This window comes from Myxine glutinosa, chromosome 4, assembly GCF_964187855.1.
Source record: "Myxine glutinosa chromosome 4, kmMyxGlut1.1, whole genome shotgun sequence".
NCBI lineage: Eukaryota > Metazoa > Chordata > Myxini > Myxiniformes > Myxinidae > Myxine > Myxine glutinosa.
In genome coordinates this window covers 112,490,851-112,562,939 of record NC_136264.1, presented here as the reverse complement: position 1 = coordinate 112,562,939, position 72,089 = coordinate 112,490,851, and the positions used below count along the sequence as shown (strand labels likewise).

At 46.3% G+C, this 72,089-nt stretch overlaps 1 protein-coding gene across 1 annotated transcript; it reads right to left on the bottom strand.

Moving 5' to 3' along the window:
- Positions 1-40,022: 40,022 nt before the first annotated feature.
- On the bottom strand, positions 40,023-53,188 carry LOC144891643 (uncharacterized). Its single transcript, XM_078775296.1, is given in 6 exon segments — positions 40,023-40,357; positions 42,168-42,265; positions 42,267-43,884; positions 52,329-52,472; positions 52,559-52,712; positions 52,856-53,188. Coding segments are annotated over 6 exon segments (2,682 nt in total).
- Positions 53,189-72,089: the final 18,901 nt, after the last annotated feature.

Below are 72,089 nucleotides of genomic sequence, written 5' to 3'. Positions count from 1 at the left end.
GTCTTCGGGGTGTTTTGGGATTTCTGGGTGTTTTGGGTCTTCAGGGTATTTTGGGTCTTCCGGGTGTTTTGGGTCTTCTGGGTGTTTTGGGTCTTCGGGGTGTTTTGGGTCTTCGGGGTGTTTTGGGTCTTTGGAGTCTTTGAGTTCTTCAAGGGTGATTTGGGTCTTCAGGGGTATTGGTGGTCTTAAGGGTCTTGGGGGAATTAAAGGGTCGTCAAAGGTCTGAGGGGTTTCAGCAGTCTAAACGTAATTACGAGGGTGTTCATTTTATTTGAAGAAGAAGAAGACGACGTTATCGTCTCTATATAAAAAGGAGGAGTGTCTGTCTGTCTTGATGTCCGCTTATAACTCAAGAACTACACATCGGAGAAAAGTTTTAGACACAGATTCGGAATCAGCATAAAATCCCGGTGGTTATAGGCGACTTTTTATTTTAATATCAATGGTTTAAAAAACAGGGCCAGCTGCAATTCCATGGTGTAGTTTGTGGTGGCGCTATTGCCCCTTTCCGATCCCATGACGCATTGCGGTTCCGATTCGCGATAAGGTCTATGCGCTATCACTGACACTTTTCCACCTTTTCCATACCTTTTAATCAGATTTACCTTATCGTCCATCGTCACCACATTACGCTTGGAAACATTACGCTTGGATCCTTCTTCGGACCCATGGCTAACACAGACACAGTAAAGGAATACTGTACGTCGCCTGTTTTGAATGAGAATCAGCAGTGCGCATACGTACAGTATACTGTACGTACATATTTATATTTTTAAAATGTGCTTTGTATTGTATTTTAAATTGTTTTTTTTAGCTTCTTTTATTGTTAATCTATGTACTATTATATTTATTTTAAATATATTTTTAAGGAAAACAAGTGTTTTCACGTCCATAGGAGTGACGTAATGTCGCACATAATGACGTTCGCTGCCCGGTCATGAAAGAAATTATGATTCTCTTGACAAAGTGACATGAAGATCAGGCAGTAAACCTCCCAACTGAGTTTCTCAACAGTCGTCAGCCTCAATTCTAAAATCCTTAATTTTCATCCTATTGACTTGAACTTTGAATAGGATTTACATATCGGCTTACTGAATTAAACCACCAACTATTTTTGAGATCGGCGTAGGCCAAAAGGTCAACGTAGGCCAAAAGTCAACAACAATTTCAAATTTCTAAAATCCTCAACTTTCATCTGATTGACTTGAAATGTGAAGAGGATTTGCATATCAGGTCACTGAAATTGAACCACCAATTCTTTTTGAGATCAGCATAGGCCAAAAAGTAAACATAGGCCAAAGGTCAACAACTTAAGGTGAAGTTTTTAAAATCCTACATTTTCATCCAATTGACTTGAAATTTGGATAGGATTTGCACATCGGGTCACCTAATTCAACCACCAATTATTTTTGAGGTCTAAAGGTGAAAATATCAATATGGGCCAAATTTCTAAAATCGTCAATTTTCATCTAATCGACTTGAAATTTGAAGAGGATTTGCATATCAGATCACTGAATTAAACCAACAACTATTTTTGAGATCACCATAGGCCAAAAGGTCAACATAGGCCAAAAGTCAACAACAATTTCAAATTTCTAAAATCCTCAACTTTCATCTGATTGACTTGAAATGTGAAGAGGATTTGCATATCAGGTCACTGAAATTGAACCACCAATTCTTTTTGAGATCAGCATAGGCCAAAAAGTAAACATAGGCCAAAGGTCAACAACTTAAGGTGAAGTTTTTAAAATCCTACATTTTCATCCAATTGACTTGAAATTTGGATAGGATTTGCATATCGGGTCACCTAATTCAACCACCAATTATTTTTGAGGTCTAAAGGTGAAAATATCAATATGGGCCAAATTTCTAAAATCGTCAATTTTCATCTAATTGACTTGAAATTTGAAGAGGATTTGCATATCAGATCACTGAATTAAACCACCAATTATTTTTGAGGTTAACATAGGCCAAAAGGTCAACAACCTATTTCAGGAATATTTCAAGACATATTTCTGGCGTAGGGGCAATCAATGAAGGTTGTAGGCTACACATGGGAAAACAAAATGTGGAATCGCAGGAAGAAGGACATTCCAGTAGACAATTATCCTGGAGTTTATGCCAGCAGCGCAATTGGCAGAGTCTACACAGTTCATCCAAAGAACAGAGACTGTTTCTTTCTGCGCCTTCTCCTGCACACTGTCAGAGGTCCAACATCCTTTAAAGATTTGCGACGGGTTAATGGTCAAGATTGTGCCACCTTCTGCGATGCCTGCCGACTCCATGGTCTATTGGAAGAAGATGAACATTGGAAAAAAGCCATGGATGAGGCAGCAGTCTCACAGGCACCAAAACAACTACGGCAGCTGTTTTCCATCATATTGGCAGCATGTGACATTCAGGATCCAGAGAAGCTCTGGGAGGACCACAAAGGAAATATGTCTGAAGACTTTCTTCACTTGGCCAGACGTCAGAACCCTGGTGTGGATATTGATTTCAACTGTGCAATCTACAATCAAGCCCTGATTGAGCTAGAGAAGCACCTGATTGCCTATGGAACCACTATGGCAAATTGTGGAATGCCCCAACCAGAAAACAGCATTGAGGGAATGGCTCAGGGGTTTCTGAGGGAAACAAACTACAACATGGAAGAGCTGACCACATTTGTAGAGCAGAATGTCCCAAGAATGGTTGAGGACCAACAGCAAGCCTTTACTTCTATCCTGAAGAGTGTTGATGATGATGCTGGCAAGATATTCTTCCTCGATGCTCCTGGCGGGACAGGAAAAACATTCCTCATTAATATCATCCTGGCCAAGGTTCGTCAAAATTCGGAAATTGCTCTGGCTGTGGCCTCAAGTGGAATTGCAGCTACACTTCTTGAAGGAGGAAGGACAGCACACAACTTTCAAACTGCCTTTGGATTTGACCAAGCAAGACACCCCAACCTGCAACATTAGCAAGAATTCAGCAAACGCCAAGATCCTTCAACAGTGCAAAATCATCATCTGGGATGAGGCTACTATGAACCACAAGCAGGCATTCGAAGCAGTGAACAGAACACTCCAAGATATTCGCAACAACAAGAAAATCATGGGTGGTGTGACAACTGTTCTGGCTGGAGACTTTCGTCAGACTCTCCCAGTCATCCAACAGGGCACAAGAGCAGATCAAGTCAAGGCCTGCATCAAGTCTTCTTATCTCCTCTGGCCACATGTGCAAAGACTTACCCTGAATACCAACATGAGAGTCCACCTTCTTGGTGACAACACTGCAGGGGCGTTCTCAAGCCAGCTTTTGAAAGTTGGCAATGGCCTATACCCTCAAGATGCATCAGAACAAATAATTCTACCATTTGGACAGTTTGTTGAAACAAAAGATGACTTGATCAAAAGGGTCTTTCCCAATATGGAGACCCAGTTCCAGGACTCATCATGGCTTGCCGAAAGAGCCATTTTGGCCCCCAAGAACAATGCTGTTCAAGAGATCAACAATTTGCTCCTCCACCAACTTCCCGGTCATGAAATAAATTATGATTCTCTTGACAAAGTGACAGATGAAGATCAGGCAGTAAACTTCCCAACTGAGTTTCTCAACAGTCTTCAGCCTCAAGGACTCCCAACACACAGGTTGATTCTCAAGGTGGGAGCACCAATCATGCTTCTAAGGAATCTTGATCCACCAAAGCTGTGTAATGGAACACGAATGACAATCCAGCAAATGATGCCGCATGTCCTAGAGGCAACCATCCTCTCATAGTCTGGGATCCGAGACCTCAAAATTTGATTTTGAAGTGACACCCCTGCTATAAAATGTTTGACCCCTAGATCATGTCTGTGGGGGTGTTAGCCACCAGAAAAGTGACTTTAGCAGGGGAGTTTGGATTGCGTGAATTCTGTAGGGACATTTTTTAACTTGGGGCGTGAACTGTAAAAAAGCAAGAAATTTAGGGGTAGGGGAAATTCAATTGACCATATATCCCATAATACAGGGGTGAGTGCAACAAATTACCACTCATTCTTTTTGTTATAAAGTTGGCTTTTATATGAAACATGATTCAACGTGATTGGACCATCCATGAGGTCAGCAGAGGTCAAAAGGTCACGGAAAGTGGGTTAAGCTAAAAGTTTAGCTCCTTCAGTAAATAAAATCACATTTTTCAGGACTTCAAGCTCAATATAGCCAAACTTTTACACCCAAAATATGTTGTTTGTACCCCTCTGATGTTTTTGGGAAAGAAATGCCCCGACTGAACTTAACTTACTGGCATGTATGTCACTTTAGATTTGCATAACTTAAAATAAATCACCAAAATCGGGCATTCACACTATCTATTTGCACGGTACTCTTCAACATATTTTAAAACGACAAGTCGTACCACATACTGTCTGGAAAAGTGTCATTACCTCTATTTACTCATCATCATCAGTCAGAAGCCGTCCACATTTTTCTCTGTCGCCATTGTAGGCACATGCAATGATGCATGGTACTCCAGCTTTCGCACAAGGGCAATTCCTCAGGCAGTTCGGTTTCTGCTTACATTTGCAGTACTTCAACTTCGCAGCAGAAGGCTTTGATGGCTTGCTCTTCATGACAGGAATTAACCTGTCACCATCCACACTCCTGCCATACTCTTCAGGTGGAAGAAGCACTGGATTGCTGAGTGAAGCTTGCTTGTATAAGCTGATCTGACAAAGGCTCCTGAGAACGTGGAAGTGAAAAGCATCTTCTGTTGGAGGAAGGGAGCGCAGATCTAGTTTGCTAGATGCAAACAAGTGGGCGCGGAGCTTATCCAGGGATGAATACCCTGGCTTGCCGTAGAGATCACAAAAGAAGCTTCGTGCTTCAGTTATCACCTGATCATGTGCAGAAGGTCCGGATTCATGTCGGATGAAATTGGACAACGCTGGCTGTTTGTGAACATGCTGGAGTGCGACTTTCACTGCTCTCTTCTTACCCCGTTTGAAAGGATAGCTCACCGAATCACAACCTGACAGAATGTAGGAGATGAGCAGTGTGTCTGTGAGTGCCAATACGTCCTTTCCAACTGCTTTGGCCAACTCATTCACCAAGTCATGGATGGGGAGGAACAGATCATCCTTTTCCACCCATAACTCAACAACGTTTGTCAACCGAGGGAAATGATACATTGACAAGACGATGATATCTGTATCTGTAGCCTGAATGACAACGACGCTGTTGTCACAGCTAGCAATGTGAGCAAAGATTCTGGTGTCCGCCTCCTCGTGGTTAGGGCAGTACAGTTCATCAACATTGGTATGTTCCGTCTGCGTCACACGAGTTGCCTGGGCGTTGACCCCAAGGACCAGGCAGAAGCCATCAGGCCAGGATGACTCCTGGGACCAACGTGAAGCAAGATACGACAGCAGATTGGTCTTGTTACAAGGGTTTGACAGGAATGTGTTCCAATCAGGGATTTTCATGATGTCCACTGGAACAAACTCTGGCAAGTTGGTATTTGACTCCCGTCTCTGGCGTTCATCCCCTTTTAGACTCTTTAACCCAAAATCATATTGATCGCCCACGAAATGCACTTCAGTGCAATGTCTGGGTTTCATGTTCAAGAGTTTGTTCCTGTACCTTTCCTGAAGTTGGTCAAATGTACTCGAACCAAGTGTGTTGAACCGCTGGATGAATGCCATTGCATCGACTACATAAACTGCATCAGATACAGAAGGAGGTAACTCTTTTAACGGTTCCCATGACTCGGCAACCTCTGCCTGTAGAGTGGATAGATAGTTGGATTTGCAACCTTTCCGCATGGAAAATCCATTCTTCTCTGGCTCAAACAACGAGGGAGGGTACTCAAGCCATTCGTAACTAAATGCCTCAGTCCGTGCCTCATCACTCAGGTCCTGTGCGAAACAAAGTGCCCTTGTCACTGCACTCTCCTCTCTGATGACTTCTTTCACAGTGTCCATCTTTTTCTTACTTTTCTTCAGATGCGTGGCGAATGTTTCTATCTTCGGTTGGACAATCTTGTCTGCATTCGTCGTTGTGGCAGCATCCATTGCCTCCAAGCCTAGACGTTTGGCATTTACCAGGGTAGTTGCTGCAAGAATCTGACCTGTGGATATGTTCATTATCCTGTCGCAAGTGAAGGATCGAATGGGTTTTGCATCTTCTCTTCCACGGTCCATTTGATCTGCAACACGGCTTCCATGTCGTCTTTCCTCAGCTTCTCGTGGTGGTCAGATTGCGGCGAGGCCATGTGTGCCATCTGTTTTACACTTTCAGAGACAGAGGTCATGAACGGTAGAGCCTTGATATACTTTTCTCGTGCTGATTCAGACTGTGTTATACCCTTAAAGAGGCTTGTTTTGCCTTCCCTACTGTAGGTCTGTTCAAGGGCAAGGTCTGTCCACACACCATTAAAGTCTCCTGCAGTCTGGTGAACTGTGAATTTGCCAGCTGCAAACTCCTCGTGCACTTCTGGTGCTGTTTCTGGAAGCTTTTGCATCCCACTGAGATAGATCGGAAGGCAGGACATGTACTTACTATGGCCGGAAGCAATGGTATAGGGTAGCATATTCTGTACCTCTTGTAAGTGCTGTTGCCACAGCCCAGCTCTCTCAGCATGGATGTAACACCTTAGGATAAGCACCATGTCTATGTACATGCTCCAAAGATGGGCTGTCACTCCTAATCCCTTCTCAAAATCTCCCCAGAGCGACTCCAGTGACTCTAGGCATTTCATGACTTCCTTCATGAGTGCAGCAAATTCGTCCTTCTCTTTCCTGTCAAAGGCATTTCTAAGACTTTCAAGCAGAGAGGAAAGCAAAGAAAGTGTCTCCTCATTCTTCTCGAACAACAGCCATTTCTCAAATGCCTCCCACTTCAGCATGAACAATGCCTCACTCAACCATGAATGATAACGGACCATCTTATAATAATCTTTTCCTGCCATGACTTTATTGGCTGTACCTCGACCACAGATATCACTAGAAACCAGAATGTCCTCTATGCCACTCTCCATTATGAAAAATCCAATAGATCCCAAGAAGTTCTGGGCAATATGGAATCCTCCAAGTCGAACAGTAACATCTTTGTACTTTTCCGATTCCTTCCTAAACAACCCCTTTACTATGTGATATATCGCCTGGTCACAAGTCACCTCCGTCTTAGCCTGACCCATCTTAAGACTCGAGGAGACAAAGTAGTCCAATGAGGTCTGGACTACATCTGCGTTGGTTGGGTTTTGTGGAAGCAATGGTCCATAACCAATCTTTGTTTTCTCTGTATGTTGCCCAGAACTGTATTCAAAGAAGCTGCTCCATGTCAGGCTACCAGTGTCCTTGTCGTTTTCACCCGTCATCAACTGTGTTGGATACATCCTCAGTAGGAACCAAACGATGTTCTTGTCAGCTAGAAAGCAGGCTTCCCCCTTGTCATCATGAGGAAGTTCAATATCACGTAATGACCTAGCCTGTCTTCTGTCCTTCAGTGTCAGTTTACTACTTACTGGAACGAATTTGTCTGGTTCACTGATAGTCAGTTTCCTGGTTTTCTTAAGGGGCACTGCCCCCACTACCTCCCCACTACCTCCTCCCTCAAATGTGTACTGATAAATTATATTTGTTGCAGCATCAAAACTACCACCATCTTGTGTCTCTGAATGGAAGTTTAAGGCTGAAGATCGATGGTAATCATAAAGATCAGCAAGAGTGAAGCAAGTTGCTGAAACAAATGTAGCATAATAATCCCTAGCACCACACAAAAGATGAAAAGCATCAACCACCGCAGTAAACCATCACGATTACGATCAATATAGGTCAGAAACAGTAGAGGGATGCAAAGAACATATTGTGACATATACATATGTGAATTATTTGATAACGGAGCTAAATTTTCAGCTTAACCCACTTTCCGTGACCTTTTGACCTCTGCTGACCTCATGGATGGTCCAATCACGTTGAATCGTGTTTCAAATAAAAGCCAACTTTATAACAAAAAGAATGAGTGGTAATTTGTTGCACTCACCCCTGTATTATGGGATATATGGTCAATTGAATTTCCCCTGCCCCTAAATTTCTTGCTTTTTTACAGTTGACGCCCCAAGTTAAAAAACGTCCTTAGAGAATTCGCGCAATCCAAACTCCCTTGCTAAAGTCACTTTTCTGGTGGATAACACCCCCACAGACATGATCTAGGGGTCAAACATTTTATAGCAGGGGTGTCACTTCAAAATCACTTTTTTACACATTTCCAGGCCTCGGATCCCAGACTATCAGGACAATACAGAGGAGAGAAAGTATTCATTCCAAGGATACCACTTATTCCACCTGACCTTCCATTCTCCTTCAAGAGGATTCTGTTCCCCATCAGGCTATGTTTTGCTATGTCCATCAACAAGGCATAGGGGCAATCAATGAAGGTTGTAGGCCTGAACTTCACAGAACAAGTGTTTGCCCATGGCCAGCTGTACGTGGGCTGCTCGAGGGTTGGAAAACCAAGCATTAAGCAATCTTTGTCTTGGCACCAAGTAAGAAAACCAGAAATGTTGTATACCCAGAGGTTTTGAGAAATTGAAAATTGACAAAACGTCATGTAGGAAATGTACTGTGACATTGCTCTAAAATATACATGTTCTTTTCATCATATATTTGTCTGATTCTTATTCAACCCGGGCACCTCAGCTAGTCGCATATAAACATAGCGACAAACATAGTGACATAACCATATACGTTTGCTCTATTACAATAAGATGGTTGAACATTGGCGAGAACTGCTGATGCACTGCTCGTCAACGGTGTGGTTGAACTTCCCAGAAATGGCGAGTCTGGATTATTACCCTCACAGGAGGAGAGGGTATTTTCTTTGAGTCCGTTTGTTACTTGGCAAAAAAAAAAAAAAAAAAATTTTGCAAGTCTGGTGATCACTCCGGTTTGTGTGTGTGTTTGTCTGTCCGCTCACTTATACTTGCCTACAGGGCACAATTTTAAACCTATCTTCACCACACTTTAACAAATGGTAGAGTTGGTAGTCCGACAAAATCCTATGTATTTTGGGGTCAAAAGGTCAACATAGGCCGAAGGTCAACCACTTTTTTCAAATTTCTAAAATCCTCAATTTTCAATTGGCCTATGGCAAACCACCAACTATTTTTGAGATCAGCATAGGCCAAAAGGTCAACATAGGCCAAAGGTCAACAACCATTTCAAATTTCTAAAATCCTCAATTTTCATCCGATTCACTTGAAATTTGAATAGGATTTACATATCAGCAAACTAAATTCAACCACCAACTATTTTTGGGATCACCATCGGTCAAATGTCAACAAAAATTTCAAATTTCTAAAATCGTCAATTTTTATCCGATTGGCTTGATATTTAAAAAGGATTTTCATATCACCTTACTGAAAGCAACCACCAACAATTTTTGAGGTCAACATAGGCCAAAAGGTCAACATAGGCCGAATTTCTAAAATTGTCAATTTTCATCTGATTAACTTAAACTTTGAAGACGGTTTGCATATATCAGGTCACTGAATTCAAGCACTAATTATTTTTGAGGTCAAAAGGATGCCCCACTGAGTGCCATTCCACTTTGTTCTGTTTTGCCAAGTGTCACTCTATGAGTGATTTTTCATATTGTCTATCTGTCTGCTCACTTATACTTGCCTACAGGTCACAATTTTAAACCGATCTTCACGAAACTTCACCAAATAGTAGAGTTCATGGTCCGACAAAATCCTATATATTTTTGAGGTCAAAAGGTCAAAAGATTACAACATAGGTCAAAGGTCAACCACCTTTTACAAATTTCTAAAATCCTCAATTTTCATCCGATTGACTTGAAATCTGAATAGGATATACATATCGGCAAACTGAATTCAACCACCAACTATTTTTGAGATCAGCATAGGCCAAAAGGTCAACATAGGCCAAAGGTCAACAACCATTTCAAATTTCTAAAATCCCCAATTTTCATCCGATTGACTTGAAATCTGAATAGGATATACATATCGGCAAACTGAATTCAACCACCAACTATTGATGATTAGAAACAGGTCAAAAATAGGCCAAAAGGTCAACATAGGTCAAAGGTCAACAACAATTTCAAATTTCTAAAATCCTCAATTTTCAACCGAAACACTTGAAATTTGAATGGGATTTACATATCAGCAAACTAAATTCAACCACCAACTATATTTGGGATCACCATAGGTCAAACGTCAACAAAAACGTCAACAACCTCTCAGTGATGGATTAATACAGCAAGTACCCAGTTGTGAAGAGAATGGAAGGCACGAGGAGCAGTGCTTTGATGCATGACGAGCAGACCAAGCCAAGGTCACATCCGAGTGCTTCAGTATGTTCGGCACCTGAGGTGAACACATGTAGATTCCCACCTCCCAAGTCCAAGCGAAATGCTGTTCAAGCGGCCAACACGCACCAACATACCAAGCATTCTGTTGCTTCCTGCACAACAAAGACATCAGGAAATTCAGGAATGATTTAAGTAACGGGGAGACCGGATGGCGAAGCAACACAAGAGAACGGATGGGCCGGAATGACCTGAATTGGCTATTGGACATCAGGTTCGGATTGTGAACAAGGACACGGACCAATGGTAGGCCAACCCCGGGAAAGTTATGGTGCGCTGCAATGAACCCCGCTCTGCGCGCTGCAACAAACCCCGTGTTGTATCTAGTAATCACACGAAACGTAGGCCTACTGCTTGTGAACGTCAACGGTTTAATCACCAATCACCCAGCCTTCGCCTTCAGGCCTCATGCCAAACCGCGTGTCTCTCTCAGCTCCTCCCACACTTTCTACCCAAACCGTAATTTCCGTTTCCGATGACGTCACTCCCATATTCCAATCATATTGTTACGGTCCACGGATTAGACGTTATTTTACCGAGCGGAGGTATAACCACGGCCGAACAGTTGTTCCCCACTAAACCCGATTCACCCAACGTTGGCCGTATCGCGCCACAGCTACTCAATCTGGAAAACTCTAAAGCGACTGAATGCAAAGAGGAAGAAGACGTACAGAAGAGTAATGGGATTTATCACTATTTACACACATAAGCAAAAAGAGCAGTAACGATTATGTACAGGGACATGAGACGCAGGTGACACAGTGAATTCCTTATACAAGCTTAATTACCTACCCAGGACAGAACAAACAAAGACGACTCACATGGGGAATTGCAGAGTGGATTGGCTGGAAGGAGGTGTGTGGCTGGAGGGGGAGGACGGCACGGAGCTGGCTGGAGCTTGATCCCGCACGGGACGTCTGGCTGGACCTCGACGGCCGCTGATGCCACCGATCCTGTCGTGTGCGCGGGATCACGGGTCGGATCACGGGTCGGATCACGGTCGGAGCCGACGCGCTGGTGGGGGGTCTGGCGTGACGGGTTCTCTCCTCTCTCTTTCTTTGTCCAACCACTCTTTCTCCAACGCAACCACTCAACGCAACCACTGACCACCCCTGACGACCAACTCAGCTCTTGTCATGGAACTCTCTTTTCAGACTCATCTCCTTGTCTCTGTAAAAGCGCATCCTCTTGGGGGCGTCTCTCATGGGTTATATATAGCCCCACCCTTGAACCTTTGCGAACCTCCCCGATCGCTCTTCCTCCGCCCTCTCAAACCAAACCCCTCGTGCTCGGTTGGTTGTTCGGGGCTGGCTCACTCCTCCCCTCTATGCCGAGGTGGAGACACGCCTTTCTTCCCCAACCCTGCCTCGTGGCCAATGGTGGTTGAAGAAAACCGCCCAAAATGCAGTTGGCCATTGAAATGAAATGAAAGGGGATCTCCTCTTATTTCACTTGGTGCAATGGAGTATTTAAATTAATGGGAGACACAGCCTTACCCTAAGACACATAATAAGATATAAGCTACTGAACAAGGGTTTTATCGGGTCCTGCAATGTGGTGTTTATGGAATAACTACCGAGACGCCCTTTTTATCTTTACACTACGGAGGTATTTACAAGGAATCATTACATTTTACAGAGGGTGATATTTACAACAATTTACTATACAATAAAAAAACAAACCATTCTCATATCCACAACACCGCACCCTCCTCCTCTTAGGCACATCCCGGGCCTACAACTTAAATTTAGTGTGACACGGAGGTGTAGTTCCCTTTACTTTTAACCTGACCCTGAGTGCAACAGTTTTAAAACATAAATAAATGTCTCCTGCTGCTCCATTGCACCCTGCTTAACAGACTTACGCCCACAGCTAACCGAATTGCGGAATGGTCTTCAAACTATACATCGACGGTGGGGAGCATTATTTACAATTGACGCTACTTTTATTTACAAAACTAACCCAGGACCTGTGATTGTTCTTTCTGGGGGGGAGACAGTCTGCTCTGCATCAATGCACCATGAAAGCACCCAAAACGCATCAATACACCCTCAGGCACCAATCGGTGCCCAGTCATCACAGTTCATCAGTGTTCATGAATCACCAAAATAAACCAACAACCCCCAACCCTGCAGGTGATCTCTTGCTCTTCGGCTCCCTCTGCTGGCTATTATTATTTCTCTTCCAGATGTTGTCTTTTTCCTTTGCTGGCGGCCTATTTGTATTAAAACTTGCACCCAACGTGTCCCTTTTATTTATTTTATGGCCCACAGGGGCCGACTAGTGTGGTTCACCTGTGGGGCATCGGTGCCCTGTGGCCAAGGTCCGCCAGCAAGATTTCGGGCCCTCATGGCCGGTTCCAGCAGAGGGGCCATGCCCCAACCCATGGGGTTCATCAGTGGTGCTCGGCCACAGACATGTGGTCCATAATGTGGTGCATCGATGCAGACAGCTGGTTCTGGGAATTCCGGGCGCACAATGGCCGACTCACGCACGCTCCCCTCGGCGCCCAATGGCGCACAGGTCATGTGGGAGACAAAAGGGGGAAGACAAATGAGCGAGAGGTAAGGTCACAAGGGTACACATCAAACAAGGCAATGCAAGGCGAAATGCGTACGGAGAGCGAAGTGAGAAAGCTCGTCCCTACCGTACGTCACCCCCCCTGTCACCTACACTACCCTTGCCCTTACCCCATATTTACAAAATCTACACATTTACAAATTCGTCACTACTGTCACGTCTTCCCCATATTTCCCATACGAAATTCGTCTCCACAATCCCTCTATCCAAAATTTGCCATCACCCAATTCGTCATCAATCCTCATAAGGAGGAAGAGATGGAACACAAAGCACAATGTCACACCCACGCCATGATGCGTCTCACAATCCAAAACATTTGCACATAACAAATAATCAAAACATGGCATGGTGTGGAGTACCTGTCACCTCAGGTGAGTGGATGTAGATGGTGCGAGGAGACTTCAATCCTAACTACTTTCTAAATGACTTTAACACACTTTACACTACCCGGGGTCTCTCCCTGCCAATCCATTGGCCAACTTACACTATGGGTTCTAAAAACCAATTCCCATTGACCAAACTGTGGTGCTTCTCAATTTGGGGTCTCACTCCCCGGATTCATCTCGCGGTGCCCTTGCACAATTTCTGGGCTGAGACGTGTAGCTCTCCCAGCAGGTCTACCCACCTGCACACCTGCACCACTGTAGTTGCCACCCGAGCTTACCTAGCTCCTCACCCTAACCTATCTAATCGGGGAAGGCCCCTCCTGGCTCTGTCACCCCTTGGTGCCCTCTGGCACTGGGCTACCCGGGTCCGTCCTCCGGATCCTCGGGCCCCATTCACAACTACCGGCTCCCAGAGCCCACCTGCGGCCTCACCTGGCCGACATCCTCACAGTGGTGGAGTGCCCAAACCAACTACACACACTAACAGGCTACACGCCCAGCCATTTCCACAACACTAATGCACCCATCCAAATACCATTCTCTCACCCGCACCACAGATGCCAATATCCAACCACAATTTACCTGTACCCTCGACCTAACACTTACAATACCCGCCCCGGGTATTCGTGATGGGGGTCCACTCTTCCCCCATTCACACCTTCGCACCATCCACTCCACTCCATAGTTTCCACCATACTCACTCCACGACCATCCATTTCAATACTCCATATATCCCACACTCCAGGTATTCCACACAACCATTCTCCATACCCCTGTTGTTGCACACCTGTGCAATCATAACTGGTGCCACCTGCACCCTCCTTCTCCCTGGACCATTCGGTCAACACAATACACATCACCATCACTCCCTCAAACACTGTTCCATACACCTGTTCAGTTGCACACCTGTGCAATCACACCTGTTCAATCACACCTGTTTCTTACACACTTTTCACAATACACTTCCGAATACACCTCCAACACTCACACGGCATCATCTCATCTAACTACTCCCCTCTGAAACTTGCGCTTCCCAGTCGTCACCTTTAAACTATTGCGCTCCCACGTCATTATAATCCACACTAATCTACCTGCGTCCCCACTACAGGTATCCTTGTCACTAACTAATCTTAACGTTACCTAATGTCATCTTCGCTAGATCCCGACACACGATATATCCTAACCCACCCGGGCTAGTTTTCACTGCCATACACCCCATAAATCTAGTGCTCCTTTGCCCCCCACTGTGAGGGATGACAGAGTTGCCATCCCACCACATCGGGGACGTTCCATTACCAATTTTGCTCACCAAATTTCAGCCAATCAAAAATTTGCCAATCACTACCAATCCTCTGCCAATCACTCTGCCAATCCTTTGCCAATCATCAAATTTTGTTTTTCTAATTTCGGGGCCAAAACACTATTCTCGTCATCAGTCTTCTCACTAGTGCCTCTCGGTGCGCCAATTCACTTCCAAAGCTCGGCTTCGTAAAGCCGAGCAATGAATGCGGGTTGTTTGGTGCCAGCGGCTGGATACGTCCCGCATTCGGTGCAGGGACGGGGGCTTACCTGGGCCGAGATCCCACGCACCACCTCAGCACGGAGCCATCCCATGGCCCGATCTCGACCTGCCAGAATGCCTTAACAAAAAGGGGTCGCCATGACGACCCTTCCTATCGGGCTGCCCGCTCCGCTTAGTGGAGCACGGACGCGGCCGTTCAAAGTGATGCCCAGCGTGGATCGCGTACGGCGGTCCTTTCGAACCCGCCGTGGTTCGGATCCCCGCTGGTCCTCGCGGCACGCGAAGCTGCCCGACGCGCACCGAGGGCCCGATTCGGCTATAAGTCGTTCTAACCTCTAACCCGGTTACCGTCGATGCTTCACCTGCATGCTTACACCCCGCAGCCCGTTCCTTGCTCAAACATCCAGCTGTTCCCATGCTCCTCGTCATTGCACCTTCTCTTACACACCCAGGTACACTCATTCCGCTTACAGACTTGGTCACACACGTGACCACCGAACACCTTGGCACACATTCGTTGTTCGCACACCTCACCAACACACCTCTTCGCGCCCCCTCCTCGGTCACCTCCTCTGTGACAATCACAGGTGTGCTCTCACTCGCACACCCAACCACGTGCCTCACTACCAATTCCAGCGTGCATTCCCACACACGCTCTACCATTCCAGGTGTGCTTCCTTTCTCACCTGTCACAACCAACTCACGCTCCGTGTCACTCTTACTACTCTCACCACCACTCTTGACAGCGCACTCACCCTTACTCTCGACAGCGCACTCTTTCCTCATGCACCTGCCCGTTACACACCTTTCTCGCGCATCCTCTTGCGCACACTCTCCCGTTACTTCCGCCGTAACACTCACCACAGGCGTACACTTTCTCGTTACATCCTCTGTAACACTCACCACAGGTGTGCATTCTCCCTTACTTTTGACAGCGCACTCTTTCCTCATGCACCCGTCCATTACACACCTTTCTCACGCATCCTCTTGCGCACACTCTCTCGTTACTTCCTCCGTAACACTCACCACACCGCGCTTCCATGTGCTCCCTCGCACACGCGCTACGACCGACTCACTCTCGACAGCGCACTCTTTCCTCGGCGCGCACTTTTTCCTCACACACCCCAGAGTCGGACATTCTCGCACACCTCCTCCTTCGCACACCGTACCTGTCGCACACTTCACCAACGGCCTTTCACGAACACCCGGATCCAAATCAATCCCCAAACCGACTGAAGCTTTCCTCACATCATATACATTGCCGAATATTTCGCCACTCACCTTGGCACCTCGTCTCCGCACCTCCTTCGCCACCTGCAAACTCTTTATTTGGTTAGCGAGCACATCATTATGAGTTGAGCACCGACCTTGTACATATTCCATCACCTCCTCCTGTATTTCTCTCTTAGTTTCTGTCCGTCTCTTCTTAATTTCACTCACCTCTTCTTCCACTTCCTCTAATTTTTGCTTCACCTCTTTTATTTCCCGGTGCGTCTCCTCAAGTTCGTCCTCTAAGGCTAGTGTTGCAGATATGAGAACTGTATATTTTTTTGATTGTGTGAATTGTTATTATTGTTTATTCTGCGCCCCCCTGCCTCCGGAGCTGTGTAAAGGTGAAAGGGCATCCCATAATTAGTCCACAAGCATACACGTCAGCCAAATAATAGAATACCCCTGTTTGATAGTTATCTCTTATTCTGTGTTTTAGGGTAAGGCTGTGTCTCCCATTAATTGAAGTACTCCATTGCACCAGTGAAAAAGAATAGATCCCCTTTCATTCCCATCCCCAAAATCTCCATTTCCTTTTACATCCCCTCTCGTGATTGCCAACCCTCGATTGCCATTACCTCCCCTCCAATAACCGCCATTGACCACGAGGCAGGGTCGGAGAAGAAAGGCGTGTCTCCACCTCGTCATAGAGGGGAAGAGGGGCGTGCCCGCCCGTCGTCATCAAGGGCGGAGCGAGAGGGTCGCGTGACCAACCAGGGCCGAGGTGAGCACACCGATGGGCGTGTCCTGAAGGCCGGCGGCTTGATCGCTGGAGGCGCTATAAAAGGCGCGCACGCAAGAAGCAAGGGAGTGAGTCGTCAGGGAGTTGCCAGGGAGTCGTCAGAGAGTCGTCAGTTGGTCGTCAGTGGAGGGTCAGTGGTTGCGTTGGTTGCGGTAAGAAGTCGGTGATGAGAAGTGGTGGCGTCGAGTGGTCAGTGGTTACGTTGGTTGCGTTGAGTTGTCGGTGGTGAGGAGACACCAGGGCCAAGAGAGAGAAGGTTCAAGGTCAATTACCAGCAGTTGCGCCAGAGATGGCAGACGCGCCCTGAGGTGAGCCAGAGAAGCAGCTTTGGCTCCACAAGCAGCGTTGACTCCACCAGGCAGCTCCAACCCGTTACCCCGCGGGGACCAGATAGCGGTGGCATCGGTGGCCGTCGAGGTCCAGCCGACGTCCCGTGCGGGATCCAGCCCGAGCCATCTGCCCCAGCTGAACCTTCCCATTCCTCCTTCCAGCATTCATTCCTTTCCTCCACCCTTCTTGTGTACGTGAGTTTGTTCTGTGTGTCTTGTCCCTGGGTATTTAATTAAGTCTGGACAAGCTAGTATTTGCACTGTGTCACCTGCGTCTTATGTGTTGTAAATAAACGTGACTGCTTGCTTTTTGCTTATGTGTGTAAATAATAAATAAATTCAGTAGTATTTCCAAACCTTTCTTTGCCTTCGTCTTCCTCTTTGCATTCGTCGTTTTAGTCTTTTCCCTCATTGAGCAGCCGCGGTGCGATCCGGCCAACGTTTGGGTGGAATCGGGTTCTAGTCGGGGAGTAACTGTTCGGTCGCGGAGCCTTCGCTCGGCAAAGTAACACCTAAACCGTGATCAGTAACACTACCTTGACCGTCTCTATGTGCGTCCTCACCTCTCGGTCCTTCGTCTCCATTACTTCTGTCACCTTTTCCAACCTCATTGTCAGTCCCTCACGTACCATCTGACATTGCCTCTGTGTCGCTATCAAGTCATTTTTTATGTCATTTTGTGTCGCCTTTAACCCTCCTCGTACCGCAGTGTTCCTTTGAACCTGCTCCACTAACTCCGTCTGTCCCTCCGTCAGCTGTTCCACCTCCTCCGTCAGGTCCTCTATGCCCCCTTGTAACTTGGCCGTCCCATTTCTCACCTCTTTCTCTATACGCTTTTCGCCTCGCTTTACCTCCTCGCGTACCCCCGAGACATCCTCACTCACACCTCGTCGTATCTCCTCTTTCATCTCCTCCATCTCTTTTGTAGATGCCACCCTCATCTGTCCCAATTCATCCCTCTGAGCATCCAATTTACTTTCTAACCAGATTTTCACCTCCTCTATCTGGTTCCCCATCTGTTCGATTTCCCGGGCAGATTGCTCCCCTATTTCCCGCAATTTGTCTTCCATCCTATTTTCTAACCCCATTAACCCATTTTTCACCCCCTCTATCTGATTCTCCTGGGCAGCCATTCTATTTTCCACCCCCGTTAACCCATGTTTCACCCCTTCTATCCCATTGTCTAACCCCTCAAATTTCTTGTCTAATCCCTCAAATTTAGCTTCTAGCCGTTCCCCCATTTCGCCCCCCATTTCTCCCATTTTGCCCCCCATCTCGCCCCCCAATCGCTCACTATCAGCCCTTGCTTCGTCCCTCATTCGCTTCATACTGTTTTTTAAACCTCCAATTTGGTCTCCCATTTGTCCCATAAGGGCCCCCATCATTCTGTTTTCCATTTTTTCACTATTAGCCCTCGCTTCGTCCCTCATTTTGTCCATATAGGCCCCCATTTGCAGGAAAAAAAGGTTCGAATCCACCAGCGGCGCTGCTACGGTCGCGGGCGCCGTGGCCATGTGCGAGGCGCCATTTTGCGCGCCCGTAACCTCGTGCGCGAGAGCGCCATTTTGTGCGCCTGATACCCCCTCAACCACATTGCCTATGTTCTCCTCCTCCCTTTCCTCCACATACATTTCCCCGAGGTCCTGGGTCGATTCCACCCCGCTTATCTCTCCCACCGGCATCCCGTCGCCTTGACCAGCCATGGCGCGATTTCAAAATTCGGGTTTTGCTTTAAAACACAAATTTTCAGCAGCTCGTAATTTTGAGTGCGTTAAGCGCGCTTCGGGCCTTGTATCTCACTCCCCGACACCAATTTGTTACTGTAATAACACAATTGGTGTCCAAAATTTGGGCTAAATAAATTTAGTCCCAGGTTCGAATCCCAACTCCTGACTACCAATTTGTTACGGTCCGCGGATTAGATGTTATTTTAACGAGCGGAGGTATAACCACGGCCGAACAGTTGTTCCCCACTAAACCCGATTCACCCAACGTTGGCCGTATCGCGCCACAGCTAATCAATCTGGAAAACTCTAAAGCGACCGAATCCAAAGAGGAAGAAGACGTACAGAAGAGTAACGGGATTTATTACTATTTACACACATAAGCAAAAAGAGCAGTCACGATTATGTACAGGGACATGAGACGCAGGTGACACAGTGAATTCCTTATACAAGCTTAATTACCTACCCAGGACAGAACAAACAAAGACGACTCACACGGGGAATTGCAGAGTGGATTGGCTGGAAGGAGGTGTGTGGCTGGAGGGGGAGGACGGCACGGAGCTGGCTGGAGCTTGATCCCGCATGGGACGTCGGGCTGGACCTCGACGGCCGCTGATGCCACCGATCCTGTCGTGTGCGCGGGATCACGGGTCGGATCACGGTCGGAGCCGACGCGCTGGTGGGGGGGTCTGGCGTGACGGGTTCTCTCCTCTCTCTTTCTTTGTCCAACCACTCTTTCTCCAACGCAACCACTCAACGCAACCACTGACCACCCCTGACGACCAACTCAGCTCTTGTCATGGACCTCTCTTTTCAGACTCATCTCCTTGTCTCTGTAAAAGCACATCCTCTTGGGGGCGTCTCTCATGGGTTATATATAGCCCCACCCTTGAACCTTTGCGAACCTCCCCGATCGCTCTTCCTCCGCCCTCTCAAACCAAACCCCTCGTGCTCGGTTGGTTGTTCGGGGCTGGCTCACTCCTCCCCTCTATGACGAGGTGGAGACACGCCTTTCTTCCCCAACCCTGCCTCGTGGCCAATGGTGGTTGAAGAAAACCGCCCAAAATGCAGTTGGCCATTGAAATGAAATGAAAGGGGATCTACTCTTATTTCACTTGGTGCAATGGAGTATTTAAATTAATGGGAGACACAGCCTTACCCTAAGACACATAATAAGATATAAGCTACTGAACAAGGGTTTTATTGGGTCCTGCAATGTGGTGTTTATGGAATAACTACCGAGACGCCCTTTTTATCTTTACACTATGGAGGTATTTACAAGGAATCATTACATTTTACAGAGGGTGATATTTACAACAATTTATGATACAATAAAAAAAAAAACCATTCTCATATCCACAACAATATCAATCATAAACATGTGAATTCCAAATATAACATTTCCCTCCCCTTTTCAAAAACAATTAGCCAATCACATAGTCCTTCATCCATGTAGGCTGTTGCGTAGCCCTTTGAGGTCGCTGAACAACTTGAGGAGCCCTTTGAGGTGCAGGTGTGTCCGCAAGCCTGTAGTCAATCCCAGTTGGTGGCTGCCAGGAAAGAAGAGGAGAAATGCTTCCCTGTCCTTGCCCGACCGGTGATACAGGAACCTTCCTCAAGCGATTCGCATGCCATCGTGATCCATCGTGTAGACCAGGGGTCGGCAACCTTAGGCACGCGTGCCACCATTGGCACGCGGCAGCGTAATCATTGGCACACTGGCGAAAGCAGTGCCCTCTCAGTTGCATGACAAATCATTTCTTGAACAGCCATTGGCTGTTGCGCGGCCTGTCTTATTTAGTTTGATTGACGGTACGGCCTCCTGCTCACATTTCCCACAGGAATTGCGGTGAAGCGGTTCAGGTTCGGTAGATGATGGCAACCCCGCTAGCTAAGAAAGCTGAAGTAAAGGTTCGGGCATTCCAGCCCTCATGGACAGAAGACTGGGGTTTTGTTTTTCAGAAGGACCGCGCTGTTTGTACTTTATGTTTTGAAAATGTTGTTTGTCGAACGTTGAGTGTTAAGCGCCATTTTGAGACAAAGCAAGAGAAAACTTTCAAAGATCAGGCAGACAAGGCAGAATCCATCAAACGTGCCGTGTCCAGGTATGGGAAGCAAGCCAACACCCTCAAAATCTTCGCCCCTGCTAAAAACCATGCGACTGAAGCAAACTATCGCATTGCTCATTGCATTGCGAAACGCGGAAAGCCATTCACTGATGGCGAATATACACAAAGAATTAAGTTAAGCACCCCTACACAACGAATTAAGGTAAGCACCCCCTAATATATATTCTTTGTGTATATGTATACATTGGCATATATTCTAAGGTATGTGAGATCAAATAATGATTGGTATGACATTAGCAATTATCCATTGATGAAATTGAGTGATCAAAGTGAAAAAAAGTGATTGGTTGAGTCAGTGATCCGATCACGTGGGTCCTACACACGTTATTGACGCAAAGATCGCTAGAGGTCTTCTCAGAACAATGACTGTACGTTAGAAAACATAAACGTCATCCACACTGTCCGTGATGGACCTATAGCTCCATACTTAAATTGAGGTGAAAATATGCCTAAAATTCCCAAAAAATTTCACCTTAAATTATTCAGAATAAAATATTGAAAACGGCATGATTGTTATGTTTTTATGTGACCATAATATCACTTCTCCAGAAAATATAGCAATATCATGGGTATATTACACTGTTTTGACGACAACAAACTTGTAATGTGCGAGGTTGTAAAAAAACGGGGGGGGTGCTTAACTTAATTCTTTGTGTATATATTAAGGAGGCTTTTCTATGTCGCTCAGAGGTTCTGTTTGAAGGCTTACCATCAAAGAGACAATAAAATCAAGAATAAAAGATATTCCCATGTCAGCTAGAAGTTGTTGAGCGACGCATCGAAGAAATGGCCTCCCGTAGTCGTTTGACAACCGACCACTCCGAAGCATGTTTGCAACTTAAAGTGACTAACTACAACCCCCAGATAATGAAGCTCAGCAAAGGAAAGCAGGGCCAGGGATCACACTGACTGGTAGGCATCTGTTTATTTGTAGTACACATGGGTTTGCATATGTAGCTGTTTGTCCATCTCTTTTTTTCCAACTCAGATGTGGATGTTTTCATGAGGATGGCAGCATTCTTGTATAGTACTGGTATTTCTATTTGATACACTTTATTCTCCATTTTTGACATTTGTTCCCAATGCAATACTTTGTAAATGAGTTACTGAAAGCAGTGTTTTGAAATGGGGTCCGTGCATATAATTTGCATATAATTTGTAACCTCATGGGGGACAAATTTTACAATGATAAAATGATCAATACAATGTCCTGATTATGAGAGATAAAAGTTTCTTTAAAATGTTGTTGCTTTGCATGCAGCCTATGTGGATGAAATAAAATTCCATGTCTGTTGGAAGTATTTTTTTCATGTGGTGTCATAATTAAACTTAATGTTAAACTTAATATTGATATGGCACACTAATTAACAAGAACATTTCAAACTGGCACTTGATGTCAAAAAGGTTGCCGACCCCTGGTGTAGACGATAGGTGGCTGCTCCCAATCTCTCAACGATTTGCAATGAGTCCAACCATCGAGGCTGCAGCTTGTTGCGACGCCGAGGCAGCCAGACATGCACCCAGTCCTGCTCCTGTAACGTCGGTGGTTTGGCCCTTTTGGACTGGTCAAACCTCAACTTCATATGCTGCTGCTGGGTCTCTAACCTGCAAACGTGTAGCTGACAATGTAGGATTACCCTTGGTAAAGCCAAGGCGATCGAGCGGGAGTTGTAGTTCCCTTCCCGGCATCAGCGACGCGGGGGATACCCCTGTAGTTGTGTGCTTGGAGGCCCGAAAGTGTGAGTGTTTGCAGGAGAGCTGCTTCAAACTGCCAACCTTCGGTCAGGTAAGCATGGATGCCGTTCTTTAGCATCTGGTTGAGGCGCTCCACACCTCCATTAGCTTGAGGATGGTACACGGCTGTTCTAATGTGCTAGATAGCTCTCTCTGCCAGGTAAGCTGTAAAGTAATCAGCAGAAATAAATTGGGGCCCTTTGTCTGTGGTAATGATATCCGGGAGACCCCACCGGGCAAACAATGAATCAAGCTTTTGAATAACCGATTGATTGGTGACTGACCCCAGCAGCAAAGCTTCAGGCCACTCTGAATGGAGGTCATACACCACGAGTAGGTAACGAGCATGGGCTGGTGCCCCTTGCAGTTCTCCACAGAGGTCCACCTGGAGATGTTTCCAAGGTGCGGATGGCCACTGTATAGTATATAGAGGGGCAGGAGTTGGCTGAGAGGATTTTCCGCTGAGGAGACATGCAGTGCAATCCTTGACCATCAGTTCGATGTCGTGATCGATAGTGGGCCACCAGACAATGTCTCTGCAGCGCTGTTTAACTTTCACTACTCCAAGGTGTCCCTCATGTGCCATTCGCAAGACCTGCACTCTAAGGGATGCCGGAACCAAGGTTCGGTGACCTCTGGCAATGCAGACATCCTCCCAGCAGGATAATTCTGCCCTCACTCTGTGGTAGGGTAACAGCTCCCCTTTCACGTTGGACGGCCACCCCCCTCTAATGTAGGTACGGAGCGTGGTAAGCAGGACGTCGTCCTGGGACCCTTTACAAAGTGATTCCATGGAAACAACAGTGGACAAGGGTGCCTGAAGCAGTTGCACTAGATCAGGTTCGGTGTCTGTTTCCTGCTGAGTCGTTGATGGTGGGACGACCGCTCTTGACAGAAGGTCCGCAACGGTGTTCTGGTGTCCTGGTGTGAATTCCAACTTAAAATTGTACTGATTCAAGCGGTCTGCCCACCTGAGTAATCGTAGTGGTTTATGTCCTGAGCCGTTGGTAGTCAAAAGTGCCGTGAGAGCTTGATGGTCTGTTCGCATTGTGAAGGCTCTGCCGTAGAGGTAGAGATGGCAGCACTCACATGCCCAAATGCATGCCAACGCTTCCCTCTCACCCACCGAGTACTTTTGTTCAGCCATAGTGAGGGAACGGGAAGCGAACGCCACTGGTTTCTCTACCCCATCATGAAGCTGTGACAGTACAGCACCCAGTACCACAAAGGAGGCATCACAGGTACCCATCGTGGACGCTGTGAGACTGTAGTGCGCTAGAGTAGGGGCAGAAGTGAGCTGATGCTTAAGTGTCTGTACAGCGTGGCTACAAGCCGTGGTCCATTCCCAAGGTACATCCTTTTTGAGGAGGTGGCGTCATGGCGCTGTATTAGAGGCAAACTGTGGGAGGAAGTGGAGGTAATATGTGGCCATACCCAGGAAGGAGGCTAGGTGGGATACTGACTGTGGCTCAGGAAGGGCATGGATGGTGTCAACATGTGATAAGATAGGAGTGATGCCTTGCCCTGAGAGCTTGTATTCCACAAACTCTATCTCTGGAACCCCGAGGAGGCATTTCGCAGAGTTGTGTGACGTGATGGGCCGAGAGCTGACCAAAAACTTGTTGTAGTCGAGCATCATGTTGAGGCTGGGTGGCGCCATGTACCACAATATCGTCCAAGTAGATTGACACCCCAGGTATGCCGGCTAGGAGAAGAGACATTATTTTCTGAAAACAGCTGGGAGCCAAGCAGAGGCCGAAAGGCATGCGCTTGTATTGGAAAACCCCCATGTGCATGACAAAGGCTGTGAGGTCTCTGCTGACTGGTGCCAGGGGTACTTGTAATTAACCTTGCTTTAAATCCAGTTTGCTGAAAACAGTGGAGCCATGGAAATGTGTGGTGAGTTCTTCTGCAGTGGGCAGGGGATATTTATCCAGAATGATGGCCTTGTTGACTGCCCGGAGGTCCACACACAGTCGCAGCTCCCCAGATTTTTTCCATGCAACGATCAGGTTTGAATTCCAAGGGGATGCATTGATGGATTCGATGACGTCAGAGTCGAGGAGACGCTGTAGTTCGGCCGTGACCTGGTCCCGGAGAGCCAGAGGTACCCTCCGCAGGGGTTGAATGACTGGTGCAACAGCAGCGTTCACTGTAGGCTGGTGTACAAAGTTAAAGATGCACTCCAGATCTGTAAACAATGCAGGAAACATGTGGTGCCAGGTGGTCATGACCTGCAGGGCATCTGTGCCACAGGAATCAGCCAGCCGAAAGACTGTGGAATTGGCACGCGGTTTGGCATGAGGCCTGAGGGCCTGAGGCCGAAGGCTGGGCGATTGGTGTTTAAACCGTTGACATTCACAAGCAGTACGTTTCGTGTGATTACTGGATACAACAAATGGAATAAGTCCAGCCCCATCAGATTGGCACCCATTGTGGTGATGTAGAAAACTGAAGGAGCAGCAGTGTGGTTTTTGTACCGCACTGGTAGGCTGACAGTACGCAGCACGGTAATGTTGGTGTTGCCATAACCCGACAGAGCCACCGCAGTCTGTTACAGAGGAATTTGCGAAAAAATATTGTCATAAGTTGCCTTTTTAAGAATCGAGACCTTGGCACCTGTATCACCCAGAAGCAGCTTCAAAATATCATTCACGTAGCATCCACAAGTTTTGAATGCAGTGACTGGCTGGGACACCGCGTTGATTGCGACTGGTGATGAAGTTGCTGTGCCAGATGTGGTAGCTGAAAGGACGGGCGATGAGCGGCAGCACCGGGCAGAGTGGTGCATTTTTTTGCAATTCCTACAGCGCTGGCCATTTGCAGGGCACTCTGGGGACCGGGCTGCATGTCCGAGTGATCCACAGTTAGTGCAACGCCGGGAGGTACTTTGAACTTTTTGTACAGGCACTTGTGCTGTAGTATCCAAAGATGGCGCTGTGGAAGTGTCTGCCAATGTACATGCCGCTGCTAATGCCGCTTCCATTTGCTTTGCGATATCCACCGCTTTCCCCAATGATAAATCATCAGATTCTAACAGCAGGCGCTCCCTCAGCGGAACACAAGATGTTTTTTCAATGAGCTGATCCCTTATTAACTCGTCCTGCAGTGCTCCGAATTTGCAGTGCTGTACTGGCTCTCTCAGTGCAGACACAAGTTGGATCATGGACTCACCCGGCCGCTGAGACCGCGGACGAAACTGAAAGCGATTGAGAAGAAGATTCCGCCGAGAATCGAAATGTGCAGAGAGTGCATCCACCGCTGCTTGGAACGTGTCGTTCGCCGGTTCGAAAGTGGAGAAAATCCGCTGGCCTTCCGTACCCAAGCAGTGAATAAGAATGGCTCGCTTACGTGGAGCCGCCGTGGCTTGTAAATCCAGCGCAAGTAAGTACGTTTCAAATGACTGACACCACCGCCGCCATGGTACTGTGGGTTCGCCTGGGACCGGCAGGGATGGTGCCGGTGGAGGTAAGGAAATATCAGCCATCCTCGTCACCACATGTTGTATCCAGTAATCACACGAAACGTACTGCTTGTCAACGTCAACGGTTTAATCACCAATCACCAACTTGCCCCTCCCACTTTCACCAATCACCCAGCCTTAGGCCTCATGCCAAACCGCGTGCCTCTCTCAGCTCCTCCCACACTTTCTACTCCAACCGTCATTTCCGTTTCCGATGACGTCACTCCCATATTCCAAACATATCAATCATAAACATGTGAATTCCAAACATAACACTCCGCTCTGCGCGGGGTGCGCACAACACAGCAAAGGGAAAAAGTTCAGGCTCTCGATCGCTTTGCTGTGTGTGTGTAAGTGCCCATTACTGTGTGTGTGTGTGTGTGTGTGTGTGTGTGTGTGTGTGTGTGTGTGTGTGTGTGTGTGTGTGTGTGTGTGTGTGTGTGTGTGTGTGTGTGTAAGTGCCCATTACTGTGTGTGTGTGTGTGTGTGTGTGTGTGTGTGTGTGTGTGTGTGTGTGTTAGTTGTGATTTTTCACTAACACATAACCATTTACAGTGTGAATTGAAGTAAAATATTACTTCATGACCTGAGTTCAACAAATTAATTAAATATGAGAAATATTGTTGTTTCCTTCACTGAGCGCATGCACAAAGTGGATTCATTCATTCCCAGGGAGCGTCCAAAGCGAGGCCACGCCTATCTAGCCAGGGCAACGTTTAGAGAGCCATCTGTTGACATGAGACAGCGATGTATACAGGTCTCATACGTCAACACGTCTCTCAATCATGGAGACTCATTCACATCGCGAGCCCATCCCCACACACGTCTCTCTGTTCGCTTCTGCATCTTCCAAGCGGCCATACCGCCCTCGACTGACCACAAAACTCCCTTTCCGCTGTCATAATAGTTCGAGAACACATGAGGAAACCGTGGTAGCTGTATTCGAGTCTATATACCTATTGTGTATATTGAAGGAGCTGGGGCTCCCACGTCGATCGGAAGAATGGACGCGACAAAAAGCTGGAATTCATCCGAGTTGCTTTATTCAAACCAAACACTCAGGCACTCTCAAAAGCCCGTTTATCGGGCAGCAATATATATGTATACATATTATCCAGGAGCGTTTGCCCAGGAAAGGCGAGAGGGGGCGTGGCCCAGCGTCCTGGCTGCGGCCTGGCAAGTTGAGGGCGAGCCTGCCCGGGCATGCCCGGGCGTCCCGACCGAGGCCTGGTAAGTTGAGCGCGGGCCTGCCCGGGCGTCCTGGACGAGCCTGGCTTGGTGATCGCTCCGCGTCCTTGATAGGTGCAAGGCGATTGTGAAAACCCAGCGGTAGCCGCTACACACGTCCCCCCAGAATCGACGCACCGGCAGGGTCAATTTGAGGGGGGTCCTGATGACCCGGCCGAAGCGACCCCTGGCGGGTCGTGGGAAGGGGTCCGGTGTGGTGGTGGGCGGTCGAGTGGGGGGCACCGTGGACGGGGGGCGGCCTCGCCGCGGCGGAAGGGCCACCCGTGGTGGGTGGTCGACGTCCACGTGCGCCGGCTTGAGGCGGTCCACCGCAATCCGGTCCGACCTGCCGCCGATGTCGATGACGAACGATTTGTCATCCCGTCGCAGCACCCGGAAGGGCCCGTCGTACGGCGGCCGGAGTGGCCCCCGATGTGCGTCGTGACGCACAAAAACATACTCCGCTGTGCGAAGTGCTGGGGGGACGTAGGACTGGGGGTCACCGTGGTGGGATGTTGGCACGGGGGCAAACCGTCGGGCGGCCTCCTGGAGGTCCGAGCGCTGGTGAGCTGCGGACCAGGGACTGGTAGCGTCGGGCACGAATTCGCCCGGGACGCGTAGCGCCTGGCCATAGACAAGCTCGGCGGTGGATGCCTGGAGGTCCTCCTTGGGGGCCGTGCGGAGGCCCAAAAGGACCCACGGCAGCCGGTCGGCCCAACCGCCGTCTTGAAGGCCGGCCATGAGCGCGGCCTTCATGGAGCGGTGGAATCGCTCGCACAACCCGTTTGCTTGGGGGTGGTAGGCTGTAGTACGGTGGAGCTTGACCCCCAGGTTGCGGGCGACCGCGCCCCACAGCTCGGAGGTGAACTGTGGTCCGCGGTCTGACGAGATGTCCGCCGGTGCGCCGAAGCGGGCGACCCAGGTGGCGATGAAAGCCTGCGCCACGTCGGCGGTGGTGGTGGAGACGAGGGGAACGGCCTCCGGCCACCTGGTGGTCCTGTCCACCCTGGTGAGCAGGTGTGTGAACCCCCGTGACGGGGGGAGGGGGCCCACCAGATCCACGTTGACGTGGTCGAAACGTCGTTCGGGCACGGTGAAAGGTGCCAGCGGGGCCTGGGTGTGTCGGTGGACCTTGGCCCGTTGGCAGGCCGTGCAGGTGCTGGTCCAATCGCGGACATCCCGACGAAGGCCGTGCCAGACGAATCGCGCCGACACCAGCTTCTGGGAAGCTTTCCGGCCCGGGTGGGAAAGGCCGTGGAGGGAGGCGAAGATGCGGCGTTGCCAGGTGACGGGCACGATGGGGCGAGGCTGGCCTTGGGAGACGTCGCAGAGCAGGACAGTGTCCGCGAAGGGGATGTCGGCCAGGTGGAGGCCCGTGTCCGCCGCCCGGAGGGCTTGCACCATGGTGTCGGTGGTTTGGTCCGCCGCCATAAGCGCAAAGTCCATGCCCAGGTGGACCGCGTTCGCGCTGGCCCGGGAAAGACAGTCGGCCACGGCGTTGTTTTTGCCGGTGACGTGCCGGATGTCCGTGGTAAACTCCGACACGGCGGAGAGGTGGCGCTGTTGGCGGGCCGACCACGGCTCCGTGACCTTGGCCATGGCGTAAACCAACGGCTTGTGGTGGACGAACGCCGTGAAAGGTCGGCCCTCCAGGAGGTGGCGGAAATGGCAGACGGCCAGGTGTAGACCGAGGAGCTCCCGGTCAAACGTGCTGTATTTGAGCTCGTTCGGCCGGAGCTGCCGGCTGAAAAAAGCGAGTGGCTGCCAAACCCCGTTCACCCATTGCTCATGTACGGCGCCCACCGCGTAGTCGGAGGCATCCGTGGTGAGGGCGATGGGAGCGTTGAGCACCGGTGAGCGAGCAGTGTTGCGTCGGCGAGGGCCCGCTTTGAGCTTTGGAAGGCCGCATCCATTGCTGCGGACCAGGCGATGTCGTGCTTGGCCGGCTTGCCCCGGAGGGCTTCGTAGAGGGGCCGCATGAGTTGAGCAGCGCGGGGCACGAAGCGGTGATAAAAATTCACCATTCCCAGGAATTCCTGCAGGGCGTTTATGGTGCGGGGACGCGGGAACGTGGTGATGGCCTCGACCTTGGTTGGCAGCGGCACGGCCCCGTTCTTGGTGATGTGGTGGCCCAAAAAATCAACGGCCATCGTGCCGAAGTGGCATTTGGCCGGGTTGACGATGAGGCCATGCTCGCTGAGGCGCCCGAGCAGTGTTCGGAGGTGGAGGAGGTGCTCGGCCCGGGACGTGCTGGCGACGAGGATGTCGTCCAGGTAAACGAAAAGGAACGGCAGGTTACGCAGCACGCCGTCCATCAAGCGCTGGAACGCCTGAGCCGCGTTCTTGAGACCAAACGGCATCCGCAAGAATTCGAATAAGCCGAACGGCGTGATGACTGCCGTTTTAGGGACGTCGGCCGCCCTGACAGGTACCTGGTGATATCCCCGTATGAGATCAATTTTCGAAAAAATGACCCGTCCCGCCAGACGGGCGGAGAAGTCTTGGATATGCGGGATCGGGTACCTGTCGGGGGTGGTAGCGTCATTGAGATGGCGGTAGTCGCCACACGGGCGCCATCCACCCCCCGGCTTTGGCACGATGTGCAGTGGCGAGGCCCACGCACTATCGGAGCACCGCTCGATGCCGAGGTGCTCCAACGCGTCGAATTCGGCCTTCGCCACGGCGAGCTTGGCTGGGTCGAGGCGGCGGGCCCTGGCGTAGACCAGCGGGCCCGTGGTTGGTATGTGGTGCTCGATCCCATGCCGTACTGCGACGGCCGAAAACGTCGGCCGCGTGAGGGCCGGGAACTCCGTGAGCAGGCGAGCAAACTCGTTCGCCGCCGGGATGGTGCATGCCAGCTCGGTCGGCGCGGAGCTGCTCAATGTGCATACCAGGGAGCTGAAGGTTTCGGCGTTGATTAAACGACGCCGTTGGACGTCCACCAGCAGTCCGTGTGCGCAGAGGAAGTCGGCGCCTAGCAGAGCCATGGGCACGTTTGCGGTTACAAACGTCCAAGCAAAGCGTTGGCCGCCGAAGCAGAGGGTGACGTTGCGCGGGCCGAAGGTGCGGATGGTCGATCCGTTGGCCGCAACCAAGGAGGGGCCGCAAACCGCGGATTGCCTGTCCTGGTCAGAGGCGGGTATGACGCTCAGTTGGGCGCCGGTGTCACACAGGAAGTGCCGTCCGGACGCTTTATCCGTGATGAACAGTAAGTTGCCCATGTGGCCGGCGCTCATGGCTGGTAATGAACGCCGGCCCGGCCGTTTCCCGGCCTGCCGAAGGTGCACGGGGGTCGGCACGTCCGGGCCTTCTGTCCGAACCTGGCATGATAGTAACACCACGCTTGGTCAGGTGGAGGCCCCGGTCGTCGTGCTGGAGGTGGTCGGCTCGGTGTAGCGGCCGCCAATTGCGTCGGCAGTTCGGTCGTCGACCGTGCCGGGCGCTCGGGCGCCATGGGTGTTGCGTCGGACGGCGGTGGGTCCCATGTCGCCGCTGCGATGCGCTGACCTGCGGCGGAGATCTTGTCGGCTTCTCTGGCAAGGGCCCGGGGATCTGTGATCGTCGTGCTTGCCAGGGCGAGGCGTACCGGGTTAGGCAGCTGACGGAGGAACAGCTCCCGGAACAGGAATGCCGGAGAGTGCTCGCCGAGCAGTGAAAGCATGTAGTCCATTCGCTCGGAAGGGCGCGTGTCGCCGAGCTCGGGCAGGTCGAGCAGGCGCCGTGCGCGTTCCGCCGATGGGAGGACGAAAGCGTCGAGGAGAAGCTTCTTAATCGCACCGTATTTGTCAGCGGCTGGCGGGCTCTCGAGGAGGCTCAGGGCGCGGGCCGCGGTGGCCGAACCGAGCGCTGCTACCACATGGTGGAAGCGGGTGTCGTCGGCCGTGATGCCTCGCAGGGCGAACAGGGAATCCGCCTGTGCGAACCAAACCACCGCGTGAGCCTCCCAGAAGGTAGGCAGTTTAAGGGCGACTGCCGTGTCCATGTCGGTAGGTCACCAATGAAGGAGATGGGGCTCCCACGTCGATCGGAAGAATGGACGCGACAAAAAGCTGGAATTCATCCGAGTTGCTTTATTCAAACCAAACACTCAGGCACTCTCAAAAGCCCGTTTATCGGGCAGCAATATATATACATATTATCCAGGAGCGTTTGCCCAGGAAAGGCGAGAGGGGGCGTGGCCCAGCGTCCTGGCTGCGGCCTGGCAAGTTGAGGGCGAGCCTGCCCGGGCATGCCCGGGCATGCCCGGGCGTCCCGACCAAGGCCTGGCAAGTTGAGCGTGGGCCTGCCCGGGCGTCCTGGACGAGCCCGGCATGGTGATCGCTCCGCGGCCTTGATAGGTGCAAGGCGATTGTGAAAACCCAGCGGTAGCCGCTACAATATCCCTTTACAAACTCTCACCCAATCATCACTAAATATAACCAATGCCTGTTCAGCCTTGACTTCCTCAAGGCAGTTTTCTGGGCCCTGTGAGCTTTTTCTGGTCTTCATCAATGATATCTCCGACTCTGGAAAATCCTCTCTAATTCTTTGCTGATGACTCCACTCTCTGCCGCTCCCTTCCTCATCCCTCAGATCAGGCAGGCAGCAGCCTCTTCACTCCTTCACTACTTTCTGAACAATCCTCTTGAAGAAGTTCTGTCACTCAAGCTTTTGTGTCTCACTATCTGCCATGATCTATCCTGGGAAAACAACATTTCCAGGCTGGCCTCCAAAGCGAGTCGCCGACTGGGCTTCCTCCGTCGTGTGAAGTCCTTACTTGGCACACCTGAGCTCCTCATCACATACAAGGCTTTCATCCACAGCTGAATGGAATACTGCTCTCCACTCTGGGCTGGTGCTCCTGCCTCGCACCTTGCTCGGCTTCACGCTGTTGACACCAAAGCTTTCAGAATCATTGGAATCTCCGCGATGAAGCTAACTCCGAGGGCCTTTCACTCTACTCACTCACCGCAGGCAGGTTGGTGGTCTTTCTGTCTTCTACCGACTCCTCTCCGGCCTTACTCCCCCAGCTCTCTCTGTGCTCTGTCCTCCAAGTATTCCTGCAGGACACACAATATCTCCCAGCAACCCTCTTCTGGTGAAACTGCCAAAATCAAGACTCTCTGCTCATCTTCACTCTTTCATGCCTCTTTTCTCCCACCTCTGGAACAAACTCCCTCACTCTCTTCAATCCCACTCCCCCCTCCAGGTCTTTAAAACAGCTGTTCACCACCATCTCTTATCTTCCCCCATCCAAAACCATGATGTTTTCTACCCCCGTTAATTCACCCCAGACCTGCCTTTTTGAAATACCGACTTCTTTCCTGGAAGTCCTAGCAGCGTCCATGTGCTTTATACCTCTCCCATCTTCCTCCCTCCTCCCCCCCCCCACCCCCACCCCCCAAGCCCTCTCTCTCCCACAGATCTCCTGATGTCTCTGTTCTCTCCTGTTGTAATTGTGTGCTTCCCTCTCTCTTCCAATCTTATCTCCTCCTCCCTTTAGTTTACCATGTTTTATGCGTCAGTTTGTTCTTATGTGATTATGTTAGCGCTTACACGAGCCTCGATCTTGTATCCAAAATAAATAAATAAATAACGCCGCCTCGTTGGCCATATCACTCAATGGTGAAGAATCACTTTAAAAACTTATACTAGCTGGATCCGGATCCGGATCTTCACCAAAAGTAAATCGATTCTTCCTTGTCAGACACTCAACCTGTCCAACAAGTTTCATCCAAATCCATCCATAACTTTTTGAGATATCCTGCTTTGTATCGTTTTTGGCCCTATATCCCAATGGTGAAGAATCACTTGAAAAATTATACGAGCAGGATCTGAATCCGGATCTTCACCAAAATCTAATCATTTAGTTATTGTCACATACGCTACATCTCTGCCAAATTCCGTCCGAATCCATCCACAACTTTGAGATATTTTGTTTACAAATGGACAAACAAGCAGACAGACAAACAGGACAGATATGAAAACATAACCTCCATCCACCTTTTGTTGGGGAGGTAAGAACAACTGAACAAGACCTTTTAAGCCATAACTAATGCAATGGCACATCAAATGAGGAACAGTCTGATGATGATCATAATGTCATGAGGTTCTTCTTCATCCTTCGTATGCAGCACAAGGCTGTGGGGTGGCACCATTGGCTGTGTGGTGCGGCTGTGCCATGATGTTTGAATGAGTGAATGCCCTCTGCTGGTTAGGGCAGGAATTTGTAATTGGTTCAAGGCGTCTGCATTTGCTCGCCTACTCTTCACAAAGGACACCATAGGATCTTTAACATCCGCCAATGAATTCTGTCGTTTAACAGGACGCCCGTTTAACGTCCATCCGAGGGATGGAACACACATTGATGAATCACCTGCCTGTGAAACACCAGGGTAATAGTTTATAGCTGGGTCGGGATTCTAACCTAGGCTAGACGGTCTAGAGCAGTGTTTCCCAACTTTTTTCGCTTTGTGGTCCAACTGGCTTTTGACCTGAGTCATGGCCCATGTCATGTGTCATGGCCCAGTGGGGATCATAGCAATTTTTTGAAACCAAATAATGTCAACAAGACCCACAACTTAATTCAATTTAGACTTTTAGAGTGTTTAATGGAACAATATTTCTCAATTGAACAATTTATTTGTGAAATGAATTAATGCGAGTGAGTAAAGCAAATGTATTTGTGACAAAGAGTCTTGCGAGCAATTTTTAGAACAGAACATCAAGAAAATCAATTGAAAAGGCAAATGAACACTTCAGACTTCAAGGCTTTTCATAATAAACGAATATTTATTATAAATTAAGAAATGAAACTCTATTAACACATTGCAATAATAACCAGGAAAATAAAAAATATTTGAAAACTCATCTCCAGGGTGCTTTGCTTCTGGGCTGTAACACAAAATGATTGCAGTATCTGCCAATTGAAAAAAAACCTCAAACCAGTTTAACCTGAAGCTACTTTAATGAGAGATGTTCTCCTGAATTTTCTGCACCAGTTTCCAAATCCTAGGTTCTGTTGTATGAAGCGCACACCTAAGATCTGCCTCACATTCAAGGCGGTTCCGAGCCTTTGTCTTCAGCTGCACAAACGTTGAGAAGCCTGATTTACAAAGATACGTTGTTGCAAAGGGCAGGAGTTTCCGAAGGTGTTCCTTTGCAATGTTGGGGTAGCTTCCCATCATTTCTGGCCAAAACTCAGATATAGAGGAAGCTTCAAAGACATCTCTGCATCCAGAATCATTTTGAAATTCAATCAGTTCATCTTGCAGGTCATCCTGGACGTCACTGACTTTAACAAGAAAAGGATTCTCATGAGCTCCAGTCCTTCTCTCCCAATTTCTGGAAAGTACTGCAGAAATTATTCTCTGAGACAGCTGAGGTGTGTCACAACATCCTTTGCAACGCCAGGATCCAACGACTCATTAATAGTGACTTCTGAAAGAGATTCAAACATGGTAAAGTTCCCTTCCTCAGCCTCTCGTTTCCAGTTTTCAAGTTTCTGTATAAATGCACTGAGAGTGTCAATGAACTGAATGATAGTTGTTCCCTTTCCTTACAGCTTTAGATTCAGTCTGTTCAGTTGATCAAAAATATGCACAAGGTATGCAAGGCGAAAGACCCACAGCTTTTCATGGAAGGAAGCTTCAAGTTTGTGCTTTTCTTGCATCTGTAGGAAACTCTGCAACTCTTCTCGGAGTTCAACCACTCTTGCCACAACATTTCCTTTTGATAGCCAACGCACCTTGGTGTAGTGAAGCAGGTTCTTATGCTCTGAATCCATTTCTGTGCACAATTGCTTGAACAGTCGGGAATTCGAAGCATGCTTTTCACGCAGTTCACAATTTTGATGACTTGTTCAAGAACATCCTGAAGATGAGATGGAAGGGTTTTTGAAGCAAGAGCTTGCCGATGAATCAGACAATGAACAGAAATGATAGCTGGAGATAGATTTCGAACAAGCGCTTGGAAGCCACTTTTTGCTCCGAGCATAACTGGGGCGCCATCGGTGCACACTCCACAGAGATTGTGCCAGTTCAGTTCCTCATGGTCAAAGAACTCTGTTACTTTTTCTATCACATCCACAGCTCTGGTATTTCTTTCGAGAGACCGGCAAAATAAGAATTCTTCCTTGATGGAATCACCTTTCACATACCAAACGAAGGCAAGAAGCTGGGAACAGGATGAAACATCTGTGGATTCAAAATGTAGCGTCTTTGATTTCAGCAATCACCTGTTCTTTTATGTCGCTAGACAAGTCAGCAATCCTCCTTTGAACCGTATTATTTGACAGAGAAATTTTGTTGAACTTTTTTTCAGCTTCTTCTCCAAGCAGAATCCTAGCCATCTTCAGAGCACATGGCTCGATCAGAGTCTCTCCGACTGTGTGAGGTTTCTTCTGTTGCCCATTGAGGAGGCTGACTGCTAGCGGGGCAGCTAAGTGCCAAATATCAGTACAATTGTTCAGATTGTGGTAAAAGCACCAAATTTCGTACAGTTCATCTTGAATACATAATAATCAATTTCAGATATAGTGCCAAGAAAAAAATCCCCCTGGTGGCCATATTTGGCCAAAATCCAAGATGGCCACCAGCCGAGCCGTGAATTTCTATTAAACCCGATATTTTCTTTAATATTCAAGCTACAGACATGAATAAAACATCATTTTGTATGTTTTCAGACACAAGGAATCCAATTACAGCATTAATTCTTTCATAAAATGCATATATTTCAGCATAAAGGGCATGTTTATGTCGAAATTGTCAACAATCGACGAACAATTGACCGGATTACAATTTGGAATATTCACGATGACATCAGTCGGAAAGGTGAATGCTTACTTTCTAATATGACTATTAACTGTATTCAGAAACAATTCTTTTCTCTTTTCTGTCAGGTCTACATGTATGGCGCCAATGATGCCATCCAGGTGTTAAGTCTGAACCTTCGGAGCTCCCACAATGTCGACACGGAAAAAGTGTAAGCTCATTGAACATGAGAAGCTGTCCTCACCTCGAAACACACCAGGCCCTATTGATTGGACAATATGTGTGCTATTTCAAGAACGTTCGACTGCACCACTTCAGTGTCCTGCACTATCAAAACGAACAGATGTGGGAGCTGGTTATGACACATTGGCTGACAATTTCAAATGTTTTCATGACTTGGGCAAGCTAGCGGTGGCTATAGATATATCACAGCTTGATGAGGGCGATGGCATTGCAAATACGTTGTCCAAACATAGTGCCAAATGGCATCACTCCTGCCGCTTGAAGTACTCTGCTAGTAGGCTGACAAGACTACAACCGGTGGAACCATGCACCAGTCAGAAAGGAGATGGTCCTTATATGCGTCGACAAGCTAGTGAAGATCAAAGTAGTGATACATGTTTCTTCTGTGACATAATGGGAACAGAAAGTAGTCCGCTGCACGAAGCAATGACGTCAAAACTTACACAACGTGTCAATCACTGTGCTTTCAAGCTACAGGATCAAAAGCTAATTGCCAAACTTAGTGCGGGTGACCTAGTGGCACAGGAAGCGAAATACCATTCAGCATGTCTGGTGAAACTGTACAATGCTAGCAACAGTAAAGTAGAGGAAGAACAAAACCAGAGCCCAGATGGACAGGCTCACGGTATAGCTTTGGTCGAGGTAATTGGCAATATCGAAGATATACGTTTAGCTGACAAGACCGTGGCTCCAATATTCAAATTGAGTAATCTCCTGCAGCTGTATACGGATCGCTTACGAGAGCTAGGGGTGGACATATCGGGCCGTATAAACTCTACACGTCTGAAAGAGAGACTCCTTGCCCATGTATCAGGTCTTCACGCATACAGGCAAGGTCGCGACATCCTTCTGACATTCGAAGAGGATGTAGGACTTGCTCTGAAAGATGCATGTTTGGATGACTTCGATGATGAAGCTATTTGCATAGCAAAGGCAGCACAGATTATTCGCCGAGACATGCTGAAGAAGCACACATCACACTTTGATGGCTACTTTGAAAAAGGATGCGAGGAAGATGCTGTACCAAAGTCGTGGGTAGCACTACTTGGTATGCTAATGGATGAACCCAATATAAAGAACAAGGCATCAGACAAAGTGAGACAAGCAACTCTGAGTCTCGCTCAGCTGTTGCAATACAACAGTCATGTGAGAAGGCGCCAGGAGTCCACCAATTCGCATCACTGTAAGGACAGAGAGACCCCACTGCCTGTTTATATTGGCCTGATGATCCATGGACATACGCGTAAACGTGAACTGGTGGATATACTGTTTCATCTCGGCTTGTCAGTTTCATATGACAGGGTTCTTGGCATATCGACAGAACTTGCCATCTCAGCGTCTGAGCAATATCAAACTGATGGGGTTGTGTGTCCACTTGTCCTGCATAAAAATCTATTTACAACTGCTGCAGTGGACAATATCGACCACAACCCCAGCTCAACTACAGCATGCGAGGCCTTTCATGGTACAGGAATATCCCTGTTTCAAAACTGAGCAACAGCGTCTGATGGTATTGTACGTGAACCCGCCATTCTGCAACCAACGTCTTCAAAAACACAGATACCGCCACTTCCGGACTCGTACACAACTTTGACACCGGTTACACTGATCAAGAAGGATCCCATTGTTCCATTGCAGAATGGTCCACTAACATGTGACAAAGAACTTGTGAAATCTTCTATTGATTGTGAAACTAAATGGCTGAACAATACCCAAGACCTTATCACCAAAGAGCTTCAGAGCACAGATGAGCCAATATCGTGGGGTGCGTTCCATGCAAACACACTGGAAAGTCCAAGAAACTTTGATGTCACAATTACATCACTGTTACCGTTGTTCTCAAACGATTCCAAGTCTGTCGCCATGATCCGTCATGCAATGGATGTTGTAAAATCTGCGGTTGAACTTCTGAATTCTGGTCAGGTACCAGTGTTAACAGCGGACAAGCCTCTGTTTGCAATTGCAAAGCTGATCCAGTGGAACTGGCCAGATGTGTATGGAGAAGAAAAGTTTGTTATTCTGCTTGGTGGACTCCACACAGAGATGGACATCTTGAGAGTCCTTGGAAAGTTGCTGGACGGAAGTGGCTGGACACATGCGCTAACCCAAGCAAACGTTGCCACAGCAGGGACAGCTGACTCATTTTTAAAGGCGTCACATGTTACAAGAACGAGGCATGCCCATCAAGTCACTTCTGGTGCATTGTCAATCCTCATGCGTAAAGCTTACGACACCTACTTGTGTGAGGAAATAGAACCATTGGTCTTTGACAAGTGGTGCCTTAAACAAGCTGAGATGTCTCCACAGTTCCAGTACTGGCTGATAATTATACGATTAGAGCTCCTCGTTTTGGTGTAAGTGAGGTCTATTCGTGAAGGGAACTTCGCACTCTACGTCGCAGCCCTAGAAGCAATGGCTCCCTGGTTCTTTGCCCTTGATCAAACACACTATTCCAGATGGATTCCCGTTCATATTCGGGACATGGTTACACTGCAGGACAGACTTCCTGATGTAGCGAGGCAGTTTGAACAAGGTGACTTTGTGGTGCACAAATCAAATCGTCCATTTTCAGCTCTTGCCATAGATCATGCACACGAACAAAATAATGCGGTAGTAAAGAGTGATGGTGGGGCGGTTGGTCTTCTGCAAAATCTGCGAGCACTCCGACGGTGGATGGCAGCAGGTCCTGAACTGGCTAGGGTTGTACATGGCTTTGAAACAGTTGCCCTCGAGAACAGTACTTTGAAGAACAATCTTAAGCATCATGAGCATACGCTGTCCACACAAATCTCCTTTGCAAAAGAGGTCACGACGCTCGTTCAAGTAATTGATGACATGGGAAATCCATTCACAGACGAAAGCGGGGACTTGCTGGTCTTGGATAGCCGAGATATTGTTGATTCAGAAATAGCGGATAACGTGCGCTCCATAGAGAATTTGGGCCAGCAGCAGTATGAGCAATATGTCAAAGAGCGTATGTTAGAGAGAACAACCCCTATAATGGATCCCATCAAGAGAAACAACATACCTTTGTTCAGCCGACCACCACCAAAGGTCTCATCTGAAGCAACACACCTATCATCACTTAAAAGTGACTGTGCACTGTTTTTGAGACTCTACATAGCTCTACAAAGCCCATTATGTTGAAATAAATGAATTTTATGAAAGAATTAATGCTGTAATTGGATTCTTTGTGTCTGAAAACATACAAAATGATGTTTTATTCATGTCTGTAGCTTGAATATTAAAGAAAATATCGGGTTTAATAGAAATTCACGGCTCGGCTGGTGGCCTTTTTGGATTTTGGCCAAATATGGCCACCAGGGTGATTTTTTTCTTGGCACTACATCTGAAATCGATTAATATGTATTCAAGATAAACTGTATGAAATTTGGTGCTTTTACCGCAATCTGAACAATTGTTTCACATATCTGCCCCGCTATGGAGATGTTTACGTTGTTGGTTGCTTTGTTAGCAAAATCACTCATAGTATGCAGCTGTTTGATGTATGTGGCCGACGCCTCGTATGTGCGCCCCAGTTTCAAGGCCTCGTTAAGAGTAAAGGTCTTAGGTTTTGTCAGAAGCTCCTTCTGAAGTCGGACATTTCGGTACTTGCAATGATCTGTTCTATCAAGCGGTGATCCTCTCCTTGTTTGGAGCTGAAATCACACTTCTGAGATTGAAGCTTGCACCGGCTGATGAAGGCATCCAGCCATTCACCGAGATTCTGGCAGCAGTAACGAAGCTCCAGTCGACAGATCCTGAAGTTATCCGAGGGTTCCATTTGTTCCAGGAAGCAATTGAAAATATGTGCGGGTTGCTGCCGCTGTTTTTCTGTTAAAGTCCATGTGTTGTACCGGTTGAGGCCTTCCTCTCCCACTTGAAGCAGGATCAGTGGCACCTGGTTGTTCTCTGTAATGCCTCAAACTTGAAAGTACAGCCCCAATCGCTGCCTAAACATCTTAAAGGCCGCCGCTGTGTTAAGCGCGGTCCAATCCATGCACGGCATTCCCGCCAGGTCCGCCATTGTGAATGGTGGCTGCGAGGTCAACGAGGAATGAGCCGATTATAAGAAGCATGGGAAACACTGGCTTTTTCCCTCGATGAGCTCGAATATGCGTCGTAAAACCGCTGCCACCATGTAAAGTTCCGATGTAAAATAGATCACGAGGTGATGTCAAAGAGAATAATCACTTATTGCAACACCCGGAATCATGTTCATGTCGACGACCCCGACGACCCCGGAACTCCGCCTTCATACTCCAAAACGCAAGCAAGCACTTCCGGTTCCACACAACTAATGTAATACCATTACAGGTACCACAGCCTCAAGCGCCCCCACCGTCTTGCTTTTACGGTACCTACCCGCTGCGTCGTAGAAACGCACACACGTGTGATGACATCTTTGCCATGGTCCTTCAGGGTGGTGAAATGCGTGCTTTGATGCCTTTGTGCTTTGTTGATTTTTGAAACGTGTGTGAATGGGTAAGGGATTTGTGTGAATGAATGAGGGTGAAATCCACCGAGCCAGGTCACTCACCTGTAACACCAGGACAGGGCCCGTGGAAATTTGGGGCCCATTGGGATGGCCCCGCAGGTAACATTTGGTATTGTGGCACCCACGGGGGAACGTGGTCTGAAGGAAGGGGTATGTTCTTTTTATTGAAATTTTGCAATGGTTGATAAGTTTTGTGGTTAACGTAGGTTTGTGTGTGTTGCTGTTTTTCTCTTCCTCCCCAGGAGTTACGAACGAGGATTCTAATGATTGTAAATATTTGAAATATAAGTTGTTGCTAAAGAGGGTAGAACGGTATGGAGAACAGGTAAGTCGATATGGCTCACTTCGCACAGCCCTCCTGATTTATTTCATAGGCTGATTAAGTGTGAGTCAGTAAGTTGCAAGACTGGGTGGGTAGCACCTGTAATGAACCTTGCGGGAGCTACGGTTCCAGGAGGGGGGCTGTGTTATCTCATCTCAACATCTCAAGGAATCACAATTTGTATTCTGCTTCACATACTTTTATTCAAAGGACAAGGAACTCAAAACATTTCCCCAGTTTCACAGATTGTAGCAAGGAGAAAGGCTCGGCAGGCGGGGAGCTGCTCATAAGGAAAGAATGTTGATGCAAGGTCAAACAAAGATTTTGTCAACAGCTTCCCAAAACAAGACAGTCAGACGCTAGGGAGGCAAATGGGTCATATTGCCCCTAATTAGCCTGAGATTCGAATGAAATCCATTACACATGTTTCAGAAGGTGCAACCCAGGTCTCAAAGTATCCACCTTCGTGTGTGTGTGAGTTGTGTTTGTGTGATTGTGTGCGTGTCCATATATGCATGTATAGGTGTGTATGTTTGTGTTGTTGGCTGCTATCTCCACATGTGGGTGAGTTTCTAGTGTGCGGTGTCTTCTCCCCCATGTGAATTAGCTTGTGTTTATTTAAATTTGATAACTGATTAAAAACCTTCGAACACACAGCACACTTGTATGGTTTGTCCCCAATGTGAATGTGTCTATGTTCATTTAAGGCTAATTGACGACTAAAAACCTTAGAACACACGGAACACTTGGGAACACTTTCCGGCTTCTCCCCCATGTGAATGAGTTTGTGTGTATTTAAATGTGATGATTGACGAAAAACCTTTGAACACACAGAACACTTGTCCGGTTTCTCCCCGTGTGAAATAGTTTGTGTGTATTTAAAGTTGATGAATGACGAAAACCTTCAGAACACACAGAACATTTGAATGGTTTGTCCCCAATGTGAATGTGTCTGTGTTGATTTAAGGCTACTGGACGACTAAAAACCTTAGAACACAGCACACTTGTACGGTTTCTCCCCTGTGTGAATTAGTTTGTGTGTATTTAAATTTGATGACTGATTAAAAACCTTCGAACACACAGCACACTTGTACGGTTTCTCCCCCGTGTGAATTAGTTTGTGTGTATTTAAATTTGATGACTGATTAAAAACCTTCGAACACACAGCACACTTGTACGGTTTCTCCCCCGTGTGAATTAGTTTGTGTTTATTTAAGCTTGATGAATAACGAAAAACCTTCGAACACACAGCACACTTGTACGGTTTCTCTCCCGTGTGAATTAGGTTGTGTTCATTTAAGTTTGATGATTGACGAAAAACCTTTGAACACACAGCACACTTGTATGGTTTCTCCCCCGTGTGAATTAGTTTGTGTTTATTTAAGCTTGATGAATAACGAAAAACCTTTGAACACACAGCACACTTGTATGGTTTCTCCCCCGTGTGAATTAGTTTGTGTGTATTTAAGTTTGATGATTGACGAAAAACCTTTGAACACACAGCACACTTGTACGGTTTCTCCCCCGTGTGAATTAGTTTGTGTGTATTTAAGCTTGATGAATAACGAAAAACCTTTGAACACACAGCACACTTGTATGGTTTCTCCCCCGTGTGAATTAGTTTGTGTGTATTTAAGTTTGATGATTGACGAAAAACCTTCGAACACACAGCACACTTGTACGGTTTTTCCCCCGTGTGAATTAGGTTGTGTTTATTTAAGTTTGATGATTGACGAAAAACCTTTGAACACACAGCACACTTGTATGGTTTCTCCACCGTGTGAATTAGTTTGTGTATCTTTAAGCTTGATGAATGACGAAAAACCTTCGAACACACAGCACACTTGTACGGTTTTTCCCCGGTGTGAATTAGGTTGTGTTTATTTAAGCTTGAATGACGAAAAACCTTTGAACACACAGCACACCTGTACGGTTTCTCCCCCGTGTGAATTAGTTTGTGTATCTTTAAGCTTGATGAATGACGAAAAACCTTCGAACACACAGCACACTTGTACGGTTTTTCCCCCGTGTGAATTAGGTTGTGTTTATTTAAGCTTGAATGACGAAAAACCTTTGAACACACAGCACACCTGTACGGTTTCTCCCCCGTGTGAATTAGTTTGTGTATCTTTAAGCTTGATGAATGACGAAAATCTTCAGAACACACAGCACACTTGTATGGCTTCCCCCCAATGTGAATGTGTCTGTGTTTATTTAAGGCGACTGGACGACTAAAAACCTTAGAACACACGGAACACTTGTATGGCTTCTCCCCCGTGTGAATTAGTTTGTGTCTATTTAAGCTTGATGAAAAACGAAAATCTTCAGAACACACAGAACATGTGAATGATTTGTCCCCAATGTGAATGTGTCTGTGTTGATTTAAGGCTAATGGATGACTAAAAACCTTTGAACACACAGAACACTTGAACGGCTTCTCCCCCGGATGAATTCGTTTATGTATATTTAAATTTGATAACTGATTAAAAACCTTTGAACACACATAACACTTGTACAACTTCCCTCGTTGGTTGTTATCTTCATTCGCGGGTTTCAGCAGGTGCAACGCAGTCCTTCCACAACTTGATGTGTCCATCTCCATTTGATCCTTTTGACTTGCTGCTGATAATCACAAAATCCTTACAACGCTTGTGCTGATTCTTCATAAATTTTGTCTCAATGTGCACGAGTGTGCAAAATCCTTAGGACACAATGAGCATGTGTTCAACTTCTTCCCAGTTTGTCCTTTGTGATGTTGAAATAAAACTGAGTAAGACAAAAAAAGGAAAAACAGCAGAGAGAGAGAGAGAGAGAGAGAGAGAGAGAGAGAGAGAGAGAGAGAGAGAGAGAGAGAGAGAGAGAACAGACAATTAGCCTATTAAAAATCATTTACAAAAACCCTTTTTAATGAGCGATCATTCAAATTTCACCACCTCCCTACACCATAACAATGATACGTTACACGTCGTGAATAACTTTTGACAAATATATTCCATTCACGAAACCTCAGCGGGGGTGATTATTTCCGTGGTGATGATTAAAGGGCATTTACCAATCAATTTCAGATTCCCAAACAAAGGCACCAAGACTTGCTCATAGAGCTTGAAGGTGTTGTCACGCAGTGTGCTTGACCGAGTCTTCATCGTGCCTAATTAGTGTGCGAATAAAGATAGGTCGAGGTGCTTGTCTCTTCACACCCTCTTCAACCTTTTGGACTGGCGTCGTGACGGGCGGTCGCGTTTTTCGTGTGCACCGTGAAGGGAACATTCGGAGCTTTATTGAGCCTTTACCACGTTGGGGGATGGGGGTGGGGGGGGGGGGAGGTGTTGTTAGACTCAGTGCTTCTCGAAAACCAGAAAAGAACAAAAACAAGAAAATTGTCTGATCAGGTCAGACACAAGATTGTAGCCAAGCATGGACAATCTCAAGGCTACAAGTCCATCTCCAGAGACCTTGATGTTCCTGTGTCCACCGTACACAATGTTATCAGGAATAGAGTAGCCAACCTCCCTGGACGTGACCGCAAGAGAAAACCTGATCGAAGATTGCAGCGAAGGATTGTTTCAATGTTGGAGAAAGCACCTATATCAACTGCCAAACAGATTCAAACTGACCTTCAGACACAAGGTACGACAGTGTCAACTCGCACCATTCGTCACCAACTCAATGAAAGGAGACCCATGAAGACCCCACTGCTGCTGAGAGATAGACATAAGAAAGCCCAAATGGAGTTTTCCAAAACGAACCTGAACAAGCCTAAATCCTTCTGGGAGAATGTCATGTGGACAGATGAGATCAAATTAGAGCTTTCTGGTAAAGCACATAATCTCTATGTTAACAGAAAACAAAATGAAGCTTTCAAAGAAAACAACACCTTCCCTGCAGTCAAACATGGAGGAGGTTCAGTGATGTTTTGGGGTTGCTGTGCTGCCTCTGGCACTGGGTGCCTTGAATGTGTGCATAGCATCATGAAATCAGGAGATTACCAAGGCATTTTGGAGCACAATGTTCATCCCATTGTGAGAAAGCTGGGTCTCCAACGAAGGTCATGGGTCTTGCAGCAGGACTATGCCCCCAAAAATACTTCAAACAGCACCCAGGAATAGTTCAAGACAAAACGCTGGACTGTTCTGAAGTGGCCAGCAATGAGTCCAGGTCTAAATCCCATTGAACACCTGTGGGGAAATCTGAAAACAGCAGTTGGGAGAAGACACCCTTCAAATCTGGGAGAACTGGAGCAAGTTTGCATGAGAATAGTGGGACAAACTGCCAGTAGAGAGGTGTAGGAAGCGCTTGACTGCAGTTATTTTGTCCAAAGGCGGTGCTAAAATTTCTATTTTCTGATTTAAAGCGACAGATTAAGTTCTGAATCAAAAACAAAGGTTCTGTAATATTAACAGTTAAATAAATAATAGTGGAGACCAAATAGTTTCGTCAATTTCAACATATTTTTCGAGAAAACTGTGTTATTTGAAAAAAGTGCAAGGGTGCCAATATTTTTGAACGCGAGTGGACCATTATATTCAAGAAAGAATATCGCACAGATCACTGACAAACAAAGAGCAAGCAAAGGCCTATTATATTATTCATATGATAATCTGTGAAAAAAATGCCTCCATAAACTTAGAAAATATAAGATAAAAGAAACACAGATGCCTTCCATGTTGATCGATGTCAAGGTATACATTCCTTGCCCAAAGTAATTGGCACTTACCACCATGGTGTGGAACTTTCTGGATGTCAAAGCAAACGCCTCACCAACTGCTCGCACCTATACGGTTTTCCCACCTGGAAAACGTGCAATTCACCAGATGATGCATCATGTCATGCAAAGCGTTAACCTAATGAAAATGTAACGGTTTAAAAAAAAATGGAATCTTTATGAAATGGCCTTCCTTTAAAATCTCATGCACAATCATACAGGTTATATGATCAAATATTAACATGCATTTTCAAAACTGCATATTGTACGTACTTTACTTCGAATGACAAAGCAAAGCAATCAGTGGTCTTTCCTTCGTGGTCCCTCTGTGCTGTCTTTCCCTCACGGTCCCCCCTGTGCTGTCTTTCCCTCGCGGTCCCACTGCACTGTCTTTCCCTCGCGGTCCCACTGTACTGTCTTTCCCTCGTGGTCCCTCTGTGCTGTCTTTCCCTCACGGTCCCTCTGTGCTGTCTTTCCCTCACGGTCCCTCTGTGCTGTCTTTCCCTCGCGGTCCCTCTGTGCTGTCTTTCCCTCGCGGCCCCCCTGTGCTGTCTTTCCCTCGCGGTCCCCCTGTGCTGTCTTTCCCTCGTGGTCCCCCTGTGCTGTCTTTCCCTCGCGGTCCCCCCTGTGCTGTCTTTCCCTCGCGGTCCCCCCTGTGCTGTCTTTCCCTCGCGGTCCCACTGCACTGTCCTTCCCTCGCGGTCCCACTGTACTGTCTTTCCCTCGTGGTCCCTCTGTGCTGTCTTTCCCTCACGGTCCCTCTGTGCTGTCTTTCCCTCACAGTCCGTCTGTGCTGTCTTTCCCTCGCGGTCCCTCTGTGCTGTCTTTCCCTCGTGGTCCTACTGTACTGTCTTTCCCTCGCGGTCCCTCTGTGCTGTCTTTCCCTCGTGGTCCCCCTGTGCTGTCTTTCCCTCGTGGTCCCACTGTACTGTCTTTCCCTCGTGGTCCCTCTGTGCTGTCTTTCCCTCATGGTCCCTCTGTGCTGTCTTTCCCTCGCGGTCCCTCTGTGCTGTCTTTCCCTCGTGGTCCCCCTGTGCTGTCTTTCCCCCACGGTCCCACTGTACTGTCTTTCCCTCGTGGTCCCACTGTACTGTCTTTCCCTCGTGGTCCCCCTGTGCTGTCTTTCCCTCGTGGTCCCCCTGTGCTGTCTTTCCCCCACGGTCCCACTGTACTGTCTTTCCCTCGTGGTCCCACTGTACTGTCTTTCCCTCGTGGTCCCCCTGTGCTGTCTTTCCCTCGCGGTCCCTCTGTGCTGTCTTTCCCTCGTGGTCCCACTGTACTGTCTTTCCCTCGCGGTCCCTCTGTGCTGTCTTTCCCTCACGCTCCCTCTGTGCTGTCTTTCCCTCGCGGTCCCTCTGTGCTGTCTTTCCCTCGCGGTCCCTCTGTGCTGTCTTTCCCTTGCGGTCCCTCTGTGCTGTCTTTCCCTCGCGGTCCCTCTGTGCTGTCTTTCCCTCGCGGTCCCTCTGTGCTGTCTTTCCCTCGCGGTCCCTCTGTGCTGTCTTTCCCTCGTGTTCCTACGGTACTGTCTTTCCCTCGCGGTCCCTCTGTGCTGTCTTTCCCTCGTGGTCCCCCTGTGCTGTCTTTCCCTCGTGGTCCCCTTGTGCTGTCTTTCCCTCGCGGTCCCACTGTGCTGTCTTTCCCTCACAGTCCCTCTGTGCTGTCTTTCCCTCGCGGCCCCCCTGTACTGTCTTTCCCTCGCGGTTGTCAGCTCTTTCACGAGCCTCGATTCAGTATTTAAAAAAAAAAAAAAAAAAAAATCTGTAATTGTGTTGAAAAAATAAACTGAATTTACAACAAACCTTGCTTGACATCCATTACCAAGGAACCTCCTGGAAATCTCGTGTTAATGAAGGAAAAAAAGACTCGTCTCTCGAAAGCGTTTGTACTTACACAGTGTTTCCTCATCCCCGTTTGTATTGTTTAATTTAATTTAAATATGAGATAAAAATGGAGGGGCAATGCACCGGTAAAGGGGAGCTATGTCTCTCTCTCTCTCTCTCTGATGTGCTATGCTCTTCCAAACTTCCAAAACAAGTTCGTGAGCAAATATTACACTGGGTGGTTTGCAATTGTCTTCCAAGCGTTAGTTATGGCAGGAGTTTGGATGATTTTACCCTTGCATGTAGTGATTGGGCCTCGGAGGCTTACTTCACTTATAACCCGAAAATCCGACACGAATGCAGGCCTGAGGCCTTCGAGGCCCCACATAAATGTTGTTGTACTACTATGTTATATCATTATTTTCTTGATATGAGCCTCATTATATGCTCCTATAACTTCGTTACAAATAATTCAGTGACAAAAATATGAAAATTTTAAAACGTTACACTAATACATTTGTGGGGCCTCCTCCCAATGGCGGCATTGTTGTAGGATTTTTGACAGTTGAGGACATATACATTCTAAATAAAAGGATTTGTGAATCATATTTTTTGAGCAAATACTCCTCCATGAGCCTCAACCTTTTAGAGAAAAAAAAGTTGAAAAACCAAGAACAAAATATTTTTCCAAAAAACCCCAACAATGATTCATTACGTGTATGGGATTCTTCCAACTAATAGGATTAATGATTCACATTTCTGAGCAAATACACATCTGAGTATCGACTTGGATTGAAAAAGCATATATGAAAGAAAAAAATCTATTAAAAAAATTAATGAATTAAAAAAACATCTATGGCTGCGGCTTCTATGGCTGCGGCCATCGATGTTTATATCTATGGCTGCGGCCCAATGGCTGCGTTTATGTCGGATTTTTGATGCCTGCATCGAAGAATTAAGAAGTACACACCTGCGTGTTTCGGAATTTGTTCAGGATGCTGGCGATGAGTCGCCTGCATGGACGTCGCATAAATTGGTGAATCACCCTGAGTGTGAAACAACTCGTGTCCATCACTAACAGGTATACATACCACCACGTGATTGAGAGTCTAGTTTCGAGCACCAAGACCTACGAGCTGTGAATGCACGTCGAACGACAATGGATGATCGGACTGCACCTGTACTTGTTAGTCCCCTTCCGGTGTAAACCGGAGGGGACTATAGGTTTGCACTCCGTCCCTCCGAATGTCAGTCCGTCACGCAAAGAACAGTTTTCCGGACTTTTTTTCGAAACGCTTAATGCCAATGATTTCAAACTTGGTGCATGGTTTCCTCATGATAAGTTACAGATCAAGTTCGAACTTCACGACGTTTCGATCATTTTTGACAAAGTTATGGCACTTTGAACTTTGGTAATTTCCCCAACGGTTTTCCGGACGACAAACTGCCGGTAGGGGACATGTGTTGCAGCGCAATACTCACAATGCTTGTTTAACTTTGGTTACTTTACACGACGACGTTTACTTATTAATACAGCCGTAAACTTTTACTCGAATGACGGAATGTCGGTGTTAAAAGTTTGCGGTAAAGATGCAATTTACAACATAAAACGAATGAGAACTCTTCAACGTGAAGATAAAACTCGAACTTCTTGCGCGAATCGTGGGCGATGAAAATGGAGGCAAAAAGTTTGTTTGAAAACGTTTTCAAAAGTTAGCCAGTGCGCTCCGTCGCGGAAAGAACTAGAACGGCACTTAGTAGAGAGCATAGCCATATCACTCCATATCATATCATAGCCATATCATATCACAACCTCCACCTGGTTGGCCATATCACTCAACTTGGTGAAGAATCACTTAAAAAATTAAATAATTCTCATATCGGAATCCATATTAGGATGTTCACCAAAATCGAAAAGAATCGTCCTGGTCAGACACACAACTTGTCCAACAAGTTTCATCCAAATCCATCCATAACTTTTTGAGATATCCTGCTATGTATCGTTTTTGGCCCCGTGTCGCAATGTTAAAGAATCACATGAAAAATTAAATAATTCTCATATCGGAATCCACATTAGGATGTTCACCAAAATCGAAAAGAATCGTCCTGGTCAGACACCACAACTTGTCCAACAAGTTTCATCCAAATCCATCCATAACTTTTTGAGATATCCTGCTATGTATCGTTTTTGGCCCCGTGTCGCAATGTACAAGAATCACATGAAAAACTAAATAATTCTCATATCGGAATCCATATTAGGATGTTCACCAAAATCGAATCTATTTGTCCTTGTCACACGCATGACATGTCCACCAAGTTTCGTCCAAATCCGTCCACAACTTCTTGAGATATCCTGCTATGTATCGTTTTGGCCCTATTTTCCAATGGTCGTCTCTCGCTGAAATTTTTCAGTTAAAAAATTCCAGTATCCGGATCCGAATCCGGATCTTCACCAAAATGTCATCATTTCGTCCTTATCACATACAATAACTCTCTGCCAAATTTCGTCCGAATCCGTCCACAACCTTTTGCGATATTTCGTTCACAAACGGACAGACAGCGGTGAAAACAAAACCTCCATCAACCTTTGGTGGCGCAGGTAACAAACGGAGAAAGGAAGAACATCCGACTCGAAAGTTTTCTCAACAAACTCTCCGGTTCTCGCGATATTTTGTGATTATTGGTTCTCATCGACATACCTGTTAACCGAAGCTTTGCATCGAGGAGAGAGTGTCCACCGCGACAGCAAGAGGAGGCAATGGATCCTCGGCGATGTGAAGGTACAGCGGACTCGATGAGCACAACAGGAGAATGAGCCCGGGATGGTCCTGGTTTTATATCAAAATCCTAAATCCCGATTACAATCAAGTACAATTACACTTAATGTTGAGCAATCAACACGTGATTAAGTGTTCTTATTGAAATGTAAAGGAAACGATAATCGATGAGAACACCTTTTTACATGAACCATTATCTTCAAAGAAACTTTACTGTGCGTACAGATTACATGATATAAATATTTAATTGCCTCATCAAAGCAAGAGCAAAGGCACGTGATGGATGACGCACCACGTGAAGGGGGAGGTGCTGATGAACATTTGGAAGTTTCGTCAAAGATGGAAGTGTAAAAAATACGTTTTTGGTTTGAATTGTTCAGATCAACGTTTTGACGCCGTTTTCAAACCAGGCAGAAAAATATATTTAAAAATCGATGGAGGGAAACATCGAAAAGAAAGTTCCGTTTGTTCATTGCAGGAGAGTCCGAACTTTTAGATCGAAATGAATTCGCATGGAACATTTACCTGCCCTTCTTTTACCTGTCAATGAAGTTGCATTCATTATAAAACATTTAATTCCGAGTCCCACGGACCGACGAGGAGAAAGTAACCATCTTGACCTCACATTATCCATGTCCCAGAGAGCTGCGAACAGTCCAACAGTTGAACAGAAACAAGAATCTTCCTCTTCAGGTTCCTGATTATGAAACACATGTAGTTCGGCTGTTTCATTCATGACATTCCTCTTCACATTATAAATAAATATTTCCGCAAATTCAACTCACAGGGAATATTTTGTGACTTCAATTCGTGTCATTGCGAAATTTCCCATCCTCTCGGTACGTAATTAATCGACAGGGTTAACTTCTTCCAGACCCGAAACAACACTGAGAGCTGAATAAATTCATCATCATATCTTCTATTGTGTGAACTATAAGGTCGGAAGTATCAATACCTGAACCCGTTTACAATGAGGGAATTCTTATCAACATTCCCAACTCCCATCAAACTTTTCTCCACTTCATTTCACCCTTGACAGTTTATCCGTAAAACGAGAAACTCGATACAAGCGCCGAACAAATGATCATCAGTTTAAACGCGACAACATCCGCGTCCCGTCCAGCTCGGAGCCGCAGGGAGCGGCACACGTCGGGTGTGGGGGGTTATGGGTAGAGGGGGGATGGTGAAGGTTTGGGGAACTTAGAGGTAGAGGTGGGGGATGGTGAGAGGTTAGAGCAGAGGGGATGGTGAGAGGTTAGAGCAGAGAGAATGGTGAGAGGTTAGAGCAGAGGGAATGGTGAGAGGTTAGAGCAGAGGGAATGGTGAGAGGTTAGAGCAGAGGGAATGGTGAGAGGTTAGAGCAGAGGGAATGGTGAGAGGTTAGAGCAGAGGGAATGGTGAGAGGTTAGAGCAGAGGGAATGGTGAGAGGTTAGAGCAGAGGGGATGGTGAGAGGTTAGGGCAAAGGGAATGGTGAGAGGTTAGTGTGGAGGGGATGGTGAGAGGTTAGAGCAGAGGGAATGGTGAGAGGTTAGGGCAGAGGAGATGGTGAGGGGTTAGGGCAGAGGGTATGGTGAGAGGTTAGGGCAGAGGGGATGGTGAGAGGTTAGGGCAGAGGGGATGGTGAGGCGTTCGGGCAGTGGGGATGGTGAGGCGTTCGGGCAGAGGACATGGTGAGGGGTTAGGGCAGAGGGGATGGTGAGAGGTTAGGGCAGAGGGGATGGTGAGAGGTTAGACGTCTTGATCTCAGCCCTCTCCAGCTCACGGTGTTTCCCAGCATTCGGACAGTCCGGGTTGTCGAATAGGCCACACATCTCTGGCATCTTCTCAAAGTACTGAGCACGGGTTGACGTCGTACGGCACCATCTTTGGAAGGCACCGGACATGGAGAAGAGCCCCACGAATCCACCTGGAGAGATAAATAATGGAGTGATGGAAAGTATTTTAATACTAACTTTCATCTAAAACACCAAAGTTGTCATAGTATTTCAGTACCTGCTGACTTGGCGAACTTCATGAAGGTCTCCTCCATCGTCTTGCCCACCAGGCTGAGAGCACCAGGAATGAGAGACCGTGCCACGGCGATGCCACACTTCTTCAGCAGCTGCTTGGCTCCATGATGAGACTGATTGATATTTGTCAGGAACTCCTCCAGCCACAACAACAAGATAGAAAGGATGTAAGTAACTATTTCATCACGACTACAAATCAGATAATGACATCATTTCTTCTAGTTTACTCACCATACTAATTTTAAGATGTAGTGGTCTTGCCGAGGTGGCCGGCACGCACCTTGTCTTCATAGGCCCCATACTGCTCGAGGATGGTGAGAGTGGAAGGGTCCTGCAAAGTAAGGTCGAGGGTCTCGCGACTACATGTCTGCATGAGATTGAGCAGGGCCTCGGGGTTAGTGACCTCAACTTTCTCCTCCTCCGTGAATCTCTCAATTAACAACCGTTTCATGGCTTCACTGACTGTTTTGAGACAGAACAGGGCTTTAGTGTATGCCTTCCCCCTCAGCACACTATTCAGGCAGCCACTTGTGACGAGTCCAGCCTCAATGAGGATTTCAGAGTAGCCTGAGCCCCTGCATTTGTGACCAGTCACCATACCCATGTAATTCATCCCGGTGTGGAATGGCCAATTGACATTGACATGAAAAAATGACATTGCTTACCGCTTCTGTGGCTTGACCTGTCGTGCAAGAGGAGAACATTATTGGCAAAGTTTTCTTCTTATTTTCATTTATTGAATTAATAGTGTGTTATATTGTCTTATTTAACCCTAATTACTCACAAGTATTATCATTTCCAGTATGCATGGGCATCTTATAGTTTGGTATATTTGAAGTTAGATGTCTGGCAAGATTTGGAGTGAAATCTTCCTGATTTTTTGCATACTCTTCGAGTTTTATTGTATTAAACTTGTTTAAATCATGAAAATAACCATCTCAAACGATTCCTCAGGCCAGAATTAGCCGGAAAATGGGATCATTTGCCTCTGTATGATGTCCAGTTCAAAAGTTATACCAATTAGCGATTTTCATCGGAAATCTAAGATGGCCGCAAATATGGCAGTCAACGGACCCCATGGGACAATATTTCGTATTGGGAACATGAAAATTCGTTTATTAGACACCTTGAGGATTCCAAAAGTGTAAGTTAGACAAGTCAGGAGATGACGATGGTTCACGAGCGAGCGGTATTCAATGACAAAGGTCAAAACCGACATTGAAAATATATAAATAGGAATGTATTATCTGTTATGAGACTAGTTAGCTCCACAATACCGAAAATTCGGTTCGATTCCGACAACTTTGAAAATTTGACCTTTGTGACCTTGAAATGTCAAAACGAAGGTTACTGACCTTGAAATGAGATAGAAAATAATGTATAATCAGTTATGAGGTTAGTTAGCTACACAATACCGAAAATTCGGTTCGATTCAGACAACTTTGAAAATTTGACCTCTGTGACCTTCAAAGTTCAATGGTCGAAGATTATGAAATTTTTTGGAAAACTTGTATTTCATGATGTATGTGATAATATAAGATCATGTACGACATTTCACCATCAGGAAGCGCACAATGTAATAAAACCATCAAAAATCGACTTTTCTAAATTTCGTGACCTTGTGACCTTGACCTTGGGGCGAAAATGAAAAATCGAGCTCCGTGGGGCTAGACACGTGACATTGGCCTCACCAAATATCGAAACACCTGTCACATTCCACCAAACCCCTCGGAGAGGATGTAGCTTGAACTCGATTACCCCCTCAGCTTAAAAAGACATCTTTTTCGGGCGTGGCTTCGCCCACAATGGGCCCCATACGCCCACTCTTGGCAGGACACAACTAGATCATGATATCAACCTCACACCCAAGTTTCATCAAGATCGGATCATATCATCGGGCAGTCATGCTGTGGACAGACACACAGACACACACACATGACGAATATAGTGGTCACTCTGTTTGATAACTCGTGAACCAAAAAATATATCAACGAGGTGCATGGGGACCCCTTCTTCCTTCTCAACTAATTGATGAACCATCTCTGCTCTGGTCGCGCAAGTGACGTCACAGTTATGATTCACAGGTTCATTACCAGACCTTGCAGATGGTTCGCTGTTCCCACTCACTGTGGCTTCAGAACTTGTTTTGGCCCGAATATTGATGGGGCACCGCATCACACGCCGGGAGCTCCTGAATGAGAACTCGGTTGCGTCGGAGTGTTTGACCATTTGCTGATGCGAGCAAATATGACCGTGGCTCTTCACACATGGAGAGAACCGTGGCCGGCTCCCAACAATGGGTGTTGTGGTCCTGAACGCGAACTCACTGTCCAGGGTATAAGCCCGACATTTCGTGTGTCCGAGCATGCCTATCGTGGTGGTGCTTTTGTAAGTAGCGGCGCCTCTCCAGCTCCTCATGGATGAAGTTGTCATCGTCGTGCACGTTGGTGATTCTGGTTGGTACCAGCGATTTGATTTTTCTGCCCCATCAGCAGTTGAGCAGGACTTGCCAAGCTGTCGATCACCGGGGTGGACCTCCAAGCTAGCAGAGCCAGATAAAAATCGTTTTCCCACACTTTTTGATTTGCGGAGGATAGATTTCACTGCCTCGACTTGGCGCTCAATGAATCCATTAGATTTTGGCTATGTTGGGGATGAAGTGACGTGGTCAAAATTCCATTTCCCAGCAAAATGAACGAAATTATGCGCTGGAGAAATGAGGACCATTATCACTCATAAACGTATCAGGAATTCCGAATTCAGAAAGCCTCTGTAAAACGCTTGTTTTGCATGAAATAATGTTCCACTTTGATCCAGGCGGTGGCGCTTCACATTCTCTTCCATTCGCTTGAAGAAGTCCACATCCTTATGTGGATAATGTGGATGAATCTTCTCCAAATGGAGCTTCAACTTCGATGGCAGCAAAGATTGATTTCCGAGAATTTTCTGGCACAGGACGCATTTTCCCGTTAATTCTCCACGATCATGTAAGGATGTGAATCCAAACCTTATTCATTGCTCATCATATCCTCGTTTTGTCATTTCAGGAGGGTTTCTGGAAAAAAAAAGGGAATTTTTTTTTTTAAAGACTAAAAAATATGCAGGGAATAGTGGGTGGCTACCACTGGCCACCACCAACACAAACAGAATTGAACTCTTGTTTTAGGCCTTGTGCGTGAAAAGATTATATTATTTGGGCAAACATTGGGCAGTCTCTGTGGCCCACCTGGAAAACGTGCTGTGGCCCACTGATTGCGAACCCATGGCCTAGAGGCTTGTGTGCGTACATCTAGGGCCTAGGCCATCCTCCATCCGAGGCCATCCTGCCAGTCCATCTCATGAAGTTGCTTCTTGTTTTAAAAAATTAACTGCTCAAAGCAATTAGCCTCAAGGAATCAATCCTTCACAGCAAACCTCTTTAAAAAAAAAAATCCATATAAATATCCAACACACACAAACACACACACAAACACACCCCGATCAACAAACACAAACACACCTCGATCAAACAATCAAACAAACACACACCCACATTGTAAGGTATCTCGACAGAATACAATCGATTGTTGCACATTTATTGACTCTCCAGATGAAGGCCCATTTCATCCCAGAGCCGTCCGAGCTGAGCCGTAACTCCCGGAAACGGAAATAAACCCGCGGTCACGATATCGGGATAAGACGGGGAATGTTTGCACCTTCATACATGACATCCTCCCCTTTAAGTCCAAAATTCCCAAGAGCAATACGTACGAGATTTCCAAAATTGACATTCCAAAAGCAACATTTCCAAAAACATGTGAAAATATGTGTGCAAACAAAAGCAAGTGCACACGGGGATATTTCTGCCCCTGTGTGTGTCAACGTGAAAAAAACATCTTCAAAGATTCAAACGGTCAGGTGCTTTTCTCTCGCACATTGAGCGTCGCGGTGGACCAGTGGATGCAGAGTCCGAGGTGATTCCTTTGGTCTCCACGAAAGGTGTAGCGTTCGCACAGGTTTTCAGGACCTCCGACCCGACTGGAGCGGCCACGACGATCTCCGGCAGTGGCGATTCGAACTGTTTGGGCAGGGTTTGGGCAGGAATTTGCAATTTTGTCAGGGTGCCGGCGATAGTTCACCTACTCTTCGCGAAGGACACAGTAGGATCTTTAACGTCCATCAACTAATACCAGTAGACGAGAACGCCAGTTTAAAGTTCATCCGAGGGCCGGCACACACATTGATTAACAGTTAACTAGATGGTATTCATAGAATAATTACCCGTGCAATCAACTTGGTGTGAGCCAACTCTTCTATTTTTAAAGATTTTTATTTGATCCAATATGGTTGCCAGACCACGTGACCAGACATCATCATTAACATATCTTATTCCCCTTGTGGAGCACTGTCTTGGCCAAAATATTGGCACCCTTGCACATTTTTCAAATATTGTAATATTTCTTCCAGAAAATTGTTGAAATTAAGCAATCTTTTGGAATCCACACATGTATTTCTTTGCTTTGCAGTGGAACAAAACAAAAAAAAGCTGAAACAAATTAATAAATACAGTATTAGCTTATTCCGCACAGAAATCCTAAAATGGCCCGGACAATATTATTGGTACCTTTGAGAAGTTGTTAGAAATAATTAGATTTCAAGTAGGTGATTCTCCTTTACTTTGGAATTTAACTCACCTGTGGTGAGTTGCAGGTGCCTGCAACATAAAAATCACTCATTCAACCGGTTTGAATAGAGAAAAGGAGTCATTCTTCTGTTTTGTGTCACTATCATGGAGAAAAGAAAGAAAACCAGAGAATTGTCTGTGGAAGTCAGACACAAGATTGTAGCCAAGCATGGACATTGGACAATCTCAAGGCTACAAGTCCATCTCCAGAGACCTTGATGTTCCTGTGTCCACCATACGCAATGTTATCAGGAAGTTAAAGGCCCATGGCACTGGAACAAACCTCCCTGGAGATGGCCGCAAGAGAAAACTTGATCATAGATTGCAGCGAAGGATCGCTCAAATCGTGGAGAAAGCACCTCGATCAACTGCCAAACAGATTCAAGCTGACCTTCAGACACAAGGTACGACAGTTTCAACTCGCAACATCCATCACCCAACTTAATGAAATGGGGTTCTATGGTAGGAGACCCAGGCTGAGAGAGAGACATAAGAAAGCCTAACTGGAGTTTTCCAAAACACACCTGAACAACCCAAAATCCTTCTGGGAGAATGTCCTGTGGACAGATGAGACCAAATTAGAGCTTTTTGGTAAAGCACATCATCTTTATGTTTACAGAAAACAAAATGAAGCATTCAAAGAAAAGAATACCTTCCCTACAGTCAAAGATGGAGGAAGGAAGTTCAGTGATGTTTTGGGGTTGCTGTGCTGCTTCTGGCCCTGGATGCCTTGAATGTGTGCATGGCATCATTAAATCAGGAGATTACCAAGGCATTTTGGAGCGCAATGCTGAACCCAGTGTCAGAAAGATTGGTCTCCGTCAATGGTCATGGGTCTTGCAGCAGGACAATTACCCCAAACACACTTCAGAAAGCACCCAGGAATGGTTCAAGAGAAAACGCTGGACTGTTCTGAAGTGACCAGCAATGAGTCCAGATCTAAATCCCATTGAACACCTGTGGGGAGATCTGAAAACAGCAGTTCGGAGAAGGCACCCTTCAAATCTGGAAGAACTGGAGCAGTTTGCAAAAGAAGAGTGGGCCAAACTGCCAGTAGAGGGGTGTAGGACGCTCATTCATGGTTATAGGAAGCGCTTGATTACAGTATCCAAAGTCTGTGCTACCAAATATTAAGTCTCAGGTGTCAATAATTTTGTCAATGCCATTTCGTTTTATTCTCTGATTTTAAAGGATATATTAAGTTCTCAATCAAAAACAAAGGTTCTGTAATATTAACAGTGAAATAAAGAATTGTGGAGACCAAATACTTTTGTTAATTTCAACTCATTTTTAGAGACAATTGTGAGTTATTTGAAAAAGTGCAAGAGTGTCAATATTTTTGGCCACGACTGTACTTGACAATGAACCATGTTTAATTTCTTTTTCATCGAGCGTTTTCGGAGATATAGAGGTCCAAGGTTTTTCCAAGATGGCGTCCTTACCACGTGATTTATGATGTCGTAATTATAACTACAAAATTATACAGGAGTCACTCCTTTCAGTCAGATGGCTTCGTGCTATATTTCAAGATTACCGTTACCGGGCGGATAAAAGCACAATTTTTGGCACGACGCTCCCTTACGGCCTATTAATTAATGTTAGCCTAGGAGCCCTCCTGAGTTTTAAAAAAAATTCTGCATTTCAAAAAAACATTAAAAATATATATATATTGTTTTTTTTTAGTCTGCCACGGCTTGGAGAAACGATATGCAGAAGAAGAGTCGTACTTTCATGTACTGGGACATGATCATGAAATATCAAACCCTCATTCTCATCTTCATCAGGGCTCATAGAAAGGAAAATTTCCCTCTAGATGTGGAAGTCTTGGAGGAACTCACACCACTGTTCTTTGCCTTGGATCATGTGAACTACTCATGGTGGATGCCTGTCCACATCAGGGACATGAAGTCCTTGCCTGAAACTATCAAGGATGAGTGTGAGAAGTGTTCTCACTGGGTTCTTTCCAAGACCACCAACAAGTTCTCTACTATCCCATTTGATCAGGCTCACGAGCAGGAGAACAAGATTGTGAAAGGTTCGGGTGCTGCTGTTGGGCTCACAGAAAACCCTGTTGCTTTTCGATGATGGATGCTCTCGGGGCCAGAGATGGCCAGACTGCTGAAGCAGTTTGAGGAAGAATACCTTCCTGATAATGACATGGAGATCCCAAAAAACTTCCAGCACCATGAGCAGGGTCTCTCAACACAGAAGATTTTCCAGAGACAGGTTTCCAGCCTCTCCGAAACCATCAGACGAATGGGAAATCCATTATTGGATGATTTCCTAGATCTAGTAACTCTCGACAGTCGCAACTGCACAGACGAATCAGTGGTAGCCGCAGTGCACACCTTGGACGATACAGGCAAGAAATAGTACCAGGAATTTGTCAAGAATGTGCTTGATGTGCGCAGCCATTCTATCCATAACCCAATCAAGAGGAATTATCTAGTGCTCTTCATGAAACCTCAACGCAAGGCAATATCTAAGCATGGGAAGAAGATCAAAGTGCTTCAGAACAATGTTGCACTCTTTGCCCAGCTATATATATCTATGCAGAACCGGGATGGTGACTTGGCCGACTTCTTTGCACATGAAATACAGTCCTTCCCTCCTTCCCTCTCAGACTTTGGCAAGCTTCATTTACCAAACACGATGTCTGACCTGCTGCAATGTCTTGAGCAGCCTGTACAATCAGAGCCACCTTCAACTTACGACTGCAAAGTCCTGGATGGTGCCGTCATCGTCCACTGCCTGCCCACTACCAGCATCAGCACCTTCCATGAGTATGCAGACAGGGTATTCATCCCTTACCTGGAGAAGCAGCTGCAGGCTGCCACGAGATTGGATGGTGTGTGGGACACCCACCAAGGATGTGCTACTCCAACATGTCCGACGCGCAGTGTATCAAGCAAGAATCTGGACGACCAGCACACAAACACAGCTAGTGGTTCCTTCTCCACAGGATTTTGCCTGGACCAAGGTATCACAGTCATGGATACCAGTTTAGGTGACAATTCCAGAGGTTTCCAGATCGTGCAGGGAGCTGATCAAATGCTCCTGCAAAGGAGACTGCTCTAGCTGCAAATGTGGCAAAGCAAATCTGGACTGCTCACCACTTTGCAAGTGCAAATGTACTCCATAGAGCATTGCACACAGTGTGTTACTGCAAGACACATCACAGGACAATGCCACAAACTTTGTAAGAAACTGTGACTGTTATTATGAACAAATTGCATTCCAACTCAACTCCATGAAATGGCCTACTATTGTCTCCGTAGTGTGAGAGAGTAAGGGAAATTGAGAACTACTTGGAGACCTACGAATAAAGCATAGAGATGTTATTTGCTTGAAAATTGAGTTTTGTCTGTACAATTCAAATTACTGTAGTTATTCTAATAAATGCCTTGGACTTTTTAATATCGTCTTGACTAGCACAAGGCCAGTTACTGAAATACATGATTCACTATTGTTCACTTTATTGGGTGATAATATTTCCCTTCCAGAAGAGGGTGGATGTTTATTTGAAATTTGTCATTTATTGGAATAATAACGGTCTTTATAATATTTTACAATAACAATGTATTGGTACTATTATAATGTCCACAATAACATTCAACTACCTCAAAAATCCCAAAATTGTCAACCACCCGCGGTTTCTTATGACAACCAGGATTCGAGAAAAGCTATATTTTGTCATCGGTCGGCCATCTTGAATCTTGGTGTTTTACATGAAAAAAATTTTAAACTACGGAGGGCTTCGAGGCTAACATTAATTAATAGACCCTAAGGGAGCCTCATGCCAAATATTGTGCTTTTATCCACCTGGTAACGGTAATGTCACTAAGCCACCTGAATATATGGTGCAAAATTTAGTGTCAATCCGACCAGCGGTTGCTGAGAAAATGATTTTTTTTCAATGCAGACATGCAAGTACGTACGCCACACTTACGCACGCAAGCAATGGCTTAACCCCGTCTTTCGCTTCGTGAGTGCAGGGCAAAAACTCTACTTGTAAAACACCAGAATAACAGTTTATAGCTGGGTCGGGCTTTTAACCCAGGGCTGTGTCGTATCTCATTACCAAGCAGCTAATTGCTATCGCTGGCCAAGCCAGTCTCAAGATCAAGTTCCTTATCAACTGTTTCGTTGGGTTGCTTACGCCACCTGGTGAGCGCTCCACAAGTGTAAATTATCCCGCGCACACAAAGCGAAAAGTGGGGTTTTCAACCCCCACCCCCTTTCATGTAACAGTACCAAGCTGTTGCTGTCCCACATTTTGTACAATCCTATTCAGTGCTCTCTATCACTTCCAAACCTCCTTCTAACTGACTGCCTTCGATACTTCCTCAGTCCACTACTCTTGATTTATATTCCTTGATATTTTACCCATTCCTGATGTTACCCATTTTCATCCACTCCTCCTCCAAGCCCTCGGCTTCCTCACTATAACCTCTCCTTGTACTTTGATGATGATGACCCCACCTTTTTGCATTGCGATGATGCATAGGGCTGCTGAACCAGTTTCCTTGGCTATTGGGTACAATCCTGGACCGGTCGCCACTCCCACACAGGATAACTGAATGACTCATTCATCCCAGTAAGCAGGTACTCATTTCACCGACCTCAGAAGGATGAGTCTGAGTAAACCCACCTGGTGTTAATTCAATAGCATGACAGGGACTTGAACTCAGGACCCTGAGATATCAAGCCAGCCACATTAACTGTTAAGCCAACACCAGGCCCCTTGTACTTTACAGCGACATTATATTTGCACTTCCACTACTTTATAGTCTTCCGGCCCACTCTCTTAACTTCCTTCCTCTTCTGCCTGCACACAACAAATACTACAGGCTTGTGCTGGGTTGTGACATGCTCTATTATCACTGCCTTGCAGCCCTTGATCCTCCACACCTGTTACTTCCTAACTATCAACAAACCCAATTCCATTTTGTGCTATCCTTGCATGCATACGATATTGTGGCTCTCCCACTGATGGACAAGCTATGGCTAAACTGTTCCATGCCACCAGTTCTACCAGATCTCTACCCTCACTAGGCCCTGTTACCCATCCGAATCTGCCAACATATATTATCTTCATCTGGCTCGATTACTCTTACGTGTGAGCTGAAGTCTCCTGCAACACATAGCATCACCGCCAATTCAGCCATTCCCAGCCTCCTCTTGAATGCATCCCTGAACTCCTGCTTCTCCACCTCAGTCCTTCCAGTCTGTATCCCATACACTGATATAACATCAGCCATTCGTTTCTGTATCACAAACCATGCCATAACTATCCAATCCTCCCATCTCTCATCAACTTCTTGTTAATCACTACCAAAACTATTGTCACGTCTGAAGCTCCCGTTGAAACAGGAACCTCAGCGCCGAGTTTGACTCGAGAGATTGGGCGAATGATATTTTATTATATATTTTACTTTATTTTAATATGATTTCTCTTATCTCCCCTTCCTGTTCAGGCTGGAGTTCCCCAAGGCAGTTTTCTGGACCCTGTGCTTTTTCTGGTCTTCATCAATGATCTCTCCGACTCTCTGGAAAATCCTATCTGTTTGCTGATGACTCCACTATCTGCTGCTCCATACCTCATCCCTCAGATCGGCAGTCTCCTCACTCTCTGCAGACATGGTCAAAATCACAGACTGGACAAACAAGTTGAACATGTCTTTCAATCCTGACATATCTCACACTCTCACTATCTCTCTTCGAAAAGACCGACTGGACAACCCTCCCATCTACTTTCTCAACAATCCTCTCCAAGAAGTTCTGTCACTCAATCTCTTGGGTCTCACAATATGCCATGAACTTTCCTGGGAAAAACACATTTCCAAGCTGGCCTCCAAAGCCAGTCGCCAACTGGGCATTCTCCGTCGTCGTGTGAAGTCCTTCCTTGGCACACCTGAGCTCCGATACACATACAAGGCTTTCATCCGCAGGTCAATTGAATACTGCTCTCCCCTATGGGCCAGTGCTCCTGCCTCACACCTCGCTCGGCTTCACACTGTTGAAACCAAAGTTTTCAGAATCATTGGAATCTACCGCGAGGAAGCCGATTGTGAGGGCCTTTCACTTACTCACCGCAGGCAGGTTTGGTGGTCCTTCTGTCTTCTACCGACTCCTATCTGGCCTAGCCCCCCCAGCCCTGTATGTGCTCTGTCCCCCAAGTACTCCTACAGGTCGCACAAGATCTGCCAGAAACCCTCTTCTGGTGAAATTGCCAAAATCAAGACTCTCTGCTCACCTTCACTCTTTCATTCCTCTTTTCTCCCGCCTCTGGAACAAACTCCCTCACTCTCTTCAACCCCACTCATCCCTCCAGGTCTTTAAAACATCTGTTCACTACCATCTCTTATCTTCCCCAATCCAAAACCTGATCTTTTCTTCACCTGTTAATTCCCCCAGATCCACTTTTCTGAAATACCGACTTCTTTCCTGGAAGTCCTAGCAGTGTCCATGTGTTTTTTACCTGTCCCACACCTCACCCCCCTTCCCACACCTCCCCCCCCAAGCCTCTACCTCCCACAGATCTCCCGAAGTCCCTGCTCTCAAATGTTGTACTTGTGTTGTTCCCCCTCTCTCCCCATCTTGTCTCCCGCTCCCTTTATTTCATCTTATGTGTCCGTTCGTTTTTGGGTTTTTTGTCATTAATGTTAGCTCTTACACGAGCCTCGATCTTTCTATAAACCTAACCTGACAGGTCCCTATTACATGTCAATTTAACTGCTACTTGAAACACATGGACCACACTACTTACCACGGTATGACTATGGATTCCCTCCGCCAACCCCCTCCCACCCTCCCCCCTCCCCCCCTCCCCCCTCCCACTATGACTCTATGATTCAAACTCCATTACATCTTCTATCTCTTCCTGCATGTAACGTCTTGTATCCTCATACCAACCTCTCACTCTGTCCACTTTCCATTTGGGCTCCTAAACACATAATCTCTAACGTCCTTCTCTACATCATCTCCACCACCTTAACTCCTCTTCCATCCGTTGTTCCCACATTCAGACTGTCTATCCCGACCTGCCATCTTAATCTGCCATTTTGGCAGAGCTCTAGTGCCTAAAGGAGGTATTCACACCCCTTGACTTATTTCACATTTTGTTGTTACAGCCTGAATTTAAAATGGATTAAATTGAGATTTTTTTGTCACTGATCTTTCAACGGTTTGGTTGAACATTGGCGAGATCTTCTGATGCACTGCCCATTAACAGACTCGGCGCGCTCCGAGCGCCTCACCACACGTCGTTTCAGAGGGGTAGGAATCTTTGACCATTTCGGTGTCTTTTGGGTCTTCATGGTGTTTTGGGTCTTCAGGGCCATTTGGGTCTTTGGAGTATTTTGGATCCTCTGGGCCTTTAAGGTGTTTTGGGTCTTCAGGGTCTTTTGTGTCTTTGGTGTCTTCAGAGGCTTTTTGGGTCTTAAGGGTCTTTTGGTTCTTCTTGGTCTTTAAGGGTCTTTGGGATATATTTGGTCTTTGGTGTGTTTTGGGTCTTCGGGGTCTTTTTGGTCTTCAGGATCTTTTGGGTCTTCGGGGTGTTTTGGGATTTCTGGGTGTTTTGGGTCTTCAGGGTATTTTGGGTCTTCCGGGTGTTTTGGGTCTTCTGGGTGTTTTGGGTCTTCGGGGTGTTTTGGGTCTTCGGGGTGTTTTGGGTCTTTGGAGTCTTTGAGTTCTTCAAGGGTGATTTGGGTCTTCAGGGGTATTGGTGGTCTTAAGGGTCTTGGGGGAATTAAAGGGTCGTCAAAGGTCTGAGGGGTTTCAGCAGTCTAAACGTAATTACGAGGGTGTTCATTTTATTTGAAGAAGAAGAAGAAGACGTTATCGTCTCTATATAAAAAGGAGGAGTGTCTGTCTGTCTTGATGTCCGCTTATAACTCAAGAACTACACATCGGAGAAAAGTTTTAGACACAGATTCGGAATCAGCATAAAATCCCGGTGGTTATAGGCGACTTTTTATTTTAATATCAATGGTTTAAAAAACAGGGCCAGCTGCAATTCCATGGTGTAGTTTGTGGTGGCGCTATTGCCCCTTTCCGATCCCATGACGCATTGCGGTTCCGATTCGCGATAAGGTCTATGCGCTATCACCGACACTTTTCCACCTTTTCCATACCTTTTAATCAGATTTACCTTATCGTCCATCGTAACCACATTACGCTTGGAAACATTACGCTTGGATCCTTCTTCGGACCCATGGCTAACACAGCCACAGTAAAGGAATACTGTACGTCACCTGTTTTGAATGAGAATCAGCAGTGCGCATACGTACAGTATACTGTACGTACATATTTATATTTTTTAAATGTGCTTTGTATTGTATTTTAAATTGTTTTTTTTAGCTTCTTTTATTGTTAATCTATGTACTATTATATTTATTTTAAATATATTTTTAAGGAAAACAAGTGTTTTCACGTCCGTAGGAGTGACGTAATGTCGCACATAATGACGTTCGCTGCCCGGTCATGAAAGAAATTATGATTCTCTTGACAAAGTGCCATGAAGATCAGGCAGTAAACCTCCCAACTGAGTTTCTCAACAGTCGTCAGCCTCAATTCTAAAATCCTTAATTTTCATCCTATTGACTTGAACTTTGAATAGGATTTACATATCGGCTTACTGAATTAAACCACCAACTATTTTTGAGATCGGCGTAGGCCAAAAGGTCAACGTAGGCCAAAGGTCAACCACTCTTTTTTTTTTAGTTTCTAAAATCCTCAATTTTCATCCGATTCACTTGAAATTTGAATGGGATTTACATATCAGCAAACTGAATTCAACCAACAACTATTTTTGAGATCACCATAGGCCAAAAGAGCAACATAGGCCAAAAGTCAACAACAATTTCAAATTTCTAAAATCCTCAACTTTCATCTGATTGACTTGAAATGTGAAGAGGATTTGCATATCAGGTCACTGAAATTGAACCACCAATTCTTTTTGAGATCAGCATAGGCCAAAAAGTAAACATAGGCCAAAGGTCAACAACTTAAGGTGAAGTTTTTAAAATCCTACATTTTCATCCAATTGACTTGAAATTTGGATAGGATTTGCACATCGGGTCACCTAATTCAACCACCAATTATTGTTGAGGTCTAAAGGTGAAAATATCAATATGGGCCAAATTTCTAAAATCGTCAATTTTCATCTAATCGACTTGAAATTTGAAGAGGATTTGCATATCAGATCACTGAATTAAACCAACAACTATTTTTGAGATCACCATAGGCCAAAAGGTCAACATAGGCCAAAAGTCAACAACAATTTCAAATTTCTAAAATCCTCAACTTTCATCTGATTGACTTGAAATGTGAAGAGGATTTGCATATCAGGTCACTGAAATTGAACCACCAATTCTTTTTGAGATCAGCATAGGCCAAAAAGTAAACATAGGCCAAAGGTCAACAACTTAAGGTGAAGTTTTTAAAATCCTACATTTTCATCCAATTGACTTGAAATTTGGATAGGATTTGCATATCGGGTCACCTAATTCAACCACCAATTATTTTTGAGGTCTAAAGGTGAAAATATCAATATGGGCCAAATTTCTAAAATCGTCAATTTTCATCTAATTGACTTGAAATTTGAAGAGGATTTGCATATCAGATCACTGAATTAAACCACCAATTATTTTTGAGGTTAACATAGGCCAAAAGGTCAACAACCTATTTCAGGAATATTTCAAGACATATTTCTGGCGTAGGGGCAATCAATGAAGGTTGTAGGCTACACATGGGAAAACAAAATGTGGAATCGCAGGAAGAAGGACATTCCAGTAGACAATTATCCTGGAGTTTATGCCAGCAGTTCAATTGGCAGAGTCTACACAGTTCATCCAAAGAACAGAGACTGTTTCTTTCTGCGCCTTCTCCTGCACACTGTCAGAGGTCCAACATCCTTTAAAGATTTGCGATGGGTTAATGGTCAAGATTGTGCCACCTTCTGCGATGCCTGCCGACTCCATGGTCTATTGGAAGAAGATCAACATTGGAAAAAAGCCATGGATGAGGCAGCAGTCTCACAGGCACCAAAACAACTACGGCAGCTGTTTTCCATCATATTGGCAGCATGTGACATTCAGGATCCAGAGAAGCTCTGGGAGGACCACAAAGGAAATATGTCTGAAGACTTTCTTCACTTGGCCAGACGTCAGAACCCTGGTGTGGATATTGATTTCAACTGTGCAATCTACAATCAAGCCCTGATTGAGCTAGAGAAGCACCTGATTGCCTATGGAACCACTATGGCAAATTGTGGAATGCCCCAACCAGAAAACAGCATTGAGGGAATGGCTCAGGGGTTTCTGAGGGAAACAAACTACAACATGGAAGAGCTGACCACATTTGTAGAGCAGAATGTCCCAAGAATGGTTGAGGACCAACAGCAAGCCTTTACTTCTATCCTGAAGAGTGTTGATGATGATGCTGGCAAGATATTCTTCCTCGATGCTCCTGGCGGGACAGGAAAAACATTCCTCATTAATATCATCCTGGCCAAGGTTCGTCAAAATTCGGAAATTGCTCTGGCTGTGGCCTCAAGTGGAATTGCAGCTACACTTCTTGAAGGAGGAAGGACAGCACACAACTTTCAAACTGCCTTTGGATTTGACCAAGCAAGACACCCCAACCTGCAACATTAGCAAGAATTCAGCAAACGCCAAGATCCTTCAACAGTGCAAAATCATCATCTGGGATGAGGCTACTATGAACCACAAGCAGGCATTCGAAGCAGTGAACAGAACACTCCAAGATATTCGCAACAACAAGAAAATCATGGGTGGTGTGACAACTGTTCTGGCTGGAGACTTTCGTCACACTCTCCCAGTCATCCAACAGATCAAGTCACAAGGGGCACAAGAGCAGATCAAGTCAAGGCCTGCATCAAGTCTTCTTATCTCCTCTGGCCACATGTGCAAAGACTTACCCTGAATACCAACATGAGAGTCCACCTTCTTGGTGACAACACTGCAGGGGCGTTCTCAAGCCAGCTTTTGAAAGTTGGCAATGGCCTATACCCTCAAGATGCATCAGAACAAATAATTCTACCATTTGGACAGTTTGTTGAAACAAAAGATGACTTGATCAAAAGGGTCTTTCCCAATATGGAGACCCAGTTCCAGGACTCATCATGGCTTGCCGAAAGAGCCATTTTGGCCCCCAAGAACAATGCTGTTCAAGAGATCAACAATTTGCTCCTCCACCAACTTCCCGGTCATGAAATAAATTATGATTCTCTTGACAAAGTGACAGATGAAGATCAGGCAGTAAACTTCCCAACTGAGTTTCTCAACAGTCTTCAGCCTCAAGGACTCCCAACACACAGGTTGATTCTCAAGGTGGGAGCACCAATCATGCTTCTAAGGAATCTTGATCCACCAAAGCTGTGTAATGGAACACGAATGACAATCCAGCAAATGATGCCGCATGTCCTAGAGGCAACCATCCTCTCAGGACAATACAGAGGAGAGAAAGTATTCATTCCAAGGATACCACTTATTCCACCTGACCTTCCATTCTCCTTCAAGAGGATTCTGTTCCCCATCAGGCTATGTTTTGCTATGTCCATCAACAAGGCATAGGGGCAATCAATGAAGGTTGTAGGCCTGAACTTCACAGAACAAGTGTTTGCCCATGGCCAGCTGTACGTGGGCTGCTCGAGGGTTGGAAAACCAAGCATTAAGCAATCTTTGTCTTGGCACCAAGTAAGAAAACCAGAAATGTTGTAGACCCAGAGGTTTTGAGAAATTGAAAATTGACAAAACGTCATGTAGGAAATGTACTGTGATATTGCTCTAAAATATACATGTTCTTTTCATCATATATTTGTCTTATTCTTATTCAACCCGGGCACCTCAGCTAGTCGCATATAAACATAGCGACAAACATAGTGACATAACCATATACGTTTGCTCTATTACAATAAGATGGTTGAACATTGGCGAGAACTGCTGATGCACTGCTCGTCAACGGTGTGGTTGAACTTCCCAGAAATGGCGAGTCTGGATTATTACCCTCACAGGAGGAGAGGGTATTTTCTTTGAGTCCGTTTGTTACTTGGCCAAAATAAAAATAAAAAAATTTGCAAGTCTGGTGATCACTCCGGTTTGTGTGTGTGTTTGTCTGTCCGCTCACTTATACTTGCCTACAGGGCACAATTTTAAACCTATCTTCACCACACTTTAACAAATGGTAGAGTTGGTAGTCCGACAAAATCCTATGTATTTTGGGGTCAAAAGGTCAACATAGGCCGAAGGTCAACCACTTTTTTCAAATTTCTAAAATCCTGAATTTTCAATTGGCCTATGGCAAACCACCAACTATTTTTGAGATCAGCATAGGCCAAAAGGTCAACATAGGCCAAAGGTCAACAACCATTTCAAATTTCTAAAATCCTCAATTTTCATCCGATTCACTTGAAATTTGAATAGGATTTACATATCAGCAAACTAAATTCAACCACCAACTATTTTTGGGATCACCATCGGACAAATGTCAACAAAAATTTCAAATTTCTAAAATCGTCAATTTTTATCCGATTGGCTTGATATTTAAAAAGGATTTTCATATCACCTTACTGAAAGCAACCACCAACAATTTTTGAGGTCAACATAGGCCAAAAGGTCAACATAGGCCGAATTTCTAAAATTGTCAATTTTCATCTGATTAACTTAAACTTTGAAGACGGTTTGCATATATCAGGTCACTGAATTGAAGCACTAATTATTTTTGAGGTCAAAAGGATGCCCCACTGAGTGCCATTCCACTTTGTTCTGTTTTGCCAAGTGTCACTCTATGAGTGATTTTTCATATTGTCTATCTGTCTGCTCACTTATACTTGCCTACAGGTTACAATTTTAAACCGATCTTCACGAAACTTCACCAAATAGTAGAGTTCATGGTCCGACAAAATCCTATATATTTTTTGAGGTCAAAAGGTCAAAAGATTACAACATAGGTCAAAGGTCAACCACCTTTTACAAATTTCTAAAATCCTCAATTTTCATCCGATTGACTTGAAATCTGAATAGGATATACATATCAGCAAACTGAATTCAACCACCAACTATTTTTGAGATCAGCATAGGCCAAAAGGTCAACATAGGCCAAAGGTCAACAACCATTTCAAATTTCTAAAATCCCCAATTTTCATCCGATTGACTTGAAATCTGAATAGGATATACATATCGGCAAACTGAATTCAACCACCAACTATTGATGATTAGAAACAGGTCAAAAATAGGCCAAAAGGTCAACATAGGTCAAAGGTCAACAACAATTTCAAATTTCTAAAATCCTCAATTTTCAACCGAAACACTTGAAATTTGAATGGGATTTACATATCAGCAAACTAAATTCAACCACCAACTATATTTGGGATCACCAGAGGTCAAACGTCAACAAAAACGTCAACAACCTCTCAGTGACGGATTAATACAGCAAGTACCCAGTTGTGAAGAGAATGGAAGGCACGAGGAGCAGTGCTTTGATGCATGACGAGCAGACCAAGCCAAGGTCACATCCGAGTGCTTCAGTATGTTCGGCACCTGAGGTGAACACATGTAGATTCCCACCTCCCAAGTCCAAGCGAAATGCTGTTCAAGCGGCCAACACGCACCAACATACCAAGCATTCTGTTGCTTCCTGCACAACAAAGACATCAGGAAATTCAGGAACGATTTAAGTAACGGGGAGACCGGATGGCGAAGCAACACAAGAGAACGGATGGGCCGGAATGACCTGAATTGGCTATTGGACATCAGGTTCGGATTGTGAACAAGGACACGGACCAATGGTAGGCCAACCCCGGGAAAGTTATGGTGCGCTGCAATGAACCCCGCTCTGCGCGCTGCAACAAACCCCGTGTTGTATCCAGTAATCGCACGAAACGTAGGCCTACTGCTTGTGAACGTCAACGGTTTAATCACCAATCACCCAGCCTTCGCCTTCAGGCCTCATGCCAAACCGCGTGTCTCTCTCAACTCCTCCCACACTTTCTACCCAAACCGTAATTTCCGTTTCCGATGACGTCACTCCCATATTCCAATCATATTGTTACGGTCCGCGGATTAGACGTTATTTTACCGAGCGGAGGTATAACCACGGCCGAACAGTTGTTCCCCACTAAACCCGATTCACCCAACGTTGGCCGTATCGCGCCACAGCTACTCAATCTGGAAAACTCTAAAGCGACTGAATGCAAAGAGGAAGAAGACGTACAGAAGAGTAATGGGATTTATCACTATTTACACACATAAGCAAAAAGAGCAGTCACGATTATGTACAGGGACATGAGACGCAGGTGACACAGTGAATTCCTTATACAAGCTTAATTACCTACCCAGGACAGAACAAACAAAGACGACTCACATGGGGAATTGCAGAGTGGATTGGCTGGAAGGAGGTGTGTGGCTGGAGGGGGAGGACGGCACGGAGCTGGCTGGAGCTTGATCCCGCACGGGACGTCGGGCTGGACCTCGACGGCCGCTGATGCCACCGATCCTGTCGTGTGCGCGGGATCACGGGTCGGATCACGGGTCGGATCACGGTCGGAGCCGACGCGCTGGTGGGGGGTCTGGCGTGACGGGTTCTCTCCTCTCTCTTTCTTTGTCCAACCACTCTTTCTCCAACGCAACCACTCAACGCAACCACTGACCACCCCTGACGACCAACTCAGCTCTTGTCATGGACCTCTCTTTTCAGACTCATCTCCTTGTCTCTGTAAAAGCGCATCCTCTTGGGGGTGTCTCTCATGGGTTATATATAGCCCCACCCTTGAACCTTTGCGAACCTCCCCGATCGCTCTTCCTCCGCCCTCTCAAACCAAACCCCTCGT